This window comes from Lathyrus oleraceus, chromosome 5, assembly GCF_024323335.1.
Source record: "Lathyrus oleraceus cultivar Zhongwan6 chromosome 5, CAAS_Psat_ZW6_1.0, whole genome shotgun sequence".
Lineage (NCBI taxonomy): Eukaryota > Viridiplantae > Streptophyta > Magnoliopsida > Fabales > Fabaceae > Lathyrus > Lathyrus oleraceus.
This window is the reverse complement of record NC_066583.1, coordinates 443257230-443329318: the sequence shown is the minus strand read 5'-3', so window position 1 is coordinate 443329318 and position 72089 is coordinate 443257230. Positions and strand designations below refer to the sequence as shown.

Sequence of the window (72089 nt, the reverse complement as noted above, 5' to 3'; positions counted from 1 at the left end):
CAGAATTGGGTATGGTTATTATGAGTATCCAGTGATTCCGTTTGGGGTGTCTAATGCGCTTGGAGTGTTCATGGAGTACATGAATAGAATATTCTATTTGTACTTGGATTAGTTTGTAGTGGTGTTCATCGATGACATCTTGATATATTTGAAGCCTAATGAAGAGTATGTAAAGCATCTGAAGGTTGTGTTACAGGCCTTGAAAGAGAAGATGTTGTATGAGAATTTGTCCAAGTGTGAGTTCTAGTTGCAAAATGTGAGTTTCCTTGGTCACGTGATTTCTAGTGGTGGTATTGTTGTTGATCCATCGAAGATAGACATTATGTTGTAGTGGGAGACTCTGAAGTCTGTTACGGATAATATAAGTTTTCTTGGTTTGGCTAGTTACTACATGAATTTTATCGAAGGCTTTTTTGAAGGTGGAATTGCCTTTAACTCAGTTGACTCAAAAGGGTCAAGCCTATGTATGGGACTTGCATTGCAAAAAGAGTTTTCAAGAGCTCGAGAAAAAGTTGATGTATGCCCTAGTTTTGATTATGTTGAATCCAAGTGAGTCCTTTGTTGTGTACTGTGATGCTTCTAAGATGGATCTATATGGTGTGTTGATGCAGAATGGCTAGGTTGTAGCTTACGCTTCTAGATAGTTGAGAGTTCATAAAAGGAATTATCCTACGCATGATCTATAGTTGGCAGTAATGGTATTAATGTTGACGATTTGGAGGCATTATCTGTTTGGCTCCAGATTTGAGGGGTTTAGTAATCACAAGAGTTTGGAGTATCTATTCAATTAGAAAGAGTTGAATATGAGGAAGAAGAGATGGCTCAAATTTCTGAAGGATTATAATTTTGGCTTGAGTTACCATTCAGGTAAGGCCAATGTCTTGGTTGATGCGTTGAGTAGGAAGTCGTTACATATGTCAATGTTTATGGTCCGAGAATCGAAATTAATTGAGAAATTCAGAGACACGAGTCTAGCGTGTGAAGAGACTCCTAATAATGTAAAATTGGGTTTGTTAAAGCTGACTAGTGGTATCATTAAGGAGATCAGAGAAGGTCATAAGGTTGATTTGGGATTCAAAAGTAACGAGAATGGTGTGATGAAGTTCAGAGACATGGTTTGTGTACCTGATGTTCTAGAGCTTAAGAAGAGTATTCTTCAGGAAGGTCATAGGAGTGGTCTAAGTATTCATCACGGTGCCACTAAGATGTATTAAGACTTGAAGAAAATATTTTGGTGGCCAGGAATGAAAAAGGAAGTAGTTGAGTTCATTTATGCTTGTTTGACTTGCCAAAAGTCAAAGATTGAACATCAGAAGCCATTGTGTTTGATGCAACCATTAAGTATTCCTGAGTGGAAGTGGGATAGGATTTACATGGATTTTGTGATGAGTTTGTCGAAGACGACAAATGGATGTGATCCATTTGGGTGATTGTTGATAAACTTACTAAATTGACTCATTTCATACCAATTAAGATCAGTTATCCTCTGCAGAAGTTGGTTGAGTTGTATATTGAGAATGTTGTTAGCTTGCATGGTATTTTGTCGAGCATTGTATCAAATAGAGATTTGAGATTTACGTTGAGGTTTTTATAGAGTTTGCAAGAAGCGTTGGGCACTAAGCTGAAGTTGAGTTATGCTTATCATCTACAGGCCAACGGTCAAACGGAAAGGACTATTCAATCTTTGGAGGATTTGTTGAGGGCTTGTATGCTAGAATAAAGAGGTGTTTGGAATAACGGTAACACCATAGTTTTCCGAGTTATTTAATTGATTTATTTGTATTTTTAATTTAATTATTATGCGTGATAATTGGATTAATTAAGGGGCATGTGGCCTTGAGGTAGGGGTGTAAAGAGTAAGTAGATGTTATTTAATTAAAATAAATTTTAGAGAGTTTAAGTTCAAATTATAAATTAAGAGAAATAGAGGGGAGGAATGAGTAAGAGTAATTCTTAGTTAGGGAGAGAATTATAATTATGGCTTGATTATCTTAATTATATAAGGTTAAGAGATAACCTAGGTTGGGGGAATTTCTACCAATACGTGAAAAAAGGATTACAAGCACAAGGGAGATAGAAGGTTAAATATTTAGAGAGAAGGGAAGAACAATTAAAGACCATTATTTTTCTATTGCTGCTAGGAAAACTAGGTAAAAGGGAGAATTGATTCAATAATGGGTATATGTGTGAGGGGTGGAATTGAGGAGTCATCTCACAGAGATCACCAAGCAAACAGCAATTGTATATCAAGCAATTCAATCATTACAATCAATACAGTTATCCCAAATTGTACAAAAATATGTCATATAACAAATAAACAATATCATACAACAAGGGTGAAAAGTAGGCAAAACCACCAAGGAGAATGTTCCCCAGCAGAGTCGCCACTTTTCTGTAGCGGTGTATTCGTCACTTTATGATTTATTGACTAAATCAAAAGCAAAGCATACAAAGAATCGAGTCGCCACCGCACTTTTATTTATCCAAAGGAATGGCTAAAAAGCGAACAAAAGCCTAAGAAGTTTTACACATAGAAAACTAATGAAAAGATCAGAGATCTGGGTAAGGGGTTAATTACACAATGGGAAGGTGTTAGGCACCCAAAACGTCCTAGGTACTCCTAGGGAGCCCTTTTCACAACTTGTTGTATGAAATGTTATTTGTTTATGAAATATTTATTGTGCAAATATGAGTGAAGGGATGAGAGAAGAATGTACAAGTTGTTATTTTTTGTGTTTGAACGGATGAACCCGTTGCCTACGTACCTTTCCATGGAAGGTAAGGATCAAAACGCCGTAGTTCGGCTAAAAGATTTCCAAAAGTATGTGAATTGATTTTAAAACAAAAGCCCTAAGGTCTTTCGTTATCCACGGGAGAAAACTCAACCTATACAAACAACAAGTCCACCATGTGAGAAAAGCTTCAACTTGCTAGTGAGGGGTTAACCCTATAATAAGCAAGGAAGTCTTACAATTCAATCACTAAGGACAAAAGGTGAGATTAACATCAACCAACTAGGATAAATCAAACCTATGGCTAATGTATGAAAACTTATCAAGAAAGTGGACTTGAGCCACAAAACAATTGAATGGGTGGAATTAATCAATTAGAATTTATTCACAAAAGATGGTCAAAGTATGATTAGAATTCAATTCAAAAGAAGTATTATGAAAATGAAGTTTGAAAAATCAAAGGCTTAAGGCCTAGGTTTCTAATTTGAAAAGAAATGAAAATGTTTGCACAATAGTTTTCAAGTTTTGGATTAACATGCAAATGGAGGTTTAAAGAAACAAAAAGTGGGAGGGTGAGGAAGTAAAACTTCTTAGATGTTCACCTCTTGAGATCATATGTAGATGATTCAAGTGATTCCTTTGGAATAGGCCACAATGCAAATAACAGATAAACAATGTATCAGGCAAAGCCAACAAAGATGGATACCGGATGCCAATCAATGGACTTATTCCAATCTCCTAAAACAAAATGGATATCAGATGCCAATCAATGGACTTATACCAATCTCCTAAAACAAAACATGGATACCAGATCCCAATCAATGGACTTATACCAATCTCCAAGGAATGATCATAGGAAACAACTGCCAATAGCTGGACTTACAGTTGACTCCTCACAAGAAACAAACAACAAATGCAATAAGCAAGAGGAAACAAGTTGCCAATAAATGGTCTTACACTCGACTCCAAGGAAAGGAATGCCAATGAATGGTCTTAGTTCCAAATCCCTCCAGATCATAGGAAACAACTGCCAATAGCTGGACTTACAATTGACTCCTCAATGGACAAACAAAGTGTCACAAAGATATGAACAATGATTATGAAATGATATACAAGTAATGATTATAGATGCACAAAGGCACACATAAGCAAATATGCACAGATGAATCAAGTAAGCAGACAAACAAGTCAATTAGCACACACTATACACAATCAATTAGGCTCAAGCAAGGTTAGGCTTTACAGCCAACTGGAATGGGGTATTTGAGCTCTTAACCCTAACATTGAGAGTTAGGGTGAAGCAGATGAAATGGAGATGAGGGGTGTGCCTCATAGCTCTTATCCCTGGTCAGGGAGAGCTTTGATCAATGGAAAATGTGGGAGTTCAGAAAGTTGGAACTCTTCTCCACAAATGATTGACTCTATAAGATCTTGGGTTATTATTCACAATGCATCAACACATGGTGTGAGCAAGGTGAATGACACACTGAGTAGCAGGAGATGGATTACACATCTCTTTTATCTGCCAATTGCCTCATAAGAGGACTTTTCCTGCTTGGCACAACATTAAACAAGCACAAACATTGCCTCTTAAGGAGGGCTTCAGACAGGTGCCTACCAATAACAGTAGGTCTTCCAGACTACATGAAGATTAGAGATTATACCTAAGTGGTTAAGCAACCAAGCAAAGCAAAGTTCAAAATGAACTTAAGCAACTTAAGTACCTGTAGAAACAACTAAACAAATCAGCACAGTACTCAGACAAACAGACAACAATCAATAAGCAACAGACAATCCCAATGTACAAAATATGCAAGCCAAAAGGCAAACTCAAATGAGTTAGCATCAACCTATAAAACACACAGGTGTTAGTAATCAAAAGCAAACATCAGTATTCAAATGATGAAGCATCATCAACCATGGCATTTGGATGCTTAAACCTGAAATCAAAGCTCAAATGTAAGCAACAAACCACTAGGTCAAAGCCTAGGGTCAAAGATGGAGAAAAAATTTAATACAGGAGCTGAAATTTAACACAAAGCAACTTCAAACACATATTGACATATTCCAAAAGGTCTCATATCAAAATCAATCACCAAATGCATTTCATGATCAAGTGAAGTTCAAGACAATTTCAAAGCTCATATGTGATCAACAAGAATGAAAAATTCAAATCAAAATAGAAATGATTCAAATAAATCTGGAAAAATTCATGCACATTCAAGACATCTAACATGATCAACATACAAAAAATCAGAAGCATTGGACATCATTTGGTATGGAAATCAAGTTGCACAAGTTGAACATTCAAAGGTGTGACACAAATTGTCACACCAAGTTAGCACAAGCATAAAACAGAAATGGAGCATAGGAAAAATACCAAACCAAAACCAAAATGTCAAGCAATGTGTCTAGTTTCATTATGCAAAATTTCAGGTTCATTGGATAAGAAACAAGCATTTCATGATAGTCTGAATCAAGCAATATCATAAATGTACATGTGAGCAATCAACCTAGAACAAATTATTTTTCCAGCCAGGCACAACTTGTAAATTCATGCTCATAAAAAAGTAGACAAACCAAGGAGCATTGTGCAAAAGATTGGAGTGAAATTGATGCATTTTTCTATTTTATATGATTTTTTGAAGTTGAGGAAAAAAATTGAAATCAAAATTGGACATAGGCATGAAAATGTGGAGGGAAAGTATGAAAATGAAATAACATTTGAAAATATCCCCTCGCTGGGAATCGAAGCCAGTGCATATTTGAATATGGCGCCTCAAGTGAAACGACTCCGTTTCACTGAAGAAACCCTAGCGCGCCCAAAATCGTAGCTAATTTGAAAATCCGTAGCAAAATTGTGGCAATCTCGTAGCAAAACCTGGAAACGATGATCTTCATCTTCATGAAGATGAACAGTGTACGTGTTCATGCACGTCCAGAAATATTTCTCCAGAAATCAAAATTAAGCACATCAACACGTAGATCTTTCAAAGGAGATCATGGATCAAGCAAGAACTAAGCATAAATCAACATACACAAACAGAATCGAGCACATGAAAGTTCATGCATGAAACTTTAATCTATCCTAACTCAGTCAATAGGACACCAAATTGCACGATTCAAAGCTCAGATTCATCAGGACATCAAGATTTACAATAACATAGCAATGGATTTTAAAATTACAAGATTCGAATTATGACCTCTTGAAGTGCAGAATCTGGAATCGTGCTCTACACAGCTCAGCAATGGCTCAAAGTTCCTCCACGATGCTTATTGAAGTGATTGATGATGAATTTGAAGCTCAACTGCACATGAATCCAGCAGATTTTGAAATCACCATGGATGCTTCAAGCTTTAAATCTAGTTCAATATGGCACGATTCCTTCCAATTCCACGTTCAAATCTTCTCAAAAATACTTCAGGATCATGAATCAATCAATAGAAATGTCTCTTGTGTGAAGAATTGCAAAATATTTTTGAGAGAAAAATTTGGAGAATTTTGAGATTCAGATCTGAAAATGGATGTTTATCAAGAATGCAGTTATGATTATTCTTATATATGCCATGCTAATGATTCTGTAATCAAGTTTTAGCCAAATGCAAATGAGATTAGCAACTTATGAGGTGTATCTACAAAAATGGTTTTTCATCTCATGCACTTCATGCATGCGTGAACAGTGCCAGAACAAGGCCCAAAATCACTTAAAATGAGTTCATGCACCCTTTAGAATTGGTTTTGTATGCATATGATCATCCAAAATGGTTTTATGAAAATTCCTTCTAAAAACTACATGAATTAGCACATGACAATGCAAATGGAATTCAAGCCATGTAATGAATGTTTTGGAAACTAGAGGTCATGAGAAGAATTTTGCAAAAAGAACCACTCATTTTGGAGCTTTGGTTGAAAAGTTATGCTCCTTTGAAGTCCCATGCATACTTTGCCATGATTTGATCATATCTCCTTAACCACACATTAGAAATTTATGATCTTGGACCTTTTGGAAATGGGAGAGAAAGATCTACAACTTTCATGTTCAACAAATTTTCATTTGAAGCTTTCTTGATGATGTAATATTGAGTTGAAGTTGGTCCAAAACCTTTCCATTTTTGGAAAGTTCAAATTATAGGTCACTTGCTATTTTGGGAAATTCTTGACTGGACCTCAAATTCTTCAATGAATTCATATGAACTCTTGTGAGTGATTGTGGGGTCCAAATCTCAAGAATGACCACCATCTATTGCTCAATGAATTCCTTTAATGCTTTGACCTGTTATTGCTTCATCTGCAAGACAAAGGTTAGATGACATATTTGTGTACTTTTTGTTAGTGATAAAAAGAAAAACAATGATATACAAATGCAAACATGCTTGGTGATCAAGAACCACTCTCAAAAAGATCCCACCCATAGGGAAGGAAGCAAGGTGTCCAATGATCCTTGAGGCAATGCAATGTCATGATATGATGCCATGAGGGATCTTAGGGACAAAATTGGGGTCTTACAGATGCCCCTATTTAAGGTCATTCTAGCCGGAGAAGTGAAGGTTAAAATCTTCATCTCGACGCGGTAGAATGGGCTTAAATAACAATAATGAGACAAATTTTGGTCCCTAAGAGACCTCATGATGCAAATGTATGCATGCAAAAGAAACAAACTCTGTGGGGAATACTGGTCCACAAAGAAAAGACAGTCCATCGGAGTAATACACTCACCAGGAACAGAGACTCTAACAGGACTCTCATGGGGATAAGAAAAAGAATGCGTGAGCAGGACACGACTCTGGATTAGGGGAAACTGACACGGCACGAACAGAACACGACTGGACTAGAGACCTCACTAGGGAGTAAAGGACTCAGACTGGGGAAAAAGGAAAAAGAAATTTCCAAAGGAAGACACATCCATTGGAAAGACTCAAGCTGACTCAAACTATCCACGAAGGATACTTCGGATGAAAATCCGGACTCGGACTGGGAAAAAGATTCACACAGAATCTCCCTGCCGGGGAAAACTGCATATATTGGGGAAAACGCCAATACAGCAAAAGGGTAAAATCACAACGGAAACTCCACTAGGGAATGTCTAACAAAGAGACTCTCCTGGAGAAAAAAACTGCAAGATGAGGTGTTACCGGCTACTGGGTAACAAGCTCAAAGAGACATGTGATCTAAACACCGGTTACTGGGTGAAAGAACAACAAGCTCAGGAAGAATGAATATCAAAGACCGGTATAAGGGTGAGAGATATCAATCAACCAAACATCTGAGAAAGACCTGAAAAAGGTACATCAACTCAGGAAAATCTGACTCCACAGGGGACCAAGGTCATAATAGGGAGCAGAAAGGAAGGAACACCAGGGATACCGGCTATTGGGTATATAATAGGTGACCGACCAAAGCATGAATTGGTATATACGCCAAAACACTCATCATCCAAAAGGAGAGCTTGAAAAAGCAAATCGACTTACAGGATGGACATTCGACTCCGCAACGGGAAAACGAATCTTACTCAGCAGGGGAAAAAACCCAAGAGCGCATGAGATATAATATCCATTACCGTCAGAACGTGGATAGTATACTCGTATGAGATATATTATCTATTACCGTCAGAACGTAGATAGTATACTCGCATGGAAGGAACACCAAGGATACCGGTTACTGGGTATATAATAGGTGACCAACCGAAAAGAGAGACAATCGTTACCAACACCAACAGGGTAAACGAAAGATAACTCACAGGGGATAAATTGCAAGCATCCGGCAATCATCCAGGAGACATATCACCAGCTACTGGGAGATACACTCAAAGAAGGAGAATAAAGAATATTCGGTTCCGCAAAGGAAACACGAATCTTACTCGACTGGGGAAACACAACAGGCTTCGACCGAAGAGTGCATGAGATATATTATCCATTACCGTCAGAACGTGGATAACATACTCACATGGAAGATTATCCACAACCGGTTACTGGGTTAATAAAGGATAAATCAACCGAAAAGAAAGGCATCGGGATACCAAAACTAGGTATATAAAGATGACCGATCAAGGGAGAAACAATCATTACCGACAAAAGGGTAAATGACAGAGAAACTCACCAGGGATACATTGATAAACATCAATGATCCGGGGAACAAACCACTGGCATACGGTGAAAGGACCCGCTGAGGATAAAATTGCTAGCATCCGGCAATTATCCACAAGGAAAGACTGTTGGGGATACAATTGCTAGCATACGGAAATTACCCAGAAGAAAGAGGGAATATCAACATCGAATACTGGATGAGGATAACCTCAAAGAGTAACCATCATCGGTTAGGATGAACAACAAGGTTAACTCTGCAAAAGGGAGAAATTAGGATTTACAACTACCGAATACGGGGTAGAAGACCAAAAACTCTGGCTGAGGATAAAATTGCTAGCATACGGCAATTATCCACAAGAAAGCACAGACTCCGCTAGGGATACAACAACAACATAGGATTTAAAACTACCGAATACTGGATAGAAGACCACAAAATCCACCATCAACCAGAATGAACCACAAAGGTTACCTCTGCTAGGGGATAAAAGTAGGGTTTGTAACTACCGAATACATGGTAGAAAACCAACAACTCTCTGCGTGGGGAATGAAAGAATCACAACTCCGCACGGGGAAACAAAATAGGGTTTATAACAAACCACCAACTGCTGAGGAGCAAGAAAAATAAATAGGATTTATGACTACCGAATACTGGGTAGAAAACCATCGACTCTTGCTGAGGAACAAAGATGTTCACAAACACCTATTCCACAAAAGGGAAAAAAGGTATACAGGATTTACAACTACCGGGTACTGGGTAGAAAACCAACAACTCTCCTGAGGAATAAAAGGTATATAACCACAAATCCCGCCAAGAGGGAAAAGGGAACATAGGACTTACAACTACCGGTTACTGGGTAGAGGCCCAAACTCCGCTGGGGATAAAAAGAATTATTGCCGGTTACTTGGCAATTCATTCATTTATTCCACGGGGAAGCACAAGAGACAGTTGAAAAATGCCAATTCAGGATCAAACCAAAAAGGCAAACTGAATCAAGACTCGTCCTAATGAGGATATAACTCAATAGGAGGATCCATCCCAATATATGTGTTGGGAGGAAACGGAAAAAACCGTCATCCACGAGGATATATCTCAGTGGGGAATTGCAGAAGGAAGGACAGACACTTTCTGCTTATGGGGCTGACTCTATATTGAGAGATTAGACACCCGACATCCGCTTGGGAAGATCTACTGGAGAGATCTAAATCACCATCAGCAGGAGACAACAAACAAAAGATATATGGCAAAAAACGCAATCATGAATATCTTAATGTTGAAAGTATGCATGAATATGCGTGATTTATGTTTGATGAATGCAGACAAAACAGACATATCTAACACAAAACAGGTCCAGGAATCAAACGCCCGGTACTACACTTCTAGAGGAAAATCCAAGGAAAGCCAATCTGCTGGAGATCTAACTGCTAAAAAGCAAAGACCTGCTGGAAAGCAAAAGATCAGAGATGTCAAAGAAATCACAAAATCTCTGAGTGATGGATCATCAATCAACCCAATTAGGGAACAGAAGTTCACAACAGGCATCAACTGCCATAAAGACAAATCTGTTGGGGAAATGGAGAAATCCCGAGATTTCTGCAGGGGATCTTCAGTATCAACTGGGAAATAAGAGTTCACTGCACAAGCAAGAACTGCTGAAGAGAACAGAACACACAAGTAGAATCTAGCCGCAAGCCACTCTACTGGGGATACTGTCAGTCACTCTATTGGGGATAAACCCACTGAGGGGAAATAGATCACACAAGTAGATTCTGCCACAAGCCACTCTACTGGGGATCAAAAGCATCAGGAAATCAACCAAATCTAAGGATGATGGATCACCAACCCACCCAACTAGGGAACAGAAGTTCACAACAGGCAGAAACTGCCACAAAAACAACTTTGTTGAGGATACCAACTCTGTTGGGGATACTGCAGGGAAATCACAAAACTTCTGTAGGGAAACATCACAGACACAATCCACCGTACCACAAATCTACTGTGGAATCATCTGAGGAAGAGAAGGAGAACTGGTGATCAACCACCAAATGCTGAGCCTTCCAAGAAGAAACCAACCGCTGAGGAGGAAATAATCACTGCTCTGCTGAAGGGATAAGAGGTGAAAACCTCAACAAGCGCTCTGATGGAGAGATATAGCATAAATGAAGTATATCATACCAACAACTCCGCTAGCGACTGTACTGAGGAAACAGACGAAGTACCGGGATGTCAATCCACCAACTACCGAATCTTCCAAAAGGAAAGCAACCATGCTGGGGAGAGAATATTGTTGGAGAGGGATATGAAGTTCTCAACAAACACTCTGCTAAGGGAACAAAATCTCAACAGAAGCTCTGCTTAGGGAACAACCCTAACAACAAACTAGATAAAAGAGGATACAACCATGCCAGGAATATGAACAAATGTCTTACCCTGTTGGAAATCATGCCACCCTTGGGAGAGCACTGAGAAATTCTTAAGTATCCTTTCATCATTGTGAATGTTCACTTTGTTTAAAACAACAATTTGAAAAATTTTATTTGTTTAAAACAATGACATTTTATCAATTAAAACATGCAAAACATTTGTTGAATCGAAACAAATAAGAGTGCAAATAATTGGATAAAAGCTCAAATTGATTTGATGGAATGGTAGCCTGCAAATGGCAAGACTCCATAGATCTGTACAAATTTGAAATCGGTGATATATATTGGAAGAGGGCTACATTGAACATAATGATCCTTTCTCTACCAATTTGAATCCGATGTATTCGAAGCTTCAGTTGACGACGAATCGAGAATCTCTGACGAAAGGACAGCTGTGGAACAGAAAGTCTTGTCAGGATGCAGTTACTTGCCATATCCCTAATTTTTGCCTAGATTGCCCCAGGGTGAGGTACTCAATCTAGCGGGATGCAAATATATTTTTTTCAATGTCTCTAACTTTTGCCTGGATCGCCCTTTCGGGTTCTCCACCGAGACGCTCATTTTTGCCTAAGCCGCCCTTTCGGGTCTTCAACTTAGCGAGTTATTCTATTTTTCTTTTACTCTCATTTTTTTTTAGGCAAAGTATTTCTTGACTGCATCTGAATTCACAGGACGAGTGAAATCCTCCCCATCCATTGTTGTGAGCATCAAAGCTCCGCCTGAAAAGGCTCTCTTAACAACATATGGACCTTCATAGTTTGGAGTCCACTTGCTCCTGGCATCGGGCGCGAAAGACAAGACCTTCTTGAGCACAAGGTCGCCTTCTCGGAACACACGAGGCTTGACCTTCTTATCGAATGCTTTCTTCATTCTCTGCTGATATAACTGACCATGGCACATGGCAGTCAATCGCTTCTCTTCGATCAAATTCAGTTGGTCATAACGACTGTGAATCCATTCAGCATCAGTCAGCTTGGCTTCCATCAAGACTCTCATTGATGGGATCTCCACCTCTACTGGGAGAACAGCCTCCATACCGTAAACAAGAGAAAAAGGGGTTGCCCCTGTTGAAGTGCGGACAGATGTACGATAACCATGCAAAGCAAATGGCAGCATCTCATGCCAATCTTTGTACGTAACAACCATCTTCTGGATAATCTTCTTGATATTCTTGTTAGCAGCTTCAACAGCCCCATTCATCTTTGGTCTGTAAGGAGAGGAGTTATGATGTGCAATCTTGAACTCAGCGCACAACTCTTCCATCATCTTATTATTCAGATTAGATCCATTATCAGTAATGATCTTATCTGGCACACCATAACGGCAAATAAGCTGATTCTTGATAAACTTCACGACCACCTGCCTAGTCACATTCGCATACGAAGCGACTTCAACCCATTTGGTGAAGTAATCAATTTCTATGAGAATAAACCTGTGTCCATTGGACGCTTTCGGTTCAATCATGCCGATCATGTCGATTCCCCACATAGAGAAAGGCCATGGTGATGAAATCACATTCAGAAGTGTCGGAGGAATATGAATCTTATCCGCATAAATCTGACATTTGTGGCATTTCTTCACATGTTTGCAACAGTCAGACTCCATTGTCAGCCAATAGTAGCCTGCTCTCAACATCTTTCTGGCCATGGCATGTCCATTGGAATGAGTACCAAATGAACCCTCATGGACCTCAGTCATCAATAGGTTTGCTTCGTGTCTATCCACGCATCTGAGCAAAACCATGTCAAAATTTCTCTTATAAAGCACTTCACCACTGAGGTAGAAACTGCCTGACAACCTTCTTAAAGTTTTCCTATCTTTCACAGATGCCCCAGGCGGGTAGACCTGGTTCTGGAGGAAATTCTTGATATCAAAATACCAAGGCTTATCATCTTTGACTTCTTCAACTACAAATACGTGAGCTGGTCTATCCAAGCGCATCACGGTGATATTGGGAACTTCATTCCAATACTTGACTACAATCATGGAAGCAAGCGTAGCAAGAGCATCTACCATCCGATTATCCTCTCGAGGAATATGATGAAAGTCAACTTCAGTAAAGAACGTTGAAATCCTCCTCGCATAATCTCTATACGGAATGAGACCAGGCTGATTCGTCTCCCATTCACCCTTGATCTGATTGACAACCAGGGCCGAATCACCATACACATCAAGATGCTTGATCCTCAAATCAATGCATTCTTCCAGTCCCATAATACAGGCCTCATACTCAGCCATATTATTCGTGCATTTGAAAGTTAGCCTTGCTGTAAAAGGAATATGTGTGCCATGAGGAGTAATGATTACTGCCCCAATTCCATTTCCATACTAATTTACAGCGCCATCAAACACCATCGTCCATCTGGAACCAGGTTCCGGACCTACATCAAGTGTAGGCTCATCGCAATCTTTCATTTTCAAATACATAATCTCCTCATCTGGGAAGTCGTACTGAACAGACTGATGATCTTCAATCGGCTGATGCGCTAAATGGTCAGCCAAGATACTACCTTTGATAGCTTTCTGAGCTCGATACTCGATATCATACTCAGATAACAACATCTGCCAACGGGAAATCCTCCCAGTTAAAGCAGGCTTCTCGAAAATATACTTGATTGGATCCATTCTGGATATCAACCAAGTTGTATGATTTATCATGTACTGGCGTAAGTGCTTAGCAGCCCAAGCCAAAGCACAGCACGTCTTCTCAAGCATAGAGTATCGAGACTCACAATCAGTGAACTTCTTACTGAGGTAGTAGATAGCAGATTCTTTCTTCCCTGATTCGTCTTGTTGACCGAGTACACAACCCGTCGAGTCTTCAAGAACAGTCAAATACATGATCAGAGGTCTTCCTTCTACAGGCGGAGACAAGATCGGAGGTTCAGACAGATACTCTTTGATACTGTCGAAAGCTTTCTGGCAATCCTCGGTCCAATCATGAGATTGATCTTTCCGGAGGAGCTTGAATATCGGCGCACATGTGGCAGTCATGTGGGATATAAATCTGGAAATATAATTCAAGCGGCCAAGAAAACCTCGGACTTGCTTCTCAGTTTTGGGCGTAGGCATCTCTTGTATTGCTTTGCCTTTGCAGGATCAACCTCAATACCTCTCTCGCTGACAACAAAACCCAACAACTTGCCGGAACGGACTCCAAATGTACATTTGTTCGGATTGAGACGAAGCTTGTACTTCCTCAAACGCTGAAAAAGCTTCAACAAATGCTCAACATGTTCAACTTCCGTTCAGGACTTAGCAATCATATCATCAACATAGACCTCTATCTCCTTGTGCATCATATCATGAAACAAGGTAGTCATAGCTCGTTGATACGTGGCTCCGGCGTTCTTCAAACCGAAGGGCATCACTCGATAACAGAATGTTCCCCAAGGTGTGATGAATGTTGTCTTCTCCATATCCTCGGGTGCCATCTTGATCTGGCTATATCCGGAAAATCCGTCCATAAAGGAAAAGACTTTGAATTTAGTTGTATTGTCTACCAACATATCAATGTGTGGTAGAGGGAAATCATCTTTCGGACTAGCTTTATTCAAATCTCTATAATCAACACACATACGGACTTTTCCGTCTTTCTTAGGCACAGGCACAATATTGGCCACCCATAGAGGATATGTAGAAGTCACCAGAAACCCTGCATCAATTTGCTTCTGAACTTCCTCTTTGATCTTCACTGCCATATCTGGATGGGTTCTTCTGAGCTTCTGCTTCACAGGCACGCACTCAGGCTTCAAAGGCAGGAAATGTTGCACAATATCTGTATCTAGACCTGGCATGTCTTCATATGACCAAGCAAAGATATCGGAATATTCTCGTAGCAAACTGATCAACCCCTTCTTGACAGACTCCTCAAGAAGTGCCCCAATCTTCACCATACGAACACAATCTTCAGACCCCAAGTTGACTGTTTCCAGATCTTCGAGATGCGGCTGAATGATCTTCTTCTCGTGCTCAAGGAGACGGGTAATCTCATCAGGAATCCCTTCAACATCATCTTCCTCTGCCTCGAATACAGGGAATTCAAAATTGGGAGATGGCGTTGGATCATTATGTTCAATGGGTTTTAGAATCAACCTGCATAATGATTTTGGATAATAAAAACTTTTAGAATTTAAACAAGCAAACCATTATGCAGATGAAAAAGATTGCTTTTATTCTTGTTTTTTTTTAGGGTTTTTTGTGATCACCGATTTCATGCAAAAGCAAAAAGTGAAAACAAATGGAAAAACAAATGTTTAACAATGCATTAATTGAATGAAATATCATTGTATAAATGCTGCCAACAATGTCATCACTTCTCCTTTTGGCATGGGAGAAGGGTTTTGAACAAAGTGAACATATTACGCTGACTTATGAATGATCGTAGGAACATCCACAGCGACCCAATTATGGCAGACACCACCAGGGATGACGAAGTTACTCAAATCCTCTGCATCCTCTTCCAGAATAGCAGCAGTTTCCTCAGCTTGATCAGCATGGATGAAACCTCCACTCTTGAACAATCCTTTCTCATTAAAGACCCCAGAAGAATAGCCAATGCCAGCCCGGGATTTGTTATCTTCAAGCTCGATCATCTTTCCTAACCCAGCAACTGCACCACATTCAATGGCCAGTTTCGCATCACGATAGGAAGCAAATGAAGGAGACTTCTTCTCAATTGGCTCAGCAATAGACAAAGCTTGGAAAGGCGTTCCAACTTCATCCTCAGCATCAATATATGAGAAAGAAGACAGGTGGCTAACCAGGAGAGCCTTTTCCCCCCCTACCACAACCAGTTTCTTATTCTTAAGGAATTTCAGCTTCTGGTGTAGGGTAGATGTCACGGCGCCAGCCTCGTGAATCCATGGTCTACCAAGGAGACAGCTATAAGATGGGTGGATGTCCATAACCTGGAAGGTAACTTGGAAATCACTTGGTCCAATCTTGACTGGGAGATCAACTTCCCCAATCACGGTCTTACGCGACCCATCGAAAGCTTTCACAACAACACCACTCTGCCTCATGGGAGGCCCTTGATATGACAATCTCGAAAGAGTAGTCTTTGGCAGTACATTCAAAGATGACCCAGTGTCCACCAGCACGTTGGACATGGCATCGTTCTTGCAATTCATAGAAATATGTAAAGCCATGTTGTGGTCTCTTCCCTCCTCAGGGAGATCAGCGTCACAGAAATTCAAAGTGTTGCAAGCGGTAATGTTTGCAACTATACTGTCAAACTGTTCAATCGTGACGTCATGATCAACATAAGCCAGATCCAACACTTTCTGCAGAGCCTCCCTATAAGGTTCTGAATTCAGAAGCAAAGATAGCACGGAGATCTTGGACGGCGTTTGTAAAAGCTGGTCTACAACGTTGTACTCACTCTTCTTGACGAGCCTCAGCATCTCATCACAGTCTTCATTCACAGTGCCACTCGGGCCAACAGAAGAAGCAGGAGTCTTTTGTACAGAGGAGGGTTTGGCAACAGGTGTCGGATTCGGAACATTCACTGCAGTCCCAACCGGACGCTCAGCAGAATCAGAAACAACATGAGTCTTCGGGGGTGCAGAAAACACACGACCACTCCGGGTCAACCCGCTCACATCAGCAATATTTACCACAGAAGTTGAAGGCAACGTCACTTCTTTCCCATCTTCAACAGCAACTGGATTATAGCGGAAGGGAATCGCTTTCTCAGAAGAATAAGGCACAGGGCCTGCAGGCTTGATCACCAAAGAAGGAGAGACTTTCGGCTTGTTACCATCATAACGGATGACAACAGGCTCAGGAATTTTGAACACAAGAGAAATCACGTTTACTTCTGGTTCATCTTCATCAACATTTCTGTTTTGAAGAATCTCAATAGTACCATCATCCAACAGCTCTTGAAGCTCTCTGCGCACTTGGTGGCAACCCAATCTATTGACGGAGCAGATACGGCATTTGTCATGGTCGTGCTCCATATGACTGTAATCACACAGCAGACAATGCAACTCAACCAATGACTGTCGAATATGGCTTACATATTTGACCTTATATTTGCCAGGGCAACCCTGGACCATATTAACCGACTTCCCATGCTCGGGCAATGGGTTCTTCGTAACATTGGGGCCTGAGTCCTCAAAGCTCAGAATGCCGTATCTCATAAGGTCTTGAACCTTAGTCTTCAATGGATAGCAATTTTCTATATTGTGACCGGGAGCATCGGAATGATAAACACAATGTTGGTCGGGCTTGTACCACCACTGAGGGTTAGCAGGTACAGCCGGAGGATCCCTCGGGGTAATCAGTTTCCGTTCTATTAAAGAGGGATATAGCTCAGCGTATGACATAGGAATAGGATCGAAAGTGATCTTCTTCCTATCATAATTCAAATTAGCCTGATTACTGTTGCCACGAGGCTGGTAAGCCTGTTGCTGTGGGCGTTGTTGCTGTTGATACTGAGGTTGTTGCTGATTATGCTGATTGTTGTCTCTGAAGACAGGTGCTATGTGAGCCACCTGATGCTGGTTGCTGGCATGACGCACAGGCTTCCTCTTGGCAGAGGGTCTTCTTGGTTTAGCATGGGATTGCACAGCATGTGCCTCCCCATCTTTCTTCTTAAACGCCCCATATCGTTTAGAAGAGCCTTCATCCTTAGATAACCGTCCTTCCCGGACTCCTTCCTCCAATCGCATCCCCATGTTCACCATCTCGGTGAAATCAGAGGGAGCACTAGCAACCATCCGCTCATAATAAAATGAACTAAGAGTTTTCAGAAAGATCTTAGTCATCTCCTTCTCTTCCAGCGGAGGAGTAATCTGAGCTGTCAGCTCTCGCCACCTCTGGGCGTACTCCTTGAATGTCTCTTTGTCCTTCTGGGACATGGCCCTGAGTTGATCACGGTCAGGAGCCATATCAACATTGTACTTATACTGCTTGACGAAGGCTTCGCCAAGATCGTTGAAGGAGCGGATGTTTGCGCTATCAAGGCTCATATACCAGCGAAGAGCTGCACTAGACAAACTATCCTGAAAATAATGAATCAGCAGCTGATCATTATCTGTTTGAGTAGACATTTTCCTGGCATACATAACCAGGTGACTGAGCGGGCAGGTGTTCCCCTTATACTTCTCAAAGTCAGGGACTTTGAATTTGACGGGTATCTTAACACCGGGAACCAAACATAGTTCAGCAACAGACTTGCCGAACAAATCTTTCCCTCGAAGGGTCTTCAATTCCTTGCGGAGTTCAAGGAATTGGTCGTTCATCGCATCCATCTTTTCATTAACATCTGGGCCCTCAGACGGCTCAGAATGATAGATGGTGTCGTCTACCCTGGGAGTGGTATGCACGACAGGAGGAGGCATTGCAAGGACCGGGCTAGATGTCGGCATGGAAGCAAAGGTAGGAGCTGGAATATCAGGCATAAAACCAGGAGGCATACCCCACGGAAACCCGGCTGGCATGGCTGGCATGAAATGAGCACTGGCAGCTGGCACAGTTGACGCAACTACTTCAGATATAACAGTCCTCTGGGGAGGAGTTGCAGGAGGTGGAGATGGTTGATTCTGAGCAGCTAGAAACTGCTCCATCATAGCACTCAGTCTAGCGACCTCTTCCTTCAGCTCACGGTTCTCTTGTTCAAGTTGATCCATCACTCTTGCAGAATTGGCTCGGGTGTAGTACCGATGAGTCAGCTTGTCTTCAAAATAAATGAAGAGCACAGAGTTAGGCCACAGACAAGAAGACCAGAACAACACCTGCTTATGCGAGATGATGCATGCAATGCTTGTGCATATGCTTTGTTTTTTATTTCAAGGAACTTTCAGGGTTCTATTTGCAATTTTTGAAATTTAAAGCATTTAATCGCATATGGAAAAATATCTCATCAAATATATATTCGAGACAAAGAAGTACAGCATTGTTGATTATTACAAGGGAAAAGGAAAATGAACATCCTATGGATCCCTAGAAGCTCGAGATGCTGGAAGACGAGATACACAAAGCCTCTTGATCTCTCTCTCATACGCTGCTTCCATGTCCGCTTTCTCTTTAGCAAGTCGATCATACTTCCTCTTCCAGAACTTGGAAGACTGAGGAAGCAGAGAAGTCCAGGTATCATCCGGATCATCTATCACCTGATGCTCGAGGAATTCAATCAGAGCATCCTTCTCCTTAAGCTGTTGAAGCAACTCTTCTCTTTCACGGATCCAAGCACATGAAAGGTCTTCTTCTCTCAACTCCTCTACGCCTTGGTTAGGGAGGGTTGAAGGCCCAGCCACAACCAAAGGTGTAGGTCTCGGATAATCATAAGGCATGAGATACTCTGATGCTCTCTGCCTGACCCAAGAAGTGTACGACTCCAAAGCAATGCAGTTCTTCGGACCCAACTCATTTCTACCCTTCTTGTGAATCTTGCGCCAAGCGCGGACCATCCTGGCTTTCAGACCTTGGGGATCTTTACCCTCCTGAAAGAACACACCTTCTAACAGAATGTTATGAGGTTTATTCTTTAGGGGGAACCCAAGCTGATGACGTGCTAAGATAGGGTTGTAGCTGATCCCACCACATGTACCAAAAAGAGGCACATTAGGGAATTCACCACAATAATCAATGATCTGAACAGTATCATACACGCGATCATACCAAGAGATATCGTCATTAGTGAGAGACATGAGTCTCGTAGACCACCGTAGACATCCCTTGTTCTCCTTGAAAGCGACCGTCTGCGGTAAGTGAGAAATAAACCACTTATACAGCAGAGGCAAACAGCACACAATAGCTCCTCCACCCTTTGCATTCCTCAGATGCAAAGAGAAATAGGTATCACCCAACAGAGTAGGAACGGGATTAAGAACAGAAAAGATCCTAATGGCGTTCACATCCACAAATTTGTCGATGTTGGGGAACAATACCAAACCATAGATGAGCAGCACAAATAAAGCCTCAAAGGCATCCTCACTCATGGCCTTCCCATTAACGGTAGCTTGAGCGACGAGGAAATCAGAAGGAAGACCCTGAATTCCACCTTTGGTAGTCATATGAGCTTCAATCAGGGATTCATCTATGTGCAACAAGTCTGCAATCTCTCGAGAAGTCGGAATACTCTCTAAGCCACTGAACGGTACCTGATCCAGAATAGGAATACCCACAAGATGAGCATACTCCTCGAGCGTAGGCAACAGCTGAAAGTCTGGAAAAGAGAAGCAATGATACAGAGGATCATAGAACTGCGCCAAAGTACTCATCAACCCTTCATCAACCTGAGTAGTCAACAGAGGCAGAAGCTTCCCATAACGAGCTTTGAAACCCAAGGGATCTAATACATAAGATGTCAGATTCCTTAACTCTTTCAGATCGGGCTGTCTAAAGCTGTACTTCTTTATATGCCTTTTTGGCTTTTCCATGTCTGAAAATGTTGCAAATAAACCCTTTAAGTTCCTTGAAAATTTTCTGATTTTTCTGATGACATGAATGCAGATGAATGCATGAATGTATAAATGCAGCAATCACACTGAAGGATCAAGCAAGTCACACCAGACAGAGGTCATGGGAAAGCTCGTAGTATCCTAAATATCAATCATCCATTTTGGTGGATTATGGTTTTCACCTTATCAACACCCAAGTTCCATTGATATTAACGATACATGAACCGGCTCAATCATCCTTAATATCAATCATCCATTTTGGTGGATTATGGTTTACACCTTATCAACACCCAAGTTCCATTGATATTAACGATGTCTGAACGACTCAACCATGAATCACGGGTTTGTTGAGAGTCACGAGCATGGAGTCTCGGTTAAGAACCACCCAAAGGGAGTGTACTAGGGTTTAAACCTGCCGAACATGTTCTACAAGAGGTTCCCATAGTCATCATCCCATCTTTCGAATATTATCGGAGGAACGAATACTCGTATTCCAAAAATATTCTCAAGAGAGACTCTTATGAGTGTAGTATCGCGTAACAATCGCATTAAATCTTACATCTGAACGACCTCCGCACTACGTCCTAAAAATAGGCCAAGATGGGCTTGGTAAACTAAGGTCTTTGGCTTCTAAGGCACATGTTAAAAGAATAATGCCTAACCACAAATGACTTGTGTGACATTATTAATCCAACATGACCTCCACCAAGTGAATGGACTCGCAAGTCAACTTGCTAAGGAATACTCCACACAAGTCGACAAGACTATGCCATTCTCCTATCCTAAGGTGCACTCAAGTTCGGGTATAGAACTCATCTCACAGAGATCACCAAGCAAACAACAATTGTATATCAAGTAATTCAATCATTACAATCAATACAGTTATCCCAAATTGTACAAAAATATGTCATATAACAAATAAACAATATCATACAACAAGGGTGAAAAGTAGGCAAAACCACCAAGGAGAATGTTCCCCAACAGAGTCGCCACTTTTCTGTAGCGGTGTATTCGTCACATTATGATTTATTGACTAAATCAAAAGCAAAGAATACAAAGAATCGAGTCGCCACCGCACTTTTATTTATCCAAAGGAATGGCTAAAAAGCGAACAAAAGCCTAAGAAGTTTTACACATAGAAAACTAATGAAAAGATCGGAGATCTGGGTAAGGGGTTAATTACGCAATGGGAAGGTGTTAGGCACCCAAAACGTCCTAGGTACTCCTAGGGAGCCCTTTTCATAACTTGTTGTATGAAATGTTATTTGTTTATGAAATATTTATTGTGCAAACATGAGTGAAGGGATGAGAGAAGAATGTACAAGTTGTTATTTTTTGTGTTTGAACGGATGAACCCGTTGCCTACGTACCTTTCCATGGAAGGTAAGGATCAAAACGCCGTAGTTTGGCTAAAAGATTTCCAAAAGTATGTGAATTGATTTTAAAACAAAAGCCCTAAGGTCTTTCGTTATCCACGGGAGAAAACTCAACCTATACAAACAACAAGTCCACCATGTGAGAAAAGCTTCAACTTGCTAGTGAGGGGTTAACCCTATAATAAGCAAGGAAGTCTTACAATTCAATCACTAAGGACAAAAGGTGAGATTAACATCAACCAACTAGGATAAATCAAACCTATGGCTAATGTATGAAAACTTATCAAGAAAGTGGACTTGAGCCACAAAACAATTGAATGGGTGGAATTAATCAATTAGAATTTATTCACAAAAGAATGTCAAAGTATGATTAGAATTCAATTCAAAAGAAGTATTATGAAAATGAAGTTTGAAAAATCAAAGGCTTAAGGCCTAGGTTTCTAATTTGAAAAGAAATGAAAATGTTTGCACAATAGTTTTCAAGTTTTGGATTAACATGCAAATGGAGGTTTAAAGAAACAAAAAGTGGGAGGGTGAGGAATTAAAACTTCTTAGATGTTCACCTCTTGAGATCATATGTAGATGATTCAAGTGATTCCTTTGGAATAGGCCACAATGCAAATAACAGATAAACAATGTATCAGGCAAAGCCAACAAAGATGGATACCGGATGCCAATCAATGGACTTATTCCAATCTCCTAAAACAAAATGGATATCAGATGCCAATCAATGGACTTATACCAATCTCCTAAAACAAAACATGGATACCAGATGCCAATCAATAGACTTATACCAATCTCCAAGGAATGATCATAGGAAACAACTGCCAATAGCTGGACTTACAATTGACTCCTCACAAGAAACAAACAACAAATGCAATAAGCAAGAGGAAACAAGTTGCCAATAAATGGTCTTACACTCGACTCCAAGGAAAGGAATGCCAATGAATGGTCTTAGTTCCAAATCCCTCCAGATCATAGGAAACAACTGCCAATAGCTGGACTTACAATTGACTCCTCAATGGACAAACAAAGTGTCACAAAGATATGAACAATGATTATGAAATGATATACAAGTAATGATGATAGATGCACAAAGGCACACATAAGCAAATATGCACAGATGAATCAAGTAAGCAGACAAACAAGTCAATTAGCACACACTATACACAATCAATTAGGCTCAAGCAAGGTTAGGCTTTACAGCCAACTGGAATGGGGTATTTGAGCTCTTAACCCTAACATTGAGAGTTAGGGTGAAGCAGATGAAATGGAGATGAGGGGTGTGCCTCATAGCTCTTATCCCTGGTCAGGGAGAGCTTTGATCAATGGAAAATGTGGGAGTTCAAAAAGTTGGAACTCTTCTCCACAAATGATTGACTCTATAAGATCTTGGGTTATTATTCACAATGCATCAACACATGGTGTGAGCAAGGTGAATGACACACTGAGTAGCAGGAGATGGATTACACATCTCTTTTATCTGCCAATTGCCTCATAAGAGGACTTTTCCTGCTTGGCACAACATTAAACAAGCACAAACATTGCCTCTTAAGGAGGGCTTCAGACAGGTGCCTACCAATAACAGTAGGTCTTCCAGACTACATGAAGATTAGAGATTATACCTAAGTGGTTAAGCAACCAAGCAAAGCAAAGTTCAAAATGAACTTAAAGCAACTTAAGTACCTGTAGAAACAACTAAACAAATCAGCACAGTACTCAGACAAACAGACAACAATCAATAAGCAACAGACAATCCCAATGTACAAAATGTGCAAGCCAAAAGGCAAACTCAAATGAGTTAGCATCAACCTATAAAACACACAGGTGTTAGTAATCAAAAGCAAACATCAGTATTCAAATGATGAAGCATCATCAACCATGGCATTTGGATGCTTAAACCTGAAATCAAAGCTCAAATGTAAGCAACAAACCACTAGGTCAAAGCCTAGGGTCAAAGATGGAGAAAAACGTTAATACAGGAGCTGAAATTTAACACAAAGCAACTTCAAATACATATTGACATATTCCAAAAGGTCTCATATCAAAATCAATCACCAAATGCATTTCATGATCAAGTGAAGTTCAAGACAATTTCAAAGCTCATATGTGATCAACAAGAATGAAAAATTCAAATCAAAACAGAAATGATTCAAATAAATCTGGAAAAATTCATGCAAATTCAAGACATCTAACATGATCAACATACAAAAAATCAGAAGCATTGGACATCATTTGGTATGGAAATCAAGTTGCACAAGTTGAACATTCAAAGGTGTGACACAAATTGTCACACCAAGTTAGCACAAGCATAAAACAGAAATGGAGCACAGGAAAAATACCAAACCAAAACCGAAATGTCAAGCAATGTGTCTAGTTTCATGATGTAAAATTTCAGGTTCATTGGATAAGAAACAAGCATTTCATGATAGTTTGAATCAAGCAATGTCATAAATGTACATGTGAGCAATCAACCTAGAACAAATTATTTTTCCAGCCAGGCACAACTTGTAAATTCATGCTCATAAAAAAGTAGACAAACCAAGAAGCATTGTGCAAAAAATTGGAGTGAAATTGATGCATTTTTCTATTTTATATGATTTTTTGAAGTTGAGGAAAAAAATTGAAATCAAAAATGGACATAGGCATGAAAATGTGGAGGGAAAGTATGAAAATGAAATAACATTTGAAAATATCCCCTCGCTGGGAATCGAAGCCAGTGCATATTTGAATCTGGCGCCTCAAGTGAAACGACGCCGTTTCACTGAAGAAACCCTAGCGCGCCCAAAATCGTAGCTAATTTTTAAATCCGTAGCAAAACTGTGGCAATCTCGTAGCAAAACCTGGAAACGATGATCTTCATCTTCATGAAGATGAACAGTGTACGTGTTCATGCACGTCCAGAAATATTTCTCCAGAAATCAAAATTAAGCACATCAACACGTAGATCTTTCAAAGGAGATCATGGATCAAGCAAGAACTAAGCATAAATCAACATACACAAACAGAATCGAGCACATGAAAGTTCATGCATGAAACTTTAATCTATCCTAACTCAGTTAATAGGACACCAAATTGCACGATTCAAAGCTCAGATTCATCAGGACATCAAGATTTACAACAACATAGCAATGGATTTTAAAATTACAAGATTCGAATTATGACCTCTTGAAGTGCAGAAACTGGAATCGTGCTCTACGCAGCTCAACAATGGCTCAAAGTTCCTCCACGATGCTTATTGAAGTGATTGATGATGAATTTGAAGCTTAACTGCACATGAATCCAGCAGATTTTGAAATCACCATGCATGCTTCAAGCTTTGAATCTGGTTCAATATGGCACGATTCCTTCCAATTCCACGTTCAAATCTTCTCAAAAATACTTCAGGATCATGAATCAATCAATAGAAATGTCTCTTGTGTGAAGAATTGCAAAATATTTTTGAGAGAAAAATTTGGAGAATTTTGAGATTCAGATCTGAAAATGGATGTTTATCAAGAATGCAGTTATGATTATTCTTATATATGCCATGCTAATGATTCTGTAATCAAGTTTTAGCCAAATGCAAATGAGATTAGCAACTTATGAGGTGTATGTACAAAAATGGTTTTTCACCTCATGCACTTCATGCATGCGTGAACAGTGCCAGAACAAGGCCCAAAATCACTTAAAATGAGTTCATGCACCCTTTAGAATTGGTTTTGTATGCATATGATCATCCAAAATGGTTTTATGAAAATTCCTTCTAAAAACTACATGAATGAGCACATGACAATGCAAATGGAATTCAAGCCATGTAATGAATGTTTTGGAAACTAGAGGTCATGAGGAGAATTTTGCAAAAAGAACCACTCATTTTGGAGCTTTGGTTGAAAAGTTATGCTCCTTTGAAGTCCCATGCATACTTTGCCATGATTTGATCATATCTCCTTAACCACACATTAGAAATTTATGATCTTGGACTTTTTGGAAATGGGAGAGAAAGATATACAACTTTCATGTTCAACAAAATTTCATTTGAATCTTTCTTGATGATGTAATATTGAGTTGAAGTTGGTCCAAAACCTTTCCATTTTTGGAAAGTTCAAATTATAGGTCACTTGCTATTTTGGGAAATTCTTGACTGGACCTCAAATTCTTCAATATGAGTGTTTGAAATGTCAAATGAGACTTGTTTGAACATGAATGAAGTATTTCTAATCACTTCCCACCTCCAAATTCACAGTTGACTTTGCAGTTGACTTTCTAGGTCTTCAGATGACCTGAGAATGTTCTGATGAGATTCAAGCCTCTACCACTTGGGATTTTGCTTCAAAATGACATCATAATTCATATGAACTCTTGTGAGTGATTGTGGGGTCCAAATCTCAAGAATGACCACCATCTATTGCTCAATGAATGCCTTTAATGCTTTGACCTGTTATTGCTTCATCTACAAGACAAAGGTTAGATGACATATTTTTGTACTTTTTATTAGTGATAAAAAGAAAAACAATGATATACAAATGCAAACATGCTTGGTGATCAAGAACCACTCTCAAAAAGATCCCACCCATAGGGAAGGAAGCAAGGTGTCTAATGATCCTTGAGGCAATGCAATGTCATGATATGATGCCATGAGGGATCTTAGGGACAAAATTGGGGTCTTACAGTGTCATACTCCAAAATTTGCCACACTTTTTTCACTTCTCATATGGATGTTGATCTTTAATTCATCTGTATACTCATTCCATATTCATTTTTGTCATTCATTCACAATTACATTCTCAAACAAGCATCATTGATTCAAAGGGTCTTACTATTTATGATACAAAGCTAGTGGATCAAGCTTATGACATGTCTTTACTATTTTGGCACAACAATGGTGGTTAGTTTATTCTTTATGGATCAACTGTTGTGGAACCCTAATTCCTAGACTATGGTCTTTGGATTTCATCATGAGACAATTGATTTTGGAGATCATTATCAAGATTGGCTTTTGGTGACCATTTGTCATATAAAGCCTACTTAGTAATTACTATTGACTATTGTTTAATTCTTGACTTGGTATTTTTAGTCAAGGGTAGGGGTCAAGATTCATCCAAGAGGTCAATACAAGTTCAGAGATTCAAATTCAACTTGGAGGGAAAAGGCATGAAACACAAGTTACATGTACATAATTCATTTAAAAAAGAAGCCACTTTTCATTATATAAACATCAAATCATATTATAAAGTCCAAATCATGAAGTTATACACAAAATTACATATTTTTGACCTAGGGTTGACTTTTGGTAAACTATTGACTTTTTGGTCAAACAATTGACCAAACTTAACTATTAATCCTAAACCCTAATCCCCATTTTTTCCTCAGTTACAAGCCATCCCATCTTTGCCTCCGAAGTCTTTGAGTTTCTTCCTAAATCTTGATGTTTTCCAAAAATTGATATCTTGATATGCCATGATTTCTCCATGTCCAAAGTGCCTTGCCAACATACAAAGCCAAGTCTTGTTTATCCCACACCATCCCTGTATCAAACAAAACCTTTAACATATCAAATAACAACTACATACTCCAAAATGAACACACACCATAATAACTCATACAGCAACATCCAACATGACATGACCTATACACATAGCTACAAGGAGAACCATACAAAAACATACATGATACGTATCAAACCAAATTCACACATACACACGGTCAATATAAGATGATAACCTACACACTTTTAGCAAATCTAGATCACTAGTTTCACTATAAGTTTGCATGTTTTTCCTATTAGCAACTTAATCTAACAATAGCATCAATTCAAACATTTCACATAACACCAATCCAAATAACATACTAACATAATAGCATTCACTAATTAACAACCCCTAATAATAACTAACAACATCACAATTTACATCAAGTTCAAATTCATTTCTAACTCACTCCCTAAACTAACTCATAACACTTTTACTCTAATAGTTAATTACAAGTTTTCAACATCAACAAACCAATGCCAATTTCATAACAGATCCATCCTAACACCGGTTAGCATAACATTCACATGGCATTCAAGTTATAGATTGATGCAACATACATCCAACAACAAGGACGGTGTAAGCAGTTAATGCAAACAAGCTATTTCAACCTAATTGTTTTTACTTACCTCAATTTCTAAATATCAACTTAACCAACATAACAACATTCATTTTCAACACCAATGCAACTCATCATTAACTAACATTCTTAATTTCACTAACTTCAATCTACTAACAACTAACTATCATCCTTCTCATTTCTCTAGTTGATTTTAACAGAATTCTAACTCTGTTAACATTGCAATAAACTTTCCTCTTCAATCCATTAACTGTAACGTGTGCCCTAACTTGTATCAAACCTACCCATAGCTTTCCCGGTTTAGTTATAAGCCTCACTCGATATAACTCTTCATCCTCACCTTCATTCAGAAATAATCACAATTCCATAAAAAATCAATTTCTGTAGAGAACATTCTTTGAATTCTCTCTTAATACTCCTTCAATTCTCTCTAAATCCTCTCTACTATACTCAGTTTCACACACAAATTCAACAACAACAACAACAAGAGGTTTCTCAATCCTACAGGCTACGCACAAAGAAGGAGAAGAAGAAGTTTACACTGCCATAAAAGAGTTCTAATTGCTTGCCACATTGACGAGCCTCTGGTTTTTTCATTTTCAAGCTTCAACATCTTCTAAAACAAGTCTCTGTCTTGCAAGTCGGTGGCACTTTCCAATTCTTCCCTTGTTTGCTTGCTTTTTGACACCACCATGTAGCTTCAGGAGCAAGGAATTAAATCCCTAAAGTATCAGGCTCTGGTTCCTCTTTGACCTCATTTAATTTTAGGTTTCACATTCTAAGTTTCTTGGTTTGACTTACGATTTAAAGCAATTTTGCGTGAGTTTAGGCCAAACTAGTGAGTTTAGGCCAAACTAGTGTTAGAGAGAGAGAGAGGTGAGAATAGTAGTATGATGATTGGTTTTTGGTGTTTTGGATTGTCTGCCGCCTCCAGCGCGATAGAGCAAGCATTTCTTGGATTTTTTTTTTTAGAGAGAGAGGAAAAGAAATATGAAATATTGAGAATAAATTGTTTCTAAGTACTCCCTCCATGTTTCCTTTGGCATCCATGTGGGCCTGGGCAATTAAGCCCATAATTCTCACTACGTACATCCCCAGACTACTTAGGTACCCCTGTTCTGAACTGGACACTACAACAATAACACATTGGGCTTGCTGAGCATAAGCCCAACACCACATTACCAGGCCACACACTCTATAGTTGCCTTGCACCCCCTGAAATATTTCTTTCCTTTTTATTCTTTTAATTTTTTGTGCTATACTTTTTTCTACATTTTAATATCTTGTTACACATTTTTAATGCATAAAAAATGCGTTTTATTTTTGTTAATAAAACACATTAAAAATAATGATACTTAGATTTTAATTATGAATTAGATCTAGTTCTTAGATTTAGTTTTTAGGATTAATTCCATTTTATTTTCAATTATCTTCTTTAGAATTAGGGTTTATGCTTATCTTTGTTTTTTATCAAATAAAATCCTTGTTCTCATAATTCCTTTAGCATTATCTTTACCCCTGATTGATTGGTTGATCAAAGTCACCTTTGATCAATTAATCACTTGTTAATAACTTGTATGATTCCTCTACCCAGTCAAGTGATCATAAGCCTATTGATCACTTGATGGGATTAGACCTCTGTACCCGCATTGCACTAGACCACTCAAGTCATATTCAAGTCAAGACTTCATACTCAAGACATTCAAGACTCTGGACATTAAGACTGGATCATTGTTTCATCCTTCAAGCACGACAAAAAGATTCTTCTTTCAACACTTGTCAGTTATGATGTGAATTGCGTGCCACGAGCCTTAAGTATAGGAGAAGGAATTGAAGGGAGCATTCATATCCTCATTTTAAATATATTTGGATACGGGACGTCTGACTCAGTTGTTCAAAATATTCGCCTCCATTCATATACTTTAGTGCAATTCAAGTCAAATAACTTTCAAGTCTTCTTCCCCACAGACACCTCAACAATCAACATATACAATACTTGTTTCTTTGGACCAAGCATAAAATTATCTTTGACATCCATACATTATTTGGGTTAATCACCTCATGGTTAAACACTCATATCTGAATAAATACCCTTTTCATGCATTGGCCTATGGAGCCATATGCTTTGACAACCTCATGCATTTCCCTGTAGAGCCTTATGCTCTGGAAACCTCATGCATTACCCTGTGGAGCTCTATGCTCTGGAAACCCTCATGCATTTCCCTATGGAGCCATGTGCTCTGGAAACCTCATGCATTGCCTTGTGGAGCCCTATGCTTTGGAAACCTCGTGCATTTCCCTGTGGAGCCATGTTATCTGGCAACCCTCGTGCATTGTCCTATGGATCCATGTGCTCTGGAAACCTCATGCATTTCCCTGTGCTCTAGCAACCCTCGTGCATTGTCCTATGGATCCATGTGCTCTGGAAACCTCATGCATTTCCCTGTGCTCTAGCAACCCTCGTGCATTTCCTTGTGGATCTTTATATTATAGCAACCCCCATGCACTACCCTATGAAGCTCCATGCTCTAGCAACCCCCTGTGTAGGTCTTGATCCCCCGGATCTAGACAAAACCCTTACAATTCTGCATTGATTAATCACCATTTATTGGTTAACACCACACTCTTTTGTTCAGACACACCAATATATGGAATCAAACAACACACTTCTCGTCTAAGAAGTACTTTCACCATCCAAACAAAACCTTTCTTCATCACACAACTCTTTCTATTTAAGAAAATTTTCCTTTTTTCAATGCAAGCAACTCTTTCTTTTTCTTCTATCACACAAATCTTTTCAAAATAATTTCTTTCTTTTCATAAAAGAACTGTTATAATTCATTCCTTAACAGTCAAACTAAAAGCTTAGAGCATTCGAACAAGGATCAGAATCAGCTAACATCTACATACTTCTAGGATACGAGTATAAGTGTTCCATAAAAGCAACCAACAAATATGTATTTTTTATTATGAACTACAGAGCTCTGATTTTCTCATTGCACTATGAGAAAATGTAGGCACGAGGATTTAAATCCTTAGCGAGCAATTAATTAATAAACTTATTTTTCCCCTTTTGCAAGTAATCTTTAGATAATACCTCCCCCTTACGTAACCGAGTCCTTTACCCGTTTCACTTCCCCTTGGGGTTTATCGATATTTTCCCTTTTCTTTAGAATAAATAAAGTTCGATGGCGACTATGTTGTATCTTTGAGCGTGCGATGTACTCAGGTATTTTTCGCGGCACGACAGTTGGCAACTCTGTTGGGGAGTCCCTAAGTAAGTCAAGCCTAGTTTTATTTGTTTCCTTGTTTGTTTGGGTGTTTATCTTTATTGTTTACTCTGATGGGGAGTTCCTAAGTAAGATAAGTGAGGGTAAGGTGAGAAGCCACTAATTGAGAGAGATTAGGTTACTACTAAAAAAGAGTTAGTAGATAATTGGAGAATTAGTACATGAAAAACACATTTGGGAGAAAGAGCCAAGGTTAGGTCTTGAAGGGGAGAGAATAACTTGGAGAAAATTCTAAATTTCTCAAGAAATCCAAGGTAAAATGGGGGATTACTCCTAATATTGGGGTAGATTGAATAATTAGGTAGAGGGAAATTCTTAATTCCATTAGGTATTTCACAACTTTTTCCCTTTTTGATGAATGAGTGATGAACATGACATAAATTTTGTAATTGTATCAGTATATGTTGTGTTGTGTGATTTTCGTGCACAATTTTGCCATGAAAATTATGTGTTCTTGTTAATGAAATTGATATGAAAGTGTTTTCACATGTTATTGTAAATTGATGAACAAACCATGTCAAATCCATGATTAACGAATGAAATTGCATGTTAATTATGGATAATTGATGCTTTTATGTTATATATTATATTCCATGACATTGTTGTTCGATTTGGGGTCAGGGGAGGAAAAATCGGAGTTCTGAGTTGAACTCCCATGGAAAAACGCAATTCTGACTTCTGGTACAGGGTGAGAGGCGTCGCCCTAATGACGGCATGATCGTCATCTCTTTGGAGGCGTTGACGGACGTCAGCTTCCTGACGGGTATACCGTCATGGTCCCAATGCATATTTGGTTGGGACGACCATCGCGTGGATGACATGTGAGATGACATGGACGGTGATGGGCGTCACCTTGGTGACATGTAACTAGTCACGCTTCCAGAATGAGCGTCATTCGCTAAGTGGCATGAAATTGACTTATCATTCTGTTTTTGTTGTGTTCTTGAGATTAAGCTACTGTTTGAGCACTGTTTGGAGGTAAATAATGTTATTTAGCATATTGTTATGTATTTAATCCACTTATTTTGTATAGAGAAGGATGTTGTTGTTATTATGGTGATTATATGGTGATTGTATGCTGATAGTTTAGTGATATTGCATGTTACGATGAATCGTGCATAATGGTGTATGGACTTTAGTCCAGTTTTGGTGTGCTATAGTCTAATGGTTTGGATTCAAGAGCGAGTAGCTGGTTTCAGATGGGAATCAGTGAAGCGTTACTTATGGTGATAATAGCGATTTGGTATGCTCTTGTCCTATTGTGAGGATTCATGAGCAAGATGGACATGTGTTGTCCATAATGGTATCATATGCATTATTGAGTCATGGTATTGAGTACATTTGCATTTGTTATTTGCATATGTATTGAATGATTATGTTGATATTGGTGAATGATAGTGCCTTGGTGATGTATGTGATTGAATTGTGTTGAATAATTGTTGATGTGTGTTTAGGATACCCTTGCATACTTTTCACCATTATACATTATGAGTATATTCTCACCCCTTTATTGTTTTTGTGATTCTGTGCTCCTTCTTGGGGTACAAACGATCAGGTAAATGAGTAGTTGCTTAGAGGTTGAAGGATGGCGTTGAGTGTAACACCCCAGGCTGCTTTCATGATTACCAATTGACCCCAAAAACCAACACAATTCTTTTCAACATGATTTTTCCTCACTCACACGCTTTCCAGAAAACTTCCCAAAAGGTCCCCCATCCAAATACTACTCCAAACGAAGCATGCTTAACTATGGAGTTATTATCTGTTAGGCTATCGAAAAGAAGATGCATATTATTGGTATAGGTAGTACCAACTAATCATTATAAGTCTTCCTTCAACCATGTAGTCCTATACCTACATAGCCTAATGATCCCTCTCATTTCGATGTGAATTCGGTTTTTCCCTATAAGCTTCTAGGAGTGTCTCAATATCATGCCTCGTGCACCGATAACCACTCCATCCTCTCTCATTATCATGACATAGTTTTATATAAATAATTTACTAACTAACTCTGAACATTCTGGAACACTTTTTTGTAAACCACATTACCAGTTACATTTGAATCTTCACCTTCATCGTCAATTATTAGTATCTTTAAGTCTATCCTTGAAGTAACTCTAGATAGTGCAACATATAGTTGTTCATGAGAGAAAATCGATTGGGCCAGATACACTCCAACATGTTTGAGTGACTGGGCTTGAATTTTATTGATAGTCATAGCGAATGAAACAATAAATGGAAATTGTTGATGTTGAAATTTGAAAGGAAGTATTTTATATGAAGGATTCAGTGATAACCTTGGAATAAAAATGTTCTCACCAATATTGCTACCAAATATTATTTTTCCTTCAAGCACATACCTTCCCATTTTTGTAATTATCAACTGGTGCCATTGCACAATCCTAAAGACGGGTCTATATTTCTCAATAGCATGACCAGGACTCCAACTTTCAATCTTAATTTGTGATTTTGAAGTCCAGAAGAAACAATAGTGTTTAGAAATTCAGGAGTGTCCACATCATCTAACATGTCAACATTTGATCTGGCATTGCATGGAGAGTCATAACTCAAATAAGTTTTTTCTTCTCCAAGTATTAGATCTAACATGTAGTCATTTATAGCATTCACAATTGCATTCTTAGAAGCCAATATAGCTCTATTCTCAAAAAATGATGAATCACTCATGTTATGCATTAAATATGGATATTTGCTTTAGTGGATCACCAAAGATAGTAATCAATAAATCTTGTGGTATATGGAATGTGATATCTTCATCATTAGCATATCTGATACTTCCATCACCAATTCCCAAAATCCACTATGAAAAAATCTTTCTCTCTTCAACGTCTGAATTTGTACCTCCAATTAGAAGTATCATGTTAGTGGTCAATTGATAACGCGAAAATGTATCGTATATTTGACTTAATATGCATTGCTTTTTACTTGATTTTCCATAGTATTACACCGTATTTTATGTTTATTTCAGGTATTTATCAAATAAGAGATGTCTAGGCAAGAAAAGGGGAAAATAGCAAAAAGGGAAGAAAATGGAGCAAAAATGAAGAAATGTGTGGCGCCACCACATTTGAAGAAGGTGGTGCCCACCATATGGAAGAGTGGCGCCCGCCACAAGGAATTAAGAAGGGTGGCGCCCATCACATTAGGAGAATGTGGCGCCCACCACACATTAAAGTGGCGCCCGCCACGTATATCAAATTAGGGTTATGGCAGTCGCCACCAACCCAGTCTTCCTTGTTTCTCTCCACAATTTTCTCCACATTTGGTTTTTACTTTTTTAACCAACCACTCCCCACTAGTATAATTCCAATGCTACTTTTAAGGAGAGTGGGGAGTATATATGAGAAAGTTAGTTTTTACGGACAGGGGTGCATTTTTTTCAGTCAGATTTTGTTGTTAGATTTTCTTAGGAAGTTTCCTACTTTGTAAAAGCAATAGATTCTCCACATCGGGGACTATTGCAATTATTGTTTAAGCATTTGAATTTTATTGTAATGGTGTACTCGATTGCCAAAGCTTGCCGACATTGTTTAATTTGAAGAATTAGTATTCATTCGAAGTTCTTGATTTATATTTCAGGTTTTACTTTAATTTCCATTTTAATTACTTATACCTTAATGTATGCTTAATTGTCTGAATATCATGTCTGATACCGGATCCATTTCCAGATAAACCCCTAGGTATCAATATGTAAAGACTGTCGAAACGACGAGATTCATAAATAATTGGTGTTGGCTTTTATAAAATATTATTTTTCGGTTTTAGTTTCTTGTTTTAATCAAAACTGTTTTTCGTACGAGAGTACAAAGCAAATAAAGGTTACGGTCAATAAGAACGAAAGTTTGAGATTTTAACCGGATAGCTGAAACTAGGCATTAATCCTAAACACAGCGAGAGCGCTTTAGGATTAATTAGACTTTATTCATATTCAAAAATTAATTTTAAATTCATAATGAGACCGTGAGAGCCAAGCATTCTGGTTTAAGAGTATGGTCAGAGTCAATAAAAACGAGAGTGTGAGACAAAGTCCTTTTTATAAATAATTTCTACTGAAGAATATTTTGATCTTTAAGATTACACCAACTATCTATCGAATCCCCAAAGTTTGATGTGTTACATACCGATATCTCTTTATTAAATATCTTTATTAATATTTTGTTTACGTTATAGTTAACGGTAACATTAGATAACGGTACGTTCGATTATTAGTCCTTTGGGTTCGATAATCTTTAAAACTACGTGATACGACTGTGCACTTGCAGTCATGATTCCCATAGACTTACTAAGTCGCGATCATCAATGTAAGCACTTCACAAAAACTCCAAAGTGGAGAAGAATTTATAGTAGAATGAACAATTTCTTGTCTTGTTCCTTTAGGTATAATAGGAAGAATCTGACGAGAATCACCACCCAACACAACTATCTTTCCGACAACTGGAATATTTTTACTCTCAATATATCCTTCAAAATACAATAAATAGCTTCAAAATAATGTTTGTGCATCATAGGTGCTTCATCACATATGATTAGCTTTGTATGACGTAGTAAATCAACTAAAGGATCTTTTAGAGTTATTTCACACGTCGAATATTCATCAACATTTAATGGGATTCTAAACCTCGAGTGTGCGGTTCTTCCACCAAGAATTAGCAATGCAGCTATCCCACTTAATGTCACTATTGGGACAATCTCACTTTTTCATTAAGTTTTTGTTGGAGAAACTTTCCATTTTTTTCAAAAGAGTTACTTGAATTCATTGCATTTCTTCAAATGATTTTTGTTTGTTTGTTAAAAGATGTAGGTGATGGAGAGGCAGTGGTAAGTGTCTGAAAAAAATATTGATTTATATAGAGGTGCATTAGGAATCATTTATTGCTAGCATTTATCTCAAATAAAGTCATGTCATCTACAAAAGTAATATATATATATATATATATATATATATATATATATATATATATATATATATATATATATATATATATATATATATATATATATATATATATATATATATATATATATATATATATATATATATATATATATATATATATATACCATGTAAATTATGACATTGTTGTCATCATTACTGTTAATAAATAAAATTATAATAGTTGTTTTTTTCTTTCTATTAAAATTAGTGAAAATAATAGTTTAAAGATTTAATAAATAAAAAACACATGAAAAAATATTTAATAAAACAAAGAGGCATGCAAAAAAGGTCATTATGGTGTGTCATCATTAAATGAGTTAAAGATAGAAAAATGGGTTTCTAGAGTTTGCTATCAGAGATCTTAGTAGTTTTATTATTATAAAGATTATTGGGATATCTTAAAAGAGGATATTACTGCGCTAACTAGGAGTTCCATTCCAAGGATGTGATCCCAAAAACAATTACTTCGACTTTTCTTACATTTATCCTGAAATCAGACCACCCACAAAATCTTGACGAGTATAAACCTATTTGTCTGATTGGTTGTTTATATAAAATAGTTGCGAAGCTACTTGCTATAAGACTTAAAGTTGTCTTAGACAAATCGATTTCAAAGTGTCAAACAAATTTCATCCCCAAGATACATATTTTTGATGGTGTTGTAGAGGTCAATGAGATTAATGACCTTGCCAAAATAAGAAAGGAACAATGTCTTTTACTCAAAGTAGAATTCAAAAAAGCGTATGATTGTGTATAATGGGGATTACTTGGAATATATGTTGGTACATATGGTATTTGGAATTAAATGGATTAAATGGAAGCGGACATTCATTTTTAATAGTTGGAGTCCAACCAAAGAATTTGAAGTTGGACTTGGTGTACGCCAAGATGATCCATTAGCATATTTTTTATTCCTAATTATGGCCGAAGGCATGGTTGGATTATCAAATAAAATTATCCAAAATAGTGATCTTGTTGAAAGGCTTGAACTTCCATATGCTTCAATTTTTCGATGACACAATTCTATCAAGTGAAGGCACAACGATTTTTTTTGGGAATTTCGAAACAATTCTTAGAAACTTTGAGTTAGTGTCGGGATTGGGCATTAAACTTTTTAAGCGTAATCTTTACGGGATAAACGTAGAAGAGAGGTTCATGCAAGTAAGCATCATCTTTCCTCTCTTGTTGTACCAGGTCATTTCTTTTCAAGTTCTTAGGAGTTCCAGTTAGTGAAAACCTAAGAAGATGCGATACTTGGAGGTCGGTGTTTGAAAACATGGAAAAGAGATTAACCTCATGAAGGAGTTGACAAATATCAGTGGGTGGGAAAGTAACATTCATTAATTCAGTCCTTAGGAGCATTCCATTATATTATCTTATGTTCTACAAAACACTGAGGAAATACTACACACTCTAAAAAGCACTCAACAAAAATTCTTATGAGTGGAATTTCGAATAATAGAAAAACTTAATGGGTCAGTTAGAAAAGAATTTACAAGAGGAAGGAATAACGTGGCCTTGGAGTTAAAGATTTGGAGAATTTCAATTTAGCTCTTTTGAACAAATGGAAATGGAGGTGTCTTAATGATAAAGAAAATCTCTTGTACGATTTGCTCTCGTTAAGGTATGATCCTCTTAACTCTAAAATTACAAAAAGAAGCGAAATAAGTATTGGTTGTAAAGACTCTATGTGGTGACGTGATATCATACATTCCGGTTGTAAGATATATGATAATTTGTCTTGGTTTGCTAATAATTTATCATGTAAAATTGGAAATGGTGAATCTGTAAAATTTTAGATTGATCATTGGAGAGGGACAAAACCTTGAAAAATGTCTTTCCTTTTATTTTTGCATTTAATCTAATGGTTTAATGTCTGATATAGGATGTTGGAATGGTTTAAATTGAAGTTGGTAGCTTTACAAGCATCATGAACTATCATATAAATTGATGCAACAATGGTAGAGAGTTGAAAGTGTTGTTGTCGAGTGTGAGTATTCAAATGTACAGTTTCTTATAATTCTGGTTTGCGATTTAGGCGTGACATCTATTTGTAATTGGTTGGAGTGTCACTCATTTGTAGGGATGACAATGGACAACATCTAAGCAGGGTACTACAATTCCCGTCCTCAAATCTACAATTTGAAAAAAAATCTCCATACTCGAGCTTAAATTCACGCGGGCACCAATGTATCCATATCCTGTTGATATTTAGGTACCCATATCCATTTACCCGTATTTCTAATTAAAAAAATGATCAAACAATTATAATTTATCATGTCATTTTAAGTTTTTAATAATATTTTTAAAAAATTGAGGATGTTATTGTTGAGTTAAGAAATAAACAAACATTTATATTAAATGCGTAAAAATATAATAATGTATTTAATAAATTTGATAGATTGTACATAATAATGAAAATAAAAATATATAAATATATATTGTACATGCATGAGGCGGACTGGATATTAAGTACACATACCCGCATTCATATCCGTTTATTTTATTGAGTAATTACTCGTGTCCATGTTTGTATCTATTTTGTGAGTTTTTACCCAATTTATTGTGGGTAATTTTTGTGGGTATCCTCTCGGAATGAGTTCTATTGTCACCCCTATTAATTTGTAAGTTTATGGAAATTGAACATTTCTTGGTATTTAATGAAATGTTTAAAGGTAAAGAGAGCATTTATTGGTATTTTATTTAAATAAAAAACCAAGAGTATAGCAACCATGTTGCATGCATTTTACTTGACAATTTCTGCATTTGAAGCTTGTATACGTTTCCTTTTCAATTTTAACTGTTTTTTTTTAATTTTAAAACTCCTTCAACTATTTTGGATACAAATGACATGCTTTAAAATCATGACGGGATGATCCTCCCTCAATTTTACCCTCTCTTGACTTCGAATAACGAGAAATTAATTTAAAACTTGTCATTAACTTTTTGAATTAAAAGAGAAATTAATTTAAAACTTGTCATTAACATTTTGAATTAAAATAGTAAATTTTACAAATTATAATCTTACAAAACAAAGTGTATAAGTTTGAATAAACAAGGTACTTCCAACTTGCAGCACAAACACTTATCAAAATAAGTAAGTGTTATAATAATAAATGTTATAAACTTGCTTGAACTATTTTTATAATATATATTGTTATAAATGACATGACTTTGGATGTCCATAAATGAGTGGATTTCATATTAATTTTTTATTCATTATATATATCCTATAAATATGACTCATATTATATTCAAAAGATACACCGAGAATGAGAATAATACAATACACTCTCTTCTATTCTTTTGTTTATTTTTATAACACATGATCAGCATGAAACTCTACCATATAAATGTTGATTAATTCTCTAAGAGGTTATACCAATAATTTAACAACAAAGCTCTAACCATCGAAAATAATATTAATTCTTCTTTTACTCATTTTTTTTATATTATTTGTTTTTTTTAATATTATACCTTATATTATTAAATAATCAAATATCCTTGAAAGATTACAAAATAATGAATATGTTATATAGTTCAAGAAGATCTTAAGAAAGCAAAATAATAGTTTATTATTTAGTTCCTAAACAATTTATAAAACATCCCCGAAGAATTACACGAAAATAATTCATCTTTATTATTGTTTGAAGATCTATGATCTAGTTCTCAAAAAAAAAAAGTATATATATTATAAAGGATCCCAAAGGATTACTCAAATAAACAATTTATTTTTATACATCGATCAAAAAATGATTATTCCTTAAGGATTGATAAAAAACGCCTGTGTAGTCTCTATTGATCAGAAAAGTATCAATAACTTTTTTCATGAATCCTAAAAGAATTACATCAATCATGTTAAACAATCCCAAAATGACTGCATCATATGGATTAAATCAATAATGCAAAAGTATTCTAGAAAGATTAATTTTTTATATACATAATGATTTGTGACATAAACTTTGGAGAATTCAAATTTATATTTTAATAAAGGATTTATGATCGAGTTTATGAAAAACTAGGGGTGTTCAAAACCAAACCAACCCAATAGAAAACCGCAAACCAAACCAAACCAAACCAAAACCGCAAAAAACCGCATTTGGTTCGGATGTGTTTGGGTCATTTTCTAACAAAACCGCATGGTTTGGTTTGGTTTGCGGTTTGTGTTTTTCAAACCGAACTAAACCAAACCAAACCGCATTATGTTACAACCCAAACTTCAATTATCTCACATTCAACCCAAAACTCAAACTTAGTATGCCTTAACCTTACAATTAAAAACGATTTTCTCTTACTCACACTTAGGGTTTCAATTTCAACCTTCTTAAATCTCTCTTAGTAGTATCGCATATTTTTCTCATCTTCTTTATCATGTACATTTCGCCTTTTCTACTCTAATATTTCCTCTATTATGTTCTTTCTTTTTTATCTTTTATGTTACTATTTTCTCTTCCAATTATGTTTTTGTCGCACATTTCTTCTCAATCCCGCATCTCTTATGTTCTTTTTTTCATCTTCTTCAATCTCTCATCTCATATGTTTTTTATGTTTTATTATAATATATTTGATATTATTTTATTCTACTATTATATATATATATTTTATTTCATTTTGTCTAATCTAATTTTTTGTATATTGAATGCGAAGTTTTTGTCTAAATATGATAAGTTTTTATTTAGTAATGTATGAATGACTAAACACAAAGTTATATTGTTCTTTATATGTGTATGTATGGCTCAATAAAAATATTGTAAAAAACCGAACCAACCGAACCAATCCAAACCGCATTGGTTTGGTTTGGTTTGGTTTGGTTTTATTTCTAAAAGCCAACCGAACCAAACTGAACCGCATGTTTTTTCTCTTGCGGTTCGGATGATTTTTATCGTCAAAACCGCCCAAACCGCACCGCGAACACCCCTATGAAAAACCACTCATATTATACACAAGTTCTAAAAAACTACATATTTATAACATACATTAGTTTATATGAATACTTTTAAAATGTCCCAGAAGAATCACACAAAGTCTTTTTCTATGTATGTAAAAATTTATAACATACTCATGAAGCATCCCTGAAGGACGACACAAATAATCCTAAATCATTATGGAATAATCCCTTGAATATATATATATATATATATATATATATATATATATATATATATATATATATATATATATATATATATATATATATATATATATATATATATATATATATATATATATATATAGTTTCCAAAGAATTAAAATAAAATTTTACATGTTTTGCATATCAATGTTTATGAGCCAATCATTTTTATAGTTTTTGGATAACTAATATTCATTGATAAATATTTGTGATTAAAAACTTATACGTTTTGTTTAAAAGAGAGGTGAAAAAAGAAAAAAAAAATAATTACATGATAGTTTTATTTTATTTGATAGAATTTAAAAGTTGATAGTGATTTCATTTTTCTAATATGATAATTTATTCCATTTGATAATTTTATTCTTGATTTTTGTTCTCTATATTCTAAGTTTTTATGACATATATAAGTAGAAAAAAATATTTTTGTAAATTTATTAGGAATGATAAAATTAATGTGATTAATTTAATATTTATTTCATAACTGAATGTTATTAACTTGAAATTTATTTATTAAGATTGACAAACAAATGTTTGGTTAATTTTGTTCTCATTGTGTTTTATAAGAAAATAAATCATTCAAATGTGAAGTGAATGAATAAAAACTATAAGAAAATTTTGTTCTCATTTACAACATCGTTTCTTATTTTTTCCTCCTTCATCTTCTTATCTTTTAATCATATCCAAGATTGTAACATGTGATTATAGATGTTATAAGTCCTATTTTCTATAAATTAATTATATATATTAAAGTTGTGAATTTTTCCTTATAATAGATATTTATTTATTTTTGATAATTTTATATTTTAAAGATAAATCTTAGTGGTGATTTGAGTTAATGGATTATTACTTTTTAAATATTACATTTTATATTATACATATATATTATTTTATTTTATTTCTAATTAACACATATTTACTTTATTTAATTTCAATTTAATTTATAGTTATATTTCATATATTGTTTTAGAATATCTATTTTTATTTGAATTATAATAAAATTATAATTATATTTGTTCATCATTGATTCAAACGGATTAGAATAATTAAAATACATGTATTATATAAATCATGAGTTTATGTATCAAATTTTAATTTGTTGTTGGCAAAATGGATTGGGTTATCTCGTGGGATATAATATGATTCGAAAACTAGTATTGAAGAACCAATTTTTTTCAATCAAATAAATTTTGTGTGTTCCAAAAGGAAATTACAAATTTGAGAAATTGAATATTTTTCATGATATCAATTGTTGCATAGACTAAAATAGACCATGCATATGTTTGTTGTCTCACAACCAGAAGTTTGTTAAATTGTTTTCTCAACTAAAAAATTATGATATATATCATGACGTGAAAACTAGTATTGAAGAACCAGAAGTTTCTCCAATCCAATAAATTTTGTGTGTTTCTACAGGAAATTAAAAATTTGAGAAATTGAATTTTTCATGACATTAATTGTTCCATAGACTAAAATATCATGCAAATGTTTATTGTTTACTCACAACCAGAAATTTGTGAAGTTGTTTTCTCAAATTAAGATCTAAATTTATAAAATTTTCAAAACTTTCTTGATAAATATCACATATATTATTAAACTGATATTGAACATCTTATAGCATATGCTCATAAAAAATGGACTTGAAGATCCATTCTTTAGACATCTAAAGTTAATTGTATGATTGATACTTGTGAGATCATAAATTCTAATTTAGATATTTGAACCACACAAGATATGAATATTAAGATATTTATTCGCATTAAGTCAATACACTAGTATGTGTTAATTCTCCCCTTAACTTACAAATTATTTTAGGTTAAACCTAATACGTCCCATCTAAGTAAACTTTTGGTTGTATTGTAATTATACAATTGCTCTAATATATTACACTAAGATGAGTTTTGAAAGAATGTTGATAAAATTAATTTTATATGAATCCCGTACTTGATGATATATCTTGATTCAATAATTGGATACTTGTTTGAAGCCCAGTAGGTTGATTATCAATTGATAAATTAATTTTCTCAGGGAGAGAATAAACATCTGAAAGTGTGAATCATAAGTTCAAATAAATAATTTAAAATAAAATATTAATATATTATTTTGACCCTCAAAGTTCAAAATAATTCATTTGCAAAGTTTATGAAAAAAGTTATCAGTTGCTAATACTCCACTCAAAGTGGATTCTCCTAATGGACAACCTAATATTGTAGATGAGTTATAACCGCGCCTGAATCGTGGTAGGAAAGTCGACTCCAATGTTAAAAGTTATCTACTAAGAAAAGAAACTAAAGTAAAGATGACCCAAGTGAGGATACGAAAACTCTAAGAGCACTTTGACACGACTTATTTTTGAGTTCCAGAAGAACTAATCAGGTACTTGAAACTTATGAAAATTAAAAGATCTTGATAAATTATGTCATGAATGGAATATGATGGAACTAACATAAAATCAATGTTGACAATATCTTTGTATACAATATAAAGATGATAAATGATAACGAATATCATGAGTCAAAGTCCATCAAAGATTATAGACAAAGTAAAAATTAGTCAAAATGAACATATTTAATTGAAGAAGAATTAAACTCACTTTGCAATTGACTCGATTTTGGACCTGTAGTCGGAACACCTCAAAGTGTGAAACCAATTGGATATAAATGAGTTTTTGTGAAAAAGAAAAATAAGAATGGTACAATGTTTGATTTGTTGCTCAATGATTTTCATAAAGACCTAAGATTGATTTTTGTGAAACATATCCACCTGTAGTGAATTCAATTAATTTTTCGATATTTAATTAGCCTTGTAGTACATGGTGGGCTTAATTTGAACATGATGGATGTCGTGACATCTTATTTATATGCCTCACTTGATAATGACATTTACTAAAACTCTATTTAATATATTAGAGATACATAATTTTGGATCTCGATAAAGCTGCTCCACAAATTGAACAAGTCTCTCTATGGATTAAAACAATATGGGCACATGTGGTATAATTGTCTCAATGAATATCTGTTAAGGGAGAGATATACAAATAAGTCCATATGTCCTTGTATTTTTATGAAAAGATCTAGAAAATATTTTTATATAATAGTTGTCTATGTGGATGACATAAAAATTATTGGAACTCCTGGAGAGATTCCAAAAGCTATAAATCTCTTAAAGAAACAATTTGACATAAAGGACATAGAAAAGACAAAGTTATGTCTAGATTTACAAATTGAGTATTTTGACAGTGAAATATTTCTACATTAAGAACGTTATATATAAAAGGTGTTAAAACTTTCAAATATGAAAAAATCATGTACGTCATTTGCCCTGGTGATGTTAGATCATTGGATGTGTAGAAGATTCTTTTAGACCTCAAAAAGAGGATGAAAAATTAATTGGTCCTGAAGTACTGTATCTCAGTGTAGTTCAAGCATTGTTCTATCTTTCTCATTATACAGACCATGATATATCAATTTCTAATACTCTATTAGCATGATATAGTTCTTCACCTACATGAAGACATTGGAATGAAGTCAAACATATAGTTCGTTATCTTATGGATAAATAGACATGAGTTTGTTTTATTTCAAAGTGTCCAAATTAGAATTAATAGGTTATGCAAAAGTATGTTACTTATTAGATCCTCATAATGATAGATCACAAATAAGTCATTTGTTTACTTATGGTGGTACAACTACTTCATGAAGACCTGTGAAACAAACCATAATAACAACTTCATCTAAACATGAAGAAAGTTTTAGCATTACATGAGATAAGTCGAGAATGCATTTGGTTGAGATTCCTAATTTAACACACACAAAAGACTTGTGGTTTGACTTTTGTAAAAATATATACGAAAACTATATATGAAGATAATACTGCATGCATCACTCAATATTAAAAGAGATTGAACAAAACATATTTTTCCAAAGTTCCTTTTTGTTGGAAATCCACCATAACCTATGGAGAATTTCTATCAATCTTGATGGACAAGATTGTCATCACCCACACAATGACAATAAAAATAAAAGAACAATTGAAAAAGAAAAGAAAGAACAATGGAGAAGAAAAAGACAATTTTCTACATAGTTTCACTCTGCCCACAACCTGTGGAAAACTTCTTTATTCACTTTGCAACTGCAAAATTCTGTGAATATAATATTATGAGTTATTTCTTCTCTTCATACAAGAATAAAGGTTACTCCCTATATTTATAGATTTAGGTTAGCTTAAGCCAAAACCAAAACTATAAAAGCCCAAAATAGTTAACACTACTAAAAATAGGCCTAAGTCAAAATCTTGTGTGAAGCAACATGCTTCGACCCTTCGACACACTAATACAACTTGACACATCCTTGTCCCATCGAGCAACATGCTTCGACAGAAGGAATTAGAATTCAACACACCACCTAATTCATTGTTCCTAAGTTATCTACATTCATCATAGCTCTTAGTCTTATAAATACTTCGACCTGCACTCCCTTCGTCATGATGTCTGCAATCTAATTCTTAGTTCTTTAGTGTTCCAAATTCATCTTCCCATCTACTACCTGTTCTCAAAGATAATGGAACCTCATTTCGATGTGCTTGCTTCGACCATGTGCTATTAGATTCTTCGCTAGATTGATAGCTGGCATGTTGTAGATCTTCACGATAATTGCTCAGTGACTCTTTAATGTTATCTCTTCGAGCAGATTCACCATCCACATTGTTTGACATGCACAAAGGGAAGCGATTATGTATTCTGCTTCGCACGATGATAATGGCACTAGTGACTCCTTTCTCGAACTCCAAGCAACTAGTGCACCACCTAACATAAACACATAACCAGCTGTGGATTTTGGATCCTTAGCATCACTACACCAACTTGAGTAAGTGTATCCCACTAGTTTGATTCTTATCCTTCATCACTTGCAGGGAACAAAATTCCATAGTCGAGAGTTCCTTTCAGATACCTTAGCATCCTCTTCGTCGTTGCTAGATGTGATACCTTTGGCTTCTGCATGAATCTGCTCGCCATACCTACATTGTATGCTAATTCAGACCTTGTATGATAAAGGTATTGAAGTGAACCAATAAGTCTTTTATATTGGGTTGGGTCGACATCATCTTCATCCGAATCTTTCAACAATTGTAATTTGGGCTCAGCTAGAATCGAAGTTAGGTTGCAATCTTGCATCTCAAATCTCTTGAGTATTTCGCCGGCATACCTTCTTTGATGCATCATCAAACCTCTACCACTCTCTAGAACTCGATGCCAAGAAAATATGAAATGTCACCCAGATTTGGAATTTCAAATTCCTTGTTGAGATGACCTTTGAAGTCTTCGATCTCCTTTTTGAAGCTACCTGTTATCAACAAGTCATCGATATAGAGACATAGTATAAGCAATTCACTCTTGTTTCTACTTACATATACTCCATGTTCAGTTGTGCACTTCACAAATTCCTTCTCCCTTAGAAAGCCATTTATCTTCTTGTTCCAAGCTCTTGAAGCTTGTTTAAGTCCATATAAGGCTTTATGCAACATGTACACATTTCTTTCTTCACCTTATTTCACAAACTCAGCTGGTTGTGCAACATAAACTTCTTCTTCTAAGGGGCCATTCAGGAATGCATATTTTACATACATATGACACATGTTCTAGTTATTCATGTTTGCTAGACCAACAACCAACTTGATTATTTCGATCCTTGCAACAGGTACAAAAACTTCGTCGAAGTCGATTCCTCCTTTATGAAGAAGTCCTTTCGCCACAAGTCTCACCTTGTGTCGAGTCACTTCTCCTTTGGCATTCAACTTCACCTTGTATACCCACTTCACATTGACTGCCTTCTTGTCTTGGGGCAATTCGATAAGTGACCAAGTGTTGTTGACTTCGATTAACTTCAGTTCTTTGTTCATTACTCTCACCCACTTCAAATTTTTCAATGCTTCAGCTGCATTTACTGGTTCGACATCTGCGTAGAAAGCATAGTGTATCAGCTCATCTTCTTTATTGACCATATCATTTGATGTAACCATATATTCTTGCTACCTTGCAGGCATGTGTCTTGTTCTTTGAGGTCTGTTAGGGCATGCTTCTCCTCTGACTTCTTGTCAAACTTCTCTTTCGACTTCACTAGCTGGTTCATTGCAAAATATTCTCATTGAATCCTTCTTAACATTCTCAGTCAAACCACATTCGTTAAGCTCATCTATGATCATTTCCCTGCTGATCACCACTTACTTGTTCACTGGGTCGAATAACTTGTATCATTCAGTCGAATGATATCCTATCAGGATCATCTGACTCGACTTGTCATCAAGTTTTCTTCTCAACTGATCTGGCACATGTCTATGTGCGATAGATCCAAACACCTTCAAATGACTCAAGCTAGGCTTGACACCAGACCAACATTCTTCTAGCATGACTCCTTCTAGCTTCTTCGTCGAACATCTGTTCAGGATATATGTTGCAGTCGGCACAACTTCTCCCCATAATTATTTGGGTAAATGCTTTCCTTTCAACATACTTCTCACCATATTCATGATGGTTATATTCTTCCTTTCTGCGACTCCATTCTGCTGTGGAGTGTAGGGTGGAACCACCACATGCACAATCCCTTCTTTCACACATAATGCGTCGAAGTCTTTCGACACATATTCTCCACCACCATCAGTCCTTAAAATCTTGAGCTTTTGACCACTTTTTCTTTCAACCATAGATCTAGACTTGGCAAATACCTCAATCACTTCACTTTTCTTCTTGATCAGGTAAGTCCACAGTTTTCGATTGAAATCATCTATGAATGTAACAAAGTATATGTTACCTCCAATCAAATCCACCTGGATAGGACCACATACATCAGAGTATATGACTTCAAGAATTTCCTTCGACCTGCTTCCTGCATCCTTATTGTAGCCTCCTCTGCCTTTATTTCCATTCCAGCTTCCTTTGTCTTTCCTTTCTTTTGCTGATTGCGCCTGCAAAGCCATTTCACTCTTCTACTTTCCTGCAGCTCTTTTAGCCATTTTTTGTTTATGAGATTCAAGTGTCCCTTAAAGATCTTCCTTTGTCAGTTTTGACAAATCTTTCGACTCTTCCATGGCTATTACCACGTGGTCGAACTTTGGAGCCAACGAGCTCAAGATCTTTCCAACAACAAATCTTGACGTCAACACTTCTTCATATACCTTGATTTGATTCACCAGTTTTGTAACCTTAGCGAAGAAGTCAATTATGCTTTCATTGTCTTCCATCTGAAGCAATTCATACGTCCTTTTCTGAGTTTGTAACCTCACCTCTTTCACCTTCTCCGCGCCTCCAAACGACTTCTCCAGAATTTCCCATGCTTATTTCATTGACTCTACATCACTAACCTTTTCAAAGTTATCTAAATCAACACATTGATGGGTTATAAAGAGAGCTTTATAATCTTTCTTTTTCAATTCTTTATGTGCAACCCTTTCTTGATCCTTCGCATTTTCTACAAGCGTTATTACTCATTCCTTCACAAGATCCTAAAGATCTTAATAACAGAACATAAACTTTATCTATTTGCACCAATTCTCATAATTATTGTTCTTGAGGATCAGAAGATTCACGGGAAACCTGTTTGGATGATTCATTGCCATCGTGATTTTCTTCCCACGAATCGCTCAAACTGGAGCTCTTGATACCAGATGTTGGAAATCCACCACAATCTATGGAAAATTTCTATTAATCTTGATGAACACGATTGTTATCAACCATACAATGACAATGAAAAGAAAAGAACGATTGAGAAAGAAAGAAAAGAATGTTAGAGAAGAAGAAGAATATTTTATACAGAGTCTCTCTCTGCCCACAACCTGTGGAAAACTTCTTTATTCACTTTGCAACTGCAAAATCCTGTGAATACAATGTTATGAGTTATTTCTTCTCTTCATACAATAATAAGGGTTACTCCCTCTATTTATAGATTTATGTTAGCTTAAGCCAAAGTCGAAGATTATAAAAGGCCAAAATAGTTAACACTACTAAAAATATACCTAAGTCGAAATCATGTGTGAAGCAACATGCTTCGACACTTCGACACACTGATACAACTCGACACATCCTTGTCCTGTCGAGCAACCTGCTTCGACACAAGGAATTACAATTCAACAATTTTCACTCCTAATCTTTAGAAAAATGGCGATATAAGCATCCAACATCTTTGTTCATGTGATAAGCTTCTAAACTTTTTCTCAAAGTCACTCCCAAATAGAACTTTTAGCCAACTAGTATGGAAGATTGGTCTTCATCATCGAAGAAATGATCATTCAGTAGACGGGAAGAAATGAATTTATCGTCAAAAGATATTGTACTCTTTTTCATTCACTAAATCTTTTTCAACTGAATTTTTTCTAATAAGGTTTTAACGAGACATATCCTAAACACACATCCCAACTAATTTCCTTCTTTATTTGTAACAACCTGTATTGATTAATATCGAGGGAGTTCCCTCACCAAGAATGTTGTACTCGTTTTCCTTCACTAGAATTTTTTCCACTGAGTTTGTACTAGTAAGATTTTAATGAGACATATTCTTGATGGACATCAAATGGGGAGTGTTATAAATGGCATGATTGTGGATGTCCATAAATGAGTGAATTCCATATTGATTTTTTGTTCATTACATATGTCATATAAATAAGACTCCTATTGTATTCAAAAGATACACTTATAATGGGAATAATACAATACACTATCTTTTTCTCTTTTCTCTCTTCTATTCTTATATATATATATATATATATATATATATATATATATATATATATATATATATATATATATATAATGAAAATATTATTTTTATATGAGAATGATAAGAATAAATATTAGTCTTTAGATTAAAAATAAAAGATTGAGATTGAAAAACTCACTTAAAGAACATGTGTCTCTTTCGTCATTTATTATTCATATGAAAAAGACACACATGTTCTTTAACTAAACTTTTTAATCTCATCTCAGTCATTTATTTTTAATTTAATGACTAATAATTGTTCTTATCATTCTCATATATTAATAGTTTTCTCATTATATATATATATATATATATATATATATATATATATATATATATATATATATATATATATATATTTTAAAAATAAATTTCTAGAAAAAATGTGATAAGTTGTTTTGATAGGATCATTTAATCAGTATCATAGAAATTGATATCAATAAATAAATTTAAATAATTCAATTTAAACGGTTGATAATTTTATTAAAATTTATAAAGAATAACAAATTATTTTAGATATTTATTTTGCCAACATATTTTATGCTTATATAAATACTTAATAATTAATATCATCATATACTCAAAATGTTAGTGAAAATTATATCTAAAATTTAAATCTCTTTTAATAGAATTTTGTTTTCGAATGATTAATCTACTTAATTGCGTGTAAAGAGTATCTAATTTATAAAATATAAAAAATTATAACCAAAACTTAATTTGCCTTTTCCAGTTGGACGCATATAGAAATCGAGAAGGCTTTGTTTTTTCTACATCAACGCATGATTTTTGGCCATAAAAATCATCGATAAAAACTATAGGAATATGAGAAAAAGGAATATTCTCCTAAGGTAAACATCCAACGAAGAATAATAATTAGGAACCTTATAGTTTACTATTAGGTTTGAATATTAATCTCCTCTTTCTAACGTCCCAAAACTAGTTAACTATTTATAAAAGACATTATTTGAATATTGTTTCTAGTCAATGTATAATTAACCTTGTGTTTAAATATTGGTGTATTTTTTCTAGTCTAACACACGAGTGTTCCATAATAGAGTTAAAAAATGTTCAAAGCCGGCATGGTTGACTAAAGACCACACGGACAAAGACACCGACCCTATTGCATAACAAAACACCAACCCTAGACTTTATCCAAGTCAAATATTGTCTCTTTTTCTATCATCTCATCATATATAAAACTCCACTTTCCTTTTTCATTCTCAAACCATTAACAACCAACACACTCAACCTTCTCAATATAGGTAGATCTTTCTCTTCATTTATTTTCAACAATGGGAAATTCTGTAGTAACTCCATGCTTTCATCCACAAAACAAAAAATTATCGTCATCGTCGTCTTCAGCTAAGCTTATATTTTGGCAAGGCGCCACGAGATTCTTAAACGGAAACCACACCGCCGGGGAGATTTTCTTCGAGTTTCCAGAGACGATGATTTGCCATGTGGACTCGTTTTTTATCGGTCACCCGATCCCTAGTTTAGACTCGGAAGACGAACTCGTCCCCGGCGAGGCATACTTTGTTGTCCCTATCGATCTCTTTTCATGCAAAACACTCTCAGTTTCTTCACTGTTATCATTGAGATCACATAATAATAGTAATAACAACAAGTCAACGATCAAATTCGGAGAGTGTCCGTTTGAGTATTTGAAGGATTGTGATGGAAAGGTTTTGATAAAAGTTATGCCGGAGTTTATGATGAGGCTTGTTGATGGAGATAGATCAGTGAATGATGGTTGCGTTAGTATTAAAAGCAGTTTCCTTTGTAGTACTCCTGAGTTGAAAAAACATTATGAAATGCTTGTGAAATCTAAGGATCAGGTTTGGTCTCCTAAGCTTGAGACTATTTTGGAAAACAAGGTTAGGCTTAGAAAAGATAGAAAAAAGACCCAAACTGTGTCTGATAGATAGAGTTTATATATATATATATATATATATATATATATATATATATATATATATATATATATATATATATATATATATTTATGTATGTATGTATGTATGCATGCATGCATGCATGTATAAAGTTGTAGAGTTAAATGAAATTTATGTACTGATTGATCTTATATGTACATCAGTCAATTTTGGACACAGTTTTGATTAGTGAACTTTGTAAATTTTTCTGATCTGTTCATAATTATGTGGAAATTATATGGTGAAAATTGTTAGAAGAGAAGTCAAACATGGTTGGCAGAATTGAAACTGAAAAGAAACATGAATTTTATTGATGAACTTATCCATTTCTGAATCAAATAATACTATAGCATATTGATTCATTGCTTCACTGATTAATTGTGTATGTGATAATTCAAAGATTAATTACTTCATATTGCCCATTTTTAAGAAGCAATAATTCAAAGGTTAATTCTTTTATAAATAGTTGGTCAAAAAAAGTAGCTAATAACAAACAAAACATGTTCATTAAAGAAATCATATATAATAAAAAATTACTCTACATCAAAACGATTAAGAAAATTTTCGATGCATGAGTCAGAAATCAAACTATTAATTATTTGGTTAAGGGTCTCAAATTACTTAGTATTTAATTCAATACTACAAGACTATATACAATAAATCCCTCCTATGGAGCAGACAATGGAGTGGTGGATAGTATGGATCTTTGCGTGTTTATAGGTATCACCATCACATGTGGTTTTGATGATGAAAACTGATAAAAAGCACCTATGAAGATAATAATTCTATAAATCAAACGATTTTTTTGATGTTGAGACTTTGTGATAGTAGGAGTTGATTTCATCGGATCAAAAGGATATTGTAGGTCTTATCACTCAAACAATTCAATAATCCAAAAGAAGTTCAATTAAAATTGATAAATCAAGAAGAGAATTTTGAAATATGAAAGAGATAAAGTATAAAAGTTTGTTTGATCTCGTGTTTAGAGTCTTAGAATAATCAATTAAATTATAAAGGATCAGGAATAAGTCTCGAATGACAATCACACACACAAAAGTTTTTAAAAATCCTCTCCTGTCCTACAAAACTTCTTAAAAATCTATCCATGCTTATATATGAAATTGATTAAGTATTTCTAATCCATAAAGAATTTTATATACTGCCAAATCGATTAAGGATTTGGTTGAATCAATTAGAACAAGATAAATAACCTTAATCAATTAGAAAAGTCATTAATCTGATTAATACATATATTTGTCTTAGGGTTTTTATTAAGATTGTCGTATTTTGAAAGGTTTTAATTGATTACCATTTAGATTTATGGATTAGTTTTGATTAGTGAATTCCATTTCTTTTTCTGATCTCTTCATAGTTATGTGGTGAAAATTGTTTTTTTTTTTGGTAAGTAGTTGAGTGCTTAGAGTTCACATTATTGAATGTCAACAAGTAAAATGATGCGTGTTCGAATTCACACTCTTGTACTTGATGTCATATCAAGTTATCAACTAAGTTGCATTAACAAGATTGTGGTGAAAATTGTTAGAAGAGAAGTCAAATATATTTTTGCAGAATTGAAACTGAAAAGAAACTTGAATTCAATTGATGAACTTATCCATTTCTTATTTCCACCATTTCTGAATCAAGATAACAGTATAGCATATTTATTCATTGCTTCGGTGATTAATTGTGATAATCCAATGAATTATTACTTCATATCGCCCATTTTTAAGGAACAATAATTCAAGGATTAATTGCTTCATAAAAAAATTATATGCGAGTAGATTGTTTTTACAATATATATGTTTGGTAAAAAAAAAGTAGCTAATAACAAACAAAACATGTTCATTAAAGAAATCATATATGATAAAAGATTATTCTACATCAAAATGATTATGAAAATTTTCCATGCATAAGAGTCAGAAATCAAACTATTAATTATTTGGTGTAAGGTCTCAAATTCCTTACTATTTACTTCAATCTTACAACAAGACTATATACAATAAAAATTCTCCTATGGAACCAGCAAAACTAAATGGAGTGGTGGATATTGTGCTCAAAGTTCTTTATGTTCAAATCTAGTGTTCATACAAGTAGGCAATTAGAGGGAGGGGTGAAATTTTTTAAAGATGATTGTTTTAAGTGTTCGTGTAGGGTGTAGTTTAAGTCTGTTTAAGATTATCAGCTTCAATATTAGAGGTTTGTGGGAGAGCATTTAAGAAGAAATAAGTTTGGAGGTTGATTTTGGAGAGGAAGTCAAATAGTATGTGTCTCTAAGAGACAAAACTAGAGAGAGAAAGTCAAATAGTATATGTCTCTAAGAGACAAAATCAGAGAAAGTGGTTCATGATCTTTGTGATTCAAAGGTGATTGATTCATTCATAAATCAAGTTTGATTTTCGAGTAAATTCATTCAAAAATCAAGTTTGGTTCACGTTCAATCATAACCATTTCATTAATTAATTATACACTCATTTATTAGAATACAATGTTCATTACAAAAAAGAGAAATAAAAAAATTACATTTTTACAAAGTTGACTTTTGGTTAACTGTTGGCTTTTTGGTCAACTAGTTGACCAAAGTCAACCATTGCATTTTTTCAACCTAAACCTAATACTATTTACATTTTCGTCCTTGCATTGATTGCATGAGCTTACATTCTCATGTTGCTTCACAAACAAGAAATTCCATATTTTTACAAGTTGGCCACACCATGCCATGACTTGGTCATCTTTGCTTTGCCTTGCCACCAACTTTGCCTTACAAGCCTTGCATGTATACCATTCATAACATGCCTATCAAAACATACATCAACACATCAGTTACAATAGTATAAGGAAAGTTCTTAGCAACCATGAGCACACCATACATCAGCCTAGCAATCCAATACACTAGTTAACAGTCATGTACTGCAACAATAGCATATCAGTTCATTCAAGTTGCATCCAGTCATGGAAATGCAATATATCCAAGAAGGCTGCAACCAATGCCTAACCAATACATCAAAACAGTCGTGGCATATCAAGCACAACAACCTACAGTAAAACATTATGCCAACAACCTGCACCAAATCAATACAACTTCCTGCAAACCATTTCAGCAAAAACAGACCCGCAACAGTCATAACAATCAAGAAGTGCACATCAAACATCATATATAATAGGCTGCAATACTCACAATGTGATTTAGAACCACCATGCAATACACATAACCATCCTGCAACATGCCAGACATAGCAATGCACTTGCAATCAACATCATGTAATTATCAAACAACAATCATGCAACCCAAAACTCACAAAACACATTACACAAACCATTCAAGTTAACCTAGCCAGTTCACCCTAACACTTCACCAAACAACATAACTGATCACTAACTAACCTATCCACATTTCAGTTAACCATTCACATCTATCATTTCATAATATAACAAGCGAGCCAACTAACAAAAACTGCACATTACCAAGTCAATTACATTACCTCATAACAGAAATCATAACTAACTCATTTAGCCTCAAACTTCACAAAATTAAGTTACACATTTCTCAACAGAATTTGCTAATCCTCATACTCTAACAACCTATATTAACTACAATCGACCAGTCACCAGGACCTCGCTGAACATTCATCAAAATTCATCAACCACTTCATCACCTTTCAACCATTTCACCACCTTCAATCAACCTTCATCACAGACCCTCAATCATTCATCATAACCTCTCAAACTCAACCACTCTCGATTAGTGATCGCAAACACTGAATCATTCATCACCTCTGGAACCATCTTTAACCTCTAAGCTCCACAAAACTCTCTCAATCCTTCATTCTATGAAAACTCAGAACCTCCATCACAACTCCATCTTTATCAATCTTTGAAGCTCAACCTCTCAAGCTTCCCTCGGATTCGATCTCAATCACTCTCGAAGTTCAACTCAGGGCATACTCAATTGCACACGTTTAGTAACAACCAAAAATAGAAAATAAGAAGAGGTAGAAATAATAAGAAATCAAAGGCAAATGGATAATGATCTGCACCTGAGGAATTCACAGCTTGGACCGAGGTTTTTTGTACTATTCTTCACCAACTTCAATTGCCATAATTATTGGGGAAAATCACGTTTCCGTTGGTAGGATCTCCATCCCTCTTGTCACCAATTTCTTCATACAATCTTGTTCTTCATGTTGTTATGAATTATTTAATTTTTATCGCACTTAGTTGTTTTGGTTAGAATGTTGATATTTTTAAAGATTAAATTTTTAGATAATTGCTAATCAATAAAAAACATGTTCCCTTAGTTTTAGGATTTTGTTTAGAATCAAGTTTAACATTGATTTGATTAATTCACTAGGTTGTTAAACCATTATTTCATTGTACATAATTCAATTGACTTTTATTCTCATTGATTGAGTTGATCAAAGTTTACTTTGATCAACCAAATCCTTTGATCTGCGCTCATTCCCTAAGCCTGTTCAAGTGATCAAAAGACCTTTGATCACTTGATAAGGCAAGTACCTTGTGTTGAAGCTGCACTGAATCTCAAGATCAAGACTTCAAACTCAAATTCAAGTTCAAGACTTCAAGTCAATACAAGTCAAGCGTTGCATACTGACTGGGCTACTATTCAAGCACAATGAAGGTGTATAAACACTTATCAATCATGATTCAAATTGTGTGCCACGAGCCTTAAGTAGCAGAGAAGGGGTGAGAGGGAGCATTCATATCCTCATTTAGAATATCTTTGGGTACGGGACAAATGACCCAGTTGCTCAGAGTATTCACCTCTAATCGTAAACTTTAGTACAATTTGATCAAATGATTGCCAAGTCTCCTCCTACAACAAGCAACATTACATCATCAGGGTCAATAATCAGAATCTTCTTCAGCAACTTGCCACTTATGATGAAGATCACACGTCATGAGCCTTATGTAGTAAAGTGAGAGGGAGCATTCCTATCCTCATTCTGAATATCTTTGGGTACGGGACGAATGACCCAGTTGCTCAGAGTATTCCCTTTACTCAAACAATTTAGTGTGGTTCAAGTCAAATGACTGCCAAGTCTTGTCCAACATCATTCTCATTTCCCTTTCGGTTTAAACACCACTTTTCCGGTTTAAACACCACACCTGTCTCTTCTATCAGTTTAAACACGACCTTTCCGGTTTAAACACCGACCTTTTGGTTAAACACTGCTTTTCTGGATTAGACACCGACTTTTGGTTTAAACATCATTTTTCCGGTTTAAACACCGACCTTTTGGTTTAAACACCGATTTTCAGGTTTAAACACCGCCCCTTTGATTTAAACACCACCTTTTTGGTTTAAACATTATCCCTTAGGTTTAAACACCATTGCTTCAGTTTGAACAACTGTGTCTGGTATAATACCATTACCCTTGCCTTAGTTAAGCACCATTACCATTGCATGGCATAAACCCCTTTTCTAGTTTATACACCGACCTTTTTGTTTAGACACCTCTTTTTAGGTTTAAACACCATTGCATTGGTTTAGAATCCATTTTTTCAGGTTCAACACTACCATCCAGTTTAAACACCACATTATCATCCATCTTTTGTTTTAAAAACCACTCCGCCGGTTCAAACACCAACCCTTAGATTTGGACAACACTTTTAGCTCATCCTTTGGTTTAAACACTATTTCCTTGGTTCAAACACCACATTATCACAACCCTTGATTTAAACATTACATTCATATTACCTTTTGGCTTAAACACCACTATCCGGTTTAAACACCACATTATTTCAACCTTTGGTTCAAACACCACAAATCCAGTCACCATCTGGTTTAAACACCACATCAACAAATTCCCATTATACCTCAATTTCTTCCTTCGGTTCAAACACCATTATTCGGTTCAAAAACGTTATCCGGTCAAACACAATTTTTTCACCTTAATCAATTCTAAATTACTTTACTCCAGTTTTCCACTTCAGCCAATTTGATTTTACCTCGTTTCTTTAGTTCAAACACCACAAACATAAATTCTATCAAGTCTTCCTTTCTTTGTCCGTCCTAGTTCCACGAACTACGGAGCTCTGACTTTATCATTGCACAGTGAGAATACGTAGGCATGAGGATTCAAATTCTCCACGAGTACCTTCATATTTTATTCAGTATCACAACTTCTTTCATCTCCCACCATTAGTTCTATGAACTACGAAACTTTGAATTCCTTATTGCACTATAAGGATACGTAAGCATGAGGGCCCTAATCCTCTTCGATCACTTTGTTTATTCCTTTCTTTCTTTTTTAATTTCTCAAGTAATATTTAGATAGTAACACCCATTTTAGAAAAGAACAATCAAAATGGTTCCCGTTGAGTACAATAGATGTGAGAGATGCTAATACCTTCCCCTTGCATAATTGACTTCCTTACCCTTTTTCTCTTCCCTTGGGTTTTATCGATGTTTTCCCTTTCCTTAGGGAATAAATAAATTTTGATGGCAACTCTGTTGTATCTTCGAGCGTGCAATGCACTCGGGTATTTTTCGTGTAACTTCACCTGGAGACTCTGCTGGGGATAGTCTAAGCAAGTCGAGCCTAGTTTTGATTGCTTTCTTTGCATGCTTTAGGTTTTTATCTTTATCGCCTTACTCGCTCTATTTTTATTTTATTTATCACATTCTTTATTGCTTTAAATATTCATTATATGTTGGATATCTGTTATATACTCTCTTTTAGGTTGGGATGATGTTTCATGAGAGAAGCTCTATACCCAAGATTGAGCACATACACATGATAGACTCATGGATAGTCGTGTCGACCCACGTTTCACGCGTTAGGTTGGAACGAGACCCACACCTAGACTAGATTCACTTGGAAGTACTTTTGTCCTAGGAGAATTCGCTACGGTAAGGTATTTTCACTTGGATCAATGACTCTAGGAACTTTCTAGGAACTACCTCTTGAAGACTAGGACCTACCTGTAAGGGGGATATGGGTTTTTCTACAGGAAACCAAGACCATACATACCTTTATTTTCATTTATGAGTCAGACTTTTGATCTTGCATCGGGTTGTATACGCAGATTATCCAAAATATGTTATGCTCTTAACATACATTATTTCGTATTATTATTGCATCACTGGATTTTTGAACCTGAGTTATTACACCAACAAGACTTTGAATCTATGGATGTTGCATAATTATTTGCATTTCATCCACAAAATATGAATTCATTCATTTGTATCTCATGCATATCAACCAGAAAGAGCTCACCTTGTCCTTTTCTCAGCCAGAAAGATGACGACTCATCGACCCCAGTACTTCACTAGAGCAAACTAACCAAAGACCGTGGCAGATATGGAACATGAAATTGCTACCTACAAGGAAACATTGGCCCAGTTCCAAGGAAAGATGGATATGTTTCAAGAAACATGAATGCTATAACATAGTACCTTCATTCTTAGGAGACTACTACTTCTGCCAACACTAGTGTTGTCATTCCTGATGCTACTGTTTTTGCTAATACTACTGTTGAGACTGTGATTCATCCTGTTGTGAGCCATCCAACTTCTCAAGTTTCTTAGCTCCTGAATCATCAACCTTCCAGTCAGATTGCTCTTGGTATACGTCAGAATAAGTCGACATACTACCAGTTGTTAAATTAGAGAATTAGGGAAATTGAAGGCTTTTCAGCTTATGGTATGGATGCTAAGAATTTATGTTTGGTGCCGAATGTGGTTCTTCCTCGGAAATTCAAGGCGCCCGATCCGCCAAAGTACAAGGGTTTGAGTTGTCCAAGAAGCGATGTAACTATGTATTGTAGGAAGATGGTGTCCTACATTGACAATGATGATCTTCTCATCCATTGCTTTTAGGACAACCTGTCCAGGGCTTCCCATAATTGGTACATGAGTCTAGAACACAGTAAAATCAGATCCTGGAAAGACTTGTCTGAAGCCTTCCTAAAAAAATACAAATACAACATGGACATGGTTCCAACCAGGTTACAACTAACAAATCAAGCTCACAAGAGCATTGAAACATTCAAGGAATACACTCAAAGGTGGCATGAAATGGCTTCACGAGTTCGACTTGCGCTGACAGATGTTGAACTGATAGATATATTCATGAGCACTCTTTAGGGTATGTATTATGAGAAGATGGTCGGCAGCTCATCCTCCAACTTTGCTGATGTTGTAACCGTTAGAGAACGTATTTAAAATGGGGAAGATTGCTAGCATTAATAATCAAACAGTGGCCAAGAGACCGCATGACAAGTTTGCTAAGAAAAAGGAAGGTGAGACAAGTGATTTGATAACAAATGCCTACCCTCAAATTCAAGCTAATATGTTTGTCGTTCCATACTTCCCTTATTTGTACATTGCTGCTGGTCAATATCAACAACCACCATTCTAATACCAACATCAGTACCAGCAACCTCCACAAGCTTAAGCTCCTCAGAATCAATAACCTCCGAATGACAACAGAAACCAAAGTCAGGGACAAAACAAGCGTAATGACAGAAGGCATCCTCTATTTGATAAAATACATGTGCCTTATACTCAGTTATTGCCCTATCTTGTCCGTGTGGGGGCTGTAGCGGTAAATTTATGACCACTGAGCTATTGGTTAACTCAATGTCAACAAAACTAGAGTCGCCACCACACTTTTATTATTTCCAAATGAAAAGGGAGAAAGTACGAACAAAACCCAAAGATAAGAAGTTTTCAAATCAAATCTAATAAAATGTCATAGATTACAGGTAAGGGGGTTGGTTACACAGAGGGAAGGTATTAGCACCCAAAATGTCCTAGGTACTCCTAGGGAGCCCTTTTTGTGTGTACTTGTTTTGGTTGAAAAGATATTTGTTTTAGAATAGAATGAGGGGATTAGAAAATAATTCATTATTTACATTTCATGTTTGGTAAGACTTTTGGTCTTATGCCTACATACCAACATAAATGAGGGATCAAAACCTCGTAGTTCATGGTAAAAATTTCAAAGATGGGTGGATTGATTTTAACAAAAGCTTAAAGATCTTTTGTTATCAATGGGAGAATAATCAACCAAACATCCACCAATAATGAAGGATTTGCAACATTTAAGAGGGATGGCTCCAACTCTGATTAAATCAACAAGTATGCCTCTAACCCCTAGTAAATGGAAAGTCTTACACTCAACATATCATGGAATGGGAGAATTACATCTCAACCAAGGATAACTTAAATCTAAATGCTCTCTTTTTGAAAAGTTAAAAGGAAAAATGCACCAAATGGCCAAAATGATTAGATGAGGTTATTAGCTCTTTTTGATCTTTTTGAAAATAAAGTCAATATGATCAAGTCTTTTTACAAGTTTGATTAAGAAAATAGTTTGAAAATCAATGAAATAAGGCCAAGGTTTCTACTCATTAAAACAAGTCTAAGTTGAAAAACAACAAGCAAAGAAGTTTTGAAAATGAGAAGGAGATTTTGAAATTAAAGAAGAATGAGGTGGAGATGAAGAGGCTATCTTAGACAAGATTAAAAGTTTTTAGTTGAAAAGATCTAACCCATGAGAAGTATCCACAAGACAATAGTGTCAGATAGAAACCCATTTTCTCTGGATTGTCAAGCAAACAACAAATCCATAATCATTCAAGCAATTAATAAGAAACCCAATGGTATCAAATAAAGATAACCAATCATCCAAGCTAGCACTCCAAAGCAAGCAATCCTCGACATCCTTTATGTGTATCATATGAAAAATCCCTTGAAACATACTCAAATAGAAAACATCAAATAATAACAATAAGATGAAAATAACAATTTAGACAAAGAGAAAGAGTGTATCAGATAAACCCAAGGGGTCTCTCAAGCTTTTATCAGATGAATGACATTGGCCAAGCTTTTGGTCTCAAATTAATGGCATTGTGTAAGACCCTAATTTTGACCATAATATCCTTCATGGCATCATATCATTTACTCAATGCATTGCCTCAAGGATCATAGCATGTGTGGCTCCTTACCCCTAGGGTTGAGACTTGTGTGAGTGGTTTGAGACCACCAAGCATGCTTGTATTTGTAGCACCTCAAATTTGCCCTCCTCATTCATGAATTCATTTTAGGTCATTTAACATTTCATATTGCATTTCATCATGTCAATCAGAATTAGATCCAAGAAGCTTGAATATCATCCAAGACACTTTGTGGGTTCTATCTGGGTGAGCAGTCAACACAAGGGAATGTCTTGAGTTACTTCCAACATGTTCAAATGAGGCCTATTCATCATTCGACATATTACTCTTGAAGGAACAAAGGCCCAGCGCACAGGTTACAAATTTGGAAAGATGACTTGAACTGTCATGCTCGCTAGGCGAGCAGAATGGTTCGCCTAGCGAGCCACCAGAGTCTGAACTGTCATGCTCGCTAGGCGAGCAGATTCTTCGCTAGGCGAAGCCTATGCATTTTGAAAATAAAAAAAATATAACAGAAAGGATTTTGGACTTGGACTCTCTCATTTGAGCCCACAAAGCCACGAAAATCAGAGTATAAATTCTGAAAATTTCATTGAGCCAAACCCTATTCTATTCCTATTATCCTAGAGAGAGATTCTAACTAATTCAGAGCAGCCTCCAGAGACTGAAGGGATCACCTCTACCAATTCCATCTCATATAAACCCTAAGATTGTTCTGCAAACCCAACGGTGCAATTCAATTTCATTCGATCTCTCCAATCAGGTTTGCCTTATTCCCATTACTTTACGCTTTTAATTTGAAATTCCTAAAGCATGAGGTATTATGGTTGAATCCGGGAGAGTGGGTATAGTTAGGTTTCACATGTGGGTTTAGATATGCATGAATGTGTAAAACAATGCCTTGAATGTTTGACCACTTAATTTCTGAAATAGGTACCACGGGGTTTGGGGTTTCTGAAATCGTACTGTTATCAATGGAAAATCCAGAACCCGCAGGCATTCGCTAGCCGTATCGCTAGGCGAGCCTGCAACGAAGCTTCACTAAGCCTTCGCTAGGCGAAGCAGTAGCGATCACGACAATAGCTGTATTTTCTGTTTGCTCTCCAATCTGTTTTGTGTTCGCTATGACATGCTTTCTATTGCCTCCGGGCACATGTTTTAGTATATATGTCATGTATTGATGTGTGGGTCCTTGCCCCCTGACTTTGAGTTTTGATACCCTTTTGATGCATTTGTTTGACAAGAGGTTTAGGCCTCCTACCCTTGGTTGCTTTTTGTGAGCTTTTTGTGAACTTTAATAGCATGATTCACGTGGTCGCTATAATTCTTTTGTTTGGTGAAACTCTTGATTGCACCCCATCTTGTTATTCTAACTTGTTTGTTGAGTTTTTGTGAGGGCTCACATGACTCTTGAAGAGATAGCTTGTTTGGTATTCCACTTTATTTGTGGGATACCATTTGGATATTTATTCTGATTGCTTTGCTGACTTGCTTTCTTTGATGATGCTAGCTTGAGAGACCTCTGGGTTTCTTGTTTCTTTAGTTGCTGTTACTTTGGATTTTTATCCGTGTGGTAGATCTCTTGATCCCTTTATCTATCCCGCATTTTACCGCTTTCTTAGCTGGAAGACCTCGATAGGAGGCGATGTTTTTTGTGTGTTTACTTTTGTGCCCAAAGACCTCCAAGAAGAGGCACCAGTGCTAAAGACCTCCGCGAAGAGGCAATTGACGGATAAAAGGGATTAGTAATCAATCCCCCGTTATTCAGTATGTCGTTCTTTATGCTCACACTACGTGTCGATGCTTCAGAACAAAAGCCCAAGATCTTTTGTCCGGTCAGTCAGTGGAGAGGGTTCCACCTTCCTGAATCCCCACTTTTTTTGTCATGAGCTCACCCTGTCCAGGGTTAAGAGCTATGAGGCCTTATCCTCATTACCCTTCTGATCTGCTCACCCTGACGTTCAGTGCCAGTGGTTAAGAGCCCGTTTGATTACCCTTCCATGGCTTGTTTGTCGAGGTTGATATGACCCCTCTTGACTAAAGCCCTACCCATGTATGTTTGAGCCCCCTTGTTGGCATGTTTACTTTATGCATGTTTGTTTTGTATGGTGTGATCGTCTCCTCATAGGTCTGCTAGGCTTCGTATAGTCTCTCGCTTGCATGTCAATTAAGGTAGCACGGTTCCTTCGTCTAGGACTTCTTTTTTTGCATGAGCATTCCTAAAACACAAAGAAACTCATTGATTTTTCTTCTCCTAAGAACACGTTAGCTCCTTCTACCACAGGTGAGTAAGTCTCCAAAGGTCGAGCATCCGGTAGATTGCATAATAACGTCGTTCATCTAAAAAACACAAAAAACAAACAAAAATAGGTTAGCCGAGCTACGGTGCTCTAATTCTCAACCCTTCTTGAGATACGTATGCAGCAGGGTAGGGCCTGTGCGAGCAATAACTCTTTCTTTTCTTTACTTTGATTTTCTCTCTTTCGCATCGCACATAGGACTTTTTATACACACACTTTAGACAAAAATAGAAAACGTGGATCCTGTGGAGTACCACAGACGTGAAGGGGTGCGATAACCTTCCCTTCACGTAACCGCCCCCCTTACTCAGTTTTCTTTGGTTCGAGACTTTGTTTTATCCGTTCCCTCTTGGTTATGCAGTATTACCTTTCCCTCTTCTTGGGATAAAAGTACATAGCTGGCGACTCTACTCTTTTTCCGCCACTCTCTTCGCGTTTGTACTTGGATTCGGGAAATCCGGGGAGCGACAATATTGTATATTATTGCTTTTCTTATTTTGATTACTAACCAAAAGCACAAAAATATGTCACTAACCCTTTTTGTTTTGAAGCTCAAGTGATCATGTACTTCCATGCTCCTAGGAGGCTCATAAGCTCAATGAAGTGGCTAGATGAAGATGAGAATAAGCATGAAAATGGTTCACAAAGCTCCTAATCATCATATATTTCTCCCAAGTATCTCAATTTTCCAATTTGATCAAGATAACCCAAATGGCTTGAGGATTGTTTCCCAAGGAAACCCTAATTCAATTGTGCATTGACTATGCCTTGCTCATGAAGCAACCTCAACCTATGATAAAATCAAGGGAGGTTCTTTAATTCATTATTTTATGCATATATGAGCTTATTTTAGGATCCTCAATCATTCATTCATCAAGATTTGAAGTTTGGCCTTGAGAAGTTGACCAATCAAGTCATCAGACTAAACTGAAGATCACTGAGATATAACTTGTGATGTGTTTGTCAAATGAATATGACCCCAAGAGAAACAATATTCTTAAGAACCATATGAACAACTTTCATGTTCATAAAAAATCCATTTGAAACTTTGAAGGTCATCATTCATTTCAAAACATTATAGGTCATTTTGACTGAAACCCTAATTTTGGGTTAACTTCCCAAGGACCTAACTTCCTTATTTTTTATGATTTTGAGGTGAGACCAATTGCAATGGAAAGCTTAAGATGTCTAATTCAAATGTTATGTTGGACAAAATTTCATAATACTAAAAGAAACACATGTGATAATACAAAACATTATAGGTCACTTTGGACCTAAGTCATTGAATTTGAAAAATGCCCAACTTCAAGTGCCCATAACTTTCTCATGAAAAATCAAAATGATGCAAAATTTAAGTCTAAATTTATCATATTGAAAATATCTACAACTTTTATATTGGAGGTTTTTCCATTTGAGGCTTGAATCAATGAAACATAAGGGCTTGAAGATGCTTGCTTTTGGTAAATATTTTCAAAGGAGAACCTAGACATGTTTTGTACCCAAACCTTCACAGCCAGTTTTCATGAATTTCCAATTGCCAAATGAATTTTTTCCCAACATGACTTTCGTTCCTTATTTCAAGAGTTTTCCAACCATTACTCACATTAATTTTTTTGACTTTCCATGAGTGAGTTTCTAAGATCTTTATGTTTATGTTCATTTTTGCATTTCACATTATAACTTGGTGTGCAAGCTTGTGCAGTCCCTTGTGCACGTCCAATTCACTTCCATTTGATCTCAACATGGATTTTCATTCATTCTTGGGCCTTACACGCACTTGTACAGGCCCATGCAAGGAGGATTCAAACTTCATGCACACGAGGGAAGCATTGTCTTGCATCACCTTTCAGCTATAAATAAGTGTGCATTCTCATTCAAATGGCAACCAAGTGGAGATCTGAAGTGCTGCTGAATTGAAATCCAAACCCTCACTAAAGGAATTTGCAGTTTTCTATTTCTCGTTCAAGCTTGAATTTCAACATCATTAGTTGATCTTCAAAGCTCAATTCCTTAACCTAGCATCACCATCACACTTCCAGATCAAAAGTAGATCAAGAGCTTGGAGAATTCGTGCTGTTTGAAGCTGTATTTCAGAGGTAGTGTAGCACCTCAAATTTGCACCTATCATTGTACATACCATTTCATATTAGGTCATAGCATATCATGATCCATTGCATAGTATTGCATTGCCCTCAGTTGCCTCAAGTGCAAGCTAATCAAGAGACTTAGGTCAAACTGATCAGGAGATCAGTCAACCAAGCAAGCAAGGGTGTTTCTCAAAGAGCCAAGGCCCTAGGGTTTGCCCAACAAGTTCACATGACTTGGGGGTCCATTTGAAGTGTTTAAGTCAAGGGTTGGATGTTCAGAAGCCATCAGTTCATGCACAGACAGTCAAAAACCCTAGAAAGTCAAAGTTGGTCAACTGTGGTTGATTTTGTGGTTTTGATGGATGGATTTGGTTTGAGAGAGCTTATTCATGTCCCAATAGGTCTCATATGTCATGGCAATCAACATCATGGAAGAATTTGAAGTCAAACAGAAATTTTCCAGAAATAGAAACTGGACCTGTAATTTTAGCTGCCGAAAATGGAAACTTCTTGATCCCAAACTTACATCATGATGCAAGCTTCAAATGAATTTTTGCCCAACATGAAAGTTGAAGATCTTGTTCTCCCATTTTCAAAAAGTCCAAGAACACCAAAATACCATGAATGGTTTGCAAGATATGGTCAAATCATTTTCACATTTTCATGAACTTCAAAAGGCCATATCTCATGATTCCTTTGGCCAAATTTGATGGGGTTTTTTCCTACAAACCACATTTTTCCTCCTCTTTCCAAAAATATAAACATCATGTACCAAAACCTTGCCAATCAAAATGGCATTTTTTGACTTGTTTCATTTAAAATCCAAGTTTGACCAATGGTTGACTTTTTGAATTAAGGCTTTTCAGCATAATTGGCCATTTGGGAGTTGTTTGGCATGGCATTTGAGACTTGTTTTGAGGCCCATTTTCGTGGCAGACCATACACCCTCCATATGCCTATGTTCAAAGTTAGCAATTTTGCAAATCTCTCCATTTGAACTAATCAAGCTTACCACTCCTTAAACCAAAGTTAAACAGACCAATATAAGGCATTTTTCTGTCCATTCCAAACCCTAGAGGCAGCTGCAGACGACAGAACACATCTCATTCTCTCAATTTGCATTTTGGCCATTTTGCAATTTCTGCTCACAAACTCTAAAAACCACGAGCTAGCTTGCATTGCTTCATCATCCATCATCATTGTGAGCTGCTTCCAAGTGTAAAACACCAGCTGGAAGTTCATTTGGTGTTCTGTTTCTTCGACAATCCTTCCATGGCAGTTTGGGTTTAAAATGGAATCGAGCAAGTTTGAGCTTAAATCCTTCCATCATTGGTCATTTGAAGCCTGAAGCCACGACTGTTTTTGCTATTTGGAACCAAACAACAATCACACACGACTGTTCTTCAGATCAAGTGAGTTTTTCGATTTCTTTGCTTTTCCAAATCATGCCATATATCATGTAGGTCCTTCTTTGCTGTTTGTTTTGAGCTATAAGTTTTTGAAAATGGTTAGATATTGGTGAAGATATGTCGATCTGAAAGTTGATGTTCATGTTTGTTTTTTGTTTGTTGCTCCTTACTTAGTTCGCTTTAATGATAATGGATGTTGGATTATGCTTATGTTTGGTCTGCTGATGAGATTGGTGTACTCGATTTCTGTTTCTGGGTGAATTTTTTGTGCTCGATTGCTGTTGATGATGAATGCCCTGTAGCTTAAACCCTAAGATAGAACCCAGATTCATTGAGAAATTGTATTGTTTATGTTTGGTTTATGGCTGTTTTGATGTTGCATGAACATTGTTGTATCACTGCCATGCTGTTTGCCATGCTATTGAATTTCGTTTTGGTGTTGATGAGCATGAAGATGAATGTTGTTGCTGCTAAAACCCTAGGTTGCGTGAACTTTAGAGCTTGCCCAGAAACATGAAATTCGATTGGCTGTTTGGTTTGATTTTTTCTGCTTGTTACTGTTCCATTGGCCATCAACCAATGAGAACATTCCGTTGCCTGGCCATTAAACTCTGCGTTTTGATTAATGAAATGCATATTTACAACAATGCCACACGGTCAACCATGTTTGACCATTCATCCATGTTCTTTGTTCATGTTATCCCATTTTGTTCACTCCACTTCCAAAATTCATTTCTCACTCAATTTAACTCCAAAAATCATGCCAATTTTTGCATCATGTCCATGAAGATGTCTATTATTTAATCATGATTTTTAATTATTTTTTGGTTGGCTGGATTTTAAATGGTATAAGGTTCCTTAACATGTATGTTTATTTTGCACCTTTTGCCATTCCTTTTGTGAAATGATGATGATGTATCCAGTGCCCCTGAAATTTTTTGTGGTGAAACTAGACTCATTCATCTTTGTTTTGATGTAGAGTTTGTGCATTTATCATATGTGGTGTGTGAGATATGATTTTCTGAAGTAGGGTGTGACAATTTGTGTCACACCATTGATATGCTATTTCATGATTTTTGTTCACTTGCTTCCTGGCCTTCAAATAATGTGAAATTTTGCATGAGCCATCTCTTACATGTCTAGTTGATGTGTGATTTTTCCTGGATTTAATTGTGCTATTTCCTATTTGTTTGTGATTTTTCTTCTCTGCCTAGTCAAATGTTGACTTTATATGATACATGTTGCCAAATCCTTTGTGAAATTCTCATACCTTATTGTATGATCATGAAATTTCATATGTGCATACTAGACATCTTGAGCTTTGCATTGGTGTTGATCCCATCCATTTCTCACCTGTTTTCATTTTGTTATGATTTTTTGAAGTTGACCCATGATTGTTTGACTTCTTTGTGCTTACTTGAAATTGTGTTGACTTCTTGATTTTAATTGGCTGCCTTCCACTTATCCAAATGCAATGAAATTTGACATGCTTACCATGCTAGGTGTTAGGATTGAACTTGAATTATTTGGTGATTTTTGAAATTGTTTGAGTTGACTTTTGATGCAAGTCATTCTGTTGACTTCTTTGTGCTTTCATTTGCCATGCTTTGCCTTCTTTGGTTTATGAAATGATAATGATGCATGATATGAACATGAATCCAATTGTGCTTGCTTCCTAAATGTTTGAACTTGATTATGGTTGACTTTCCTTTGCTGTTTTGACTTTTTTATTTGTCTTTGACCCTAGGCTTGTCCTAGGGGTCTCCTGGCTTATGTTTGAGCTCATTGTTTCAGGTTAAGCACCAATGCTTCAAAGATCATACAAATGTGATTGAGTGTGGTTACATATCATATGCTAACCTTTGTTTTGTAGGTTTGACTCATGTGTTTGAGTCTTGTGCTTTGCACAATTGATCATCTGTTTTGTCTGTGGATTCAATTCCTTTTGCTTTGACTTGTGAAATGTTTACTGATTAGTTTGACTCTTTCAGGTACCCTTAGTTGCTTAAGTTCTTTGAACTTGCTTTGCTTTGCTATTTAGCAACTTGCTTGAGGTATAATTCTTTTTTCTTCATGTAGTCTGGAGACCCGGCTTGTTATTTGGCCGGGCAAACTGTTTGAAGTCCTCCTTAAGAGGCAATGCTTGTGTATGTTTAATTTGTCCTTGTACAGAGTCAAAGACCTCCTAAGTGAAGAGGCAATTGGCAGAACCAAGGGATAAGCAACCTATCCCCTGCTATTCAGTGTGTCTTCTGTTTTGCTCACACCACTGTGTTGATGCATTACAGATAAAAACCCAAGATCTTGTGCAATTGCACAGTTGAGTCAGTTTCAAATGTGTAGAAGGGTTCCCACTTTCTGAACCCACACATTCTTGTCAAGTGCTCTCCCAGGCCAGGGATAGAAGCAATGAGGCACACCCCTCATCTCCTTTCATCTGCTTCACCTTAGCCCTTCAATGGCAAGGTTAAGAGCAACACTCACCCCGTTCCAGAGGTTTGTTTGTTGAGGTTGATATGACCCCTCGACTAAAACCTAACCCTTGTGTGAGCCTCTTGTGTGCATATAGTGTGTGCTACCTGTGCTTTTGTTTGTTTATCCTTGTTTGCTTTCGCCCTCGTTGCGATCCTTTCTCTCGCCCTCGTTGCGATCGAGCCTTTTCCTTTCTCTCGCCCTCGTTGCGATCGAGCCTTTCCCTTTCTCTTGCCCTCGTTGCAATCGAGACCTTTCTCCCTCCGTAGCCGAACTACGGCAACTCTGATTCTCATGTCCAGATGAGATACGTAGGCACGAGATGCGATGTCTTGTCGAGTTTGACTAACCACTAACACTAACTCTTTTCTCTCACCCTTGCTGTGATTGAGACTTCCCCTTTCTCTTGCCCTAGTTGCAATCGAGACCCTTGCTTCCTGTGCAAGTCTTGTCTAGGATAGGTTGGCCCTCGTGCCATTTAGCTAGAAACCTTAACTTAGGGTTGACTTTGCATGACAACATCTAGGCTCGAGTCGTAGTCTCCCTAGTGTTGTGTCTCCCTCTGTTATCTGGTTAGGCTAGTCCTTTTTCCCTGCGTAGGGGAACTACATCGCCCTGATCTTCACACCAGATGAAGTATGTAGGCAGGAGATTAAGCTGATCTCTCCGGGCGCCCTTTTTCTTTTTCAACCCTTTGTGTCTTAACCACCTTTGTGTGTGTTCTGGTTGGAGTCCGACGTAAGTCCAGCGATTGGCAGTTGGTTTCCTGTGTGTGTTTTCTGGTTCGGATGCTGATGTAAGCCCAGCGATTGGCATTCAGGCTCCACGTTTGCCTGTGTTTGTGTTTGTTTGTGTGCGTGTCAGCCGAGCTACGAATGCTCTGATTCTTCTCTCGTCCGAGAAGATACGTATGCATAGGATGCGATATCCTAGCGAGCATGTGTCGTCTCCCCAGTCCGAACTACTTCGACTCTGATGTCTATGCCTGATAGACTAAGTAGGCCCAGGATACGATATCCTGCCGAGTCGGTTTCAGTCAGTTTCTTTTGTCTCCTTCAGCCAGTGTGTGTGAGTTTGAGCAGTGTTTAGCAACCAATATTCCTTCCTTTTGTGCGTGGATCCCGTAGAGTACTACGGATGCGTAGGGGTGCTAATACCTTCCCTTCGCATAACCGACTCCCGAACCCATCCTCTTTGGTCGCGAGACCATGTTCTTTCCTAGGTTTACTTCGAGCGTTTCCTTTCCCTCTTTTGGGATAAATAACGCACGGTGGCGGCTCTGTTGTTTCTTTCTTTTCCCGCCGGTTTTTCGCGTAATGCGACAGCTGGCGACTCTGCTGGGGATTAAGAGAAGTTGACCTATGCTGGTCCATCTTCCCTGAGCGAGTCTCTCCTAGCGCTCTCTAGGTTAGGATTTTGGTTGCTTTGTGCTGTTATTTTTTTGCATTCATTGTATATATGTGCATTTATTGTTTGCATTTATTGTGTACACTTATGTTTGCATTCATATTCATGATTCTTTCTGCCTGGCTGGTTGTCTGTTTTTCTTTGTGGGGTGGGAGTCAGTTGAGATGAGTTCTATACCCGAACTCGAGTGCTCTCTAGGATAGGAGAATGGCATAGTCTTGTTGACTGGTGTGGAGTATTCCTTAGCCAGTTGACTCGCGAGACCATTCACTTGGTGGAGGTCATGTTGAACTAATAATGTCACACAAGTTATTTGTGGTTAGGCAT

The 72089-nt window shown here is 36.5% G+C and overlaps 1 protein-coding gene, 1 long non-coding RNA gene and 1 pseudogene across 2 annotated transcripts; 1 reads left to right on the top strand and 2 right to left on the bottom strand.

Annotated features, from left to right (window-relative positions):
- Positions 1-27186: 27186 nt before the first annotated feature.
- Positions 27187-29313, bottom strand: LOC127085337 (uncharacterized). Its single transcript, XR_007789096.1, has 2 exons — positions 28654-29313; positions 27187-27530 (listed from the first exon to the last, which is right to left on the bottom strand). It is a non-coding gene; the product is annotated as an uncharacterized LOC127085337 (long non-coding RNA).
- Positions 29314-33408: 4095 nt separating this feature from the next.
- Positions 33409-47503, bottom strand: LOC127081252 (uncharacterized; annotated as a pseudogene).
- A 3919-nt stretch (positions 47504-51422) lies between these two features.
- LOC127085336 (uncharacterized) lies at positions 51423-52532 on the top strand. The gene has a single exon (XM_051025860.1). It carries the CDS (start codon positions 51525-51527, stop codon positions 52158-52160), a length of 636 nt encoding a protein of 211 aa, XP_050881817.1. The 5' UTR covers positions 51423-51524; the 3' UTR covers positions 52161-52532.
- Positions 52533-72089: the final 19557 nt, after the last annotated feature.

Excerpts from the sequence above, each read along its gene's own strand:
- LOC127085336 (XM_051025860.1), top strand. The coding sequence starts at position 51,525 with ATGGGAAATTCTGTAGTAACTCCATGCTTTCATCCACAAAACAAAAAA.